Here is a 72,089-nt window from a genome sequence, read left to right on the forward strand (position 1 = left end):
CTTAACATACCTCAAGTCGTCAATGCAAATCAACAACAAGCTTATGACAACTAGCGCGTCAACCCTATAGCAAATAAATATGTGTACAATTTAGATAGCGGTAGTATATTACGTATCTCAAATGATAACTCGATTCTAAAATAAAACGGGCAGCATTTCCCCTGATTTTACTGCTCCCTCAAGCCTACTATAGGCGAGATACAAATATAATACAATCAACAACTCAAAACCAACCTAATTATAATCCGGGACCTTCAATACAAAAAAAACCCCAAATGTACCATAATACACCCAATTAACAAGTTATCAATTAGCCTGCAACTACAACGACGAGCGACCAACTTACTACCCTATCACATATGGAGTTTCTCCATGCCATGTTTATCCTTCCAAACTCCATAAATCAGAAGCATAATAGACAGCCCAAAAGCAACACAAAATAGCCCACAAAACAGTCCATTACAAGTCAAATAACTCGAACTCACGGCTTCCAATCATCGTCCCGTGAGGTCTAACTATTAGGAAATTTATCAACTTTTCTTGATATTTTAAAGCTTAAATACAGAAATTAGGAATTTTATTAACTATTAAATACATTCCAAAACTCAAACTACAAAGAAAAAGAGAGACGATATAGTGATACTTACGTCGTAGGGATCTTCTGATGTTATCGCTTCTCGATTTCATACCCGAGATGTTAGTATTATTTGAAGCTATTAGAGAGCTCGAGGACTATTTTTTTATGGTGCCTCTGGTCATATTCTAAGTAAAATGAAGAGATATAGAGACGCGTTAAAACATATTTATCAAACTTTTGAAAAGTCAAAAGGTGCTAGCTTGGCACCCTCTCATTCGCCCATCTTCCGACGCTTATATATTTTTATCCGGATGTCGTATAAACGAACGGTTAAGAGCGTTGGAAACTACATTCCAAGACCTTCAATTTTTTATATAATATGTCCGAAAAGACCTCATATAGCACACAAAATAGATTTCTCAAAAAGCTCTATTATAGGGCAAATTCTTAGTCGGTTTTTCCGCAACTTTAATCCGATTTTTTCCAAACTTTATGTGTTTTATCCAAACATCATATATAGTCATATTATGACTTTAAACTCATTTAAATCATGATTAACAAGTTCCATCTATCCTCGGTGATTGTCATTATCCATACTAGATATCAAAGCATGGTGACCATGCTTGCAAAGATTTATCATCCCCCCGCGGAAGATCTTGGGGGAGTACAGATTCATCATATGAGCCAGGGTCAGCTCTTCTCTGGTTTCAAAGCACAGGCGCCGAATGCAGGCAACCGTCCTCCACACGGAGGGGCTTACCTGTGCCAAACATTCCTGGTAGCGAAGGCAAAATTCCGTTATCACGGAATCAAGCTCCCCACGCAAAGAGAACGTACCCAAGGTAAAAGGGTACGTGTAAAAATATGTGAAACCCTCTCTGGGAAGGGTCACTCGCTCCGATAGGTCGGGAGCGATGACGTCCAAATTCGGGCAGAAACAGTCTTCCTTCACAATAGCGATACTGGAATGACGAATGGAAGATGGATACCTACTAACCGTCCATGTACGGGGGTTATCAGTGGGAAATTTCTCCTCCAAATCCTTCAAAGTACTGAGCCTATTGGGGATTATGGAACTTACTATTGGGGGAGTAAAATCTTTATTTTTGTTCTTATTTTTTGAAGAACCATAACGTTTAGATTAAGAAGCCATTAGAATAGGGGAAGAAGAAATTCTATGTTTAGAAAAAATTAGAGAAGAGATGAAGAGCAAGAATGCAGGTTGGAAGTTCAAGCAACTGGTAAGACACGAAGGAAAAGGGAGTTGATACGTATAGGTAAATTTTTGGGCGGCTAAAATACTTGGCTCTAGTTACCTCGACAGCAGAAGGCGTTCTTAATCATAAGAGGAAGCGTGTTCTAGGCATTAAATGCGGGGAGATAGGCATCTAATCAACCATCAGTACCCTACAAAAGGGATTCTAGTAATTCCCGCCAAAAGAGGATTCTCACCAACTTACCCATAACACAAAATCGTGTCACCGGAAAGCAGGGGGGCTATGTGTATTGGGTAAAATACGTTATGCTTCATGGCCACCTAAGAAGGGGACACGTGGAATCAAAATCGGGAGGATGGAAAATCGGGCACAACTACCTCGTGTGTCACCGAGAAAGGCAAGTTCGTAAGGGCATTAAGCATGCTACGTCCGATGATATTTAATGAAGAATATTCCACAGCATTAAAGAGTAACAACTTATTAAAGAAATCTGAGCATTTATGTTTACCATTAGGTTTCTATTATCACACTCTAATAATTATCATTAGTGGTGGGCCCGACCAATACGCCCACTAAGCTATAAATAATAGGCTCAACTATCATTGTAAGGCATGTTTTTCTGGAATACATTGACTAAATTCCACACAACAATATGATACCTTTTTTCTCTATTTCTCGCTTGTTAATCTTAACATCATTGTGTCCGGAAACCTTATTCACGGGCTCTTCGAATCCATCATTTCATCTACATTTTGAGCCAAGTATCTTACATCTAATCAATTAATTCATTATCTTTGGATCAAATTGATTCATCTGCCTAGAAACCACGAACAAATTTAACTGTATCGTTTTACGGGCAAACAAATATGGCATGAGTTGTTCCACTATCAATTACATAAATATCTTCAGGATTGGTCTTTGATCCAAACATAATTTGAGGATTATCCATATTTTTTAAAATAACAAACAAAATAAATATGATAGTAAACATCATTGTCAAAGCATAACTTTTATTTATGTACAACAATTACATAACCATATTATCTACGACAAAAAATAAAAATAAAAATATTTACATTTCTACGGATTCATCACCGATCACATGAATTGTTTCTCCTTCCGGGAGTGCAAAGTAATCAGCTACATCCAAATGCATGAAATTTAAATTATTATCAGAAATAAAATTTTCTTTAGCATTTTTCTCTGTCTTCTTCAGGGAGGCTTGATACAACTCAACCAGGTGCTTTGGCATATGACATGTACGTGACCAATGCCCATTTCCTCTACATCTATAGCATGCATTTTTTGCATTTGCTGCTTACACCGCTTCATGCTTTCATTCTTTCCTTTTCCACTGATGGTGGTGAGGAGGGTTATTTGGTGCATTATTATTACCATGATTAGTGTTTCTTCCCCGACCATGCCCATGACCACGACTGGGGCCACGTCCTCTTCCATGCTTAACTTGGTGGAAGTTCGTCTCATTCACTTCAAAGAATAGACAAGAACCAGTAGGTTGGCTTTCATGATTTTTCATTAATAACTCATTATGTTTCTCGGCTATTTGACGTACGACAGGTACGTGACCAATGCCCTTTTCCTCCACATCGATATTGATGCTGCATGAGCATATTCGAGGCATGAAAAATGGTGAAAGTTTTCTCCAACATATCATGATCAGTAATATTATCACCACATAATTTCAATTGGAAAATAATTCTGAACATAACAGAATTATACTCACTGATAGATTTAAAATCTTGTAGCCTTAGATGAGTCCAATCATAACGTGCCTGTGGAAGAACGACCATCTTCAGGTGGTCATATCTATCTTTCAAGTTATTTCACACTATGACTGGATATTTAATAGTGAGATATTCCATTTTCAAGCCTTCGTCAAGGTGATGGCATAGGAATATCATTGCTTTGGCATGGTCTTGGTTTGATGCTTGATTTTTGTCCTTGATGGTGTCTGCCAGACCCATCACATCAAGATGAATTTCAGCATAAAATACTCAAGACATGTAGCTTTTGCCCGATATATCCAGGGCTACAAATTCAAATTTAGAAAGATTTGACATTATTTAGAAAAAGAAAGTTCGTACCTCTGATACTTTCAAAGTATTTGCTCGAGATGACAGAGTCTCGTGCTGATAACGTGTTATAAAATAAAGATTGTAAAGTAAAGACAAGTATAGAGAGAAACTGATATATTATTCAAACTTCAAACTTATGTACATAATGAACTGAAATCTCTTCTATTTATAAAAGAAAGCAAGTTGCTTCTGCAAGCTGTTGTGTAAACTGCTACTGTACCAGATATAGATAATCTTTTATCGGGGTAATGTTTATTCATAACGGAGTATCGAAAGAATAAACTCATTGTACCAGATATTAGATAATCTTTTATCGGGAGTAATGTTTATCCATAACGGGGTACCGAAAGGATAAGCTCATTGTACCAGGTATAGATAATCTTCTACCGGATGTGATGTTTATCCATAACGGGGTACTGTAAGGATAAACTCATTGTACCAGATATAGATAATCTTCTACCGGAGGTGATATTTATCCATAACGGGGTACTGAAAGGATAAGCTCATTATACCAGATATAGATAATCTTCTATCGGGGGTGATATTTATCAATAATGGGGTACCGAAGGAATAAGCTTTTTCAGGAGAGTTATTTCTAATAGAGTACTAAATAGATAAATATATTTACAGCGGAGTCTCATATAAATTAGCTTTTTCAAGAAATTTATTTACAACGGAGTACTAAATGAACTTCCATAATATAATATATTTATAACAATATGATTTTATATCCTCATATTATAGTTTAATTAGAGATCATATAAAGGCACCGTGTAAAGTGTTCTCGCCTTGATTTTACAAGTATTTATAAATCCATGTAACTCAAATAACTGTCTATCCTACCACTTAAAGTAAAAATAGCCGATGAATATATAATTCATATATTAGGTGTGTATAATTAATATGATCTATGTATATAACTAAAAAAAAATAAATAATTAATATGACCGTATAAAAATCGCTAAAAAAAAAATCAATACAGCACCTGAGAAATAAAAAACAAAATCTCCCCGCCGATTTCGGTTGCCCGCTTTCTGGTGTAGGTTGCTAGGGCCTAGGAGCTTTGGTCCCTAAATAGGGAGAGAAAAGAATTCTCCGTAGTCTTTCCATTTTTAGTAATCAACTCATTGATTTCTAAAATTGGGTCACTGAATCATATAATTAGACACCAAAAACTGTACAAAAATCCGCTTTACTTTGTCTGAAAATTAAGATTAAAAAGAAAAATGAGTCTCAATAGTAAATTTCTTCTTCAGCAGCAGCAGCAGTATCATCAAGGCTTCAAGATTCTGCATCAGAAATCTCTGCCTTGCTTTGACCAACACCCTTTTGTTTCTTTTCCCAAGAAATGGAAATGCTTCCACTCAGGTTTGTTAATTCAAGTACAAAATAAGAGATTTTATGATTATTTTTTTAGTCTCAAGTATAATTCTACTGGCCCTTTTTATGAATTAGTCCAATTATACTTGTAACTTGTAAGTAGAAAAAAGAACAAACGTTTATGATCTTTTATCAGTATCTAGTTTATTTCTACTGTCCCTTTTGAAGAATTTAATCCAATTATACTGTAAGTAGAAATTATTGCTTCCTTTTCACTGTTGCTGAGCTGATGGTCTTTCGGAAATAACATCTCGTACCTTCAAAAGGCAGGGTAAGGTACGCTACCCTCCCCAGACCCCACTTTTGGGACTTCACCTGGTTTTTTGTTGTTGTTGTTGTTTGACTTGTAAGTAGAAAAAAAGAAGACATTTTTATGATCTTTTTTTCAGTATCAAGTGTATTTCTACTGTCCTTTTTGATGAATTAGTTCAATTTGTACTTGGATTCTTGAAGGATACGATTGATTTAAAAACAAAAAAACAGATTTTTATGATCTTTTTTCAGTATCAAGTGTATTTCTACAGTCCCTTTTGATGAATTGGTGTAACTTATACCGGTGTTCTTGAAGGGGTACGATTAAAGGGGTTTTGATCAACTACGCAATCCACATTGGCAAGTGTTTTTGTATCCAATTGTAGTGTACTTTGATTAAAGTTTGAATCTTTTTTGCTTCTCAAGTTTAGTTAATAATGAGGTTAATTTCATGTATGGTCACTAAACTACGGTAAAAGGGTCCGGGGAAGGGCCGCACCCCAAGGGGTAATGATGTAGGCAGCCTAGGCTGATGCAAGTATCAGTAGTTGATTCCACGGTTCGAACCCGTAACCTATAGGTCACACGGAGGTAACTTTACCGTTATAGAGCTACAGTAAAGTCATAAAATTGTATTGGGTAAAATTTAGTTACTTTACTGATACATTGCTACAAAAAAATAGTTTTCTGACTTTACTATTATAGTGATCTTGGAATTAGCTCTTTTTGATGTACTCCTTACTTATAAATGTGATCTTTTTGTATAGGTGGTAATTCAAGACTGTTAATTAGTAGATGTATCTCAGAAAAGTTCTCTGATTCGCTTGGGCCTAGTGACTCTGAATCACTTGAGGTTTTCCTTTTGAACTTTTCAATCTTTCTACTCAAAGTTCAATTGTATGTTTCTGGCTTTGACTTGTATTTGTATGTGGAATAGAGCAATTAGAGACTTGTAATTTATTGGCAAAAACCATTTTTGGGTACGGGTGTGAATAACATTGTTTCTTTGAAATCTGAGCTTGATCGGTAATATTCTCTATTTATGTGTATTCTCTATTTATGTGTATAAAGTCCCAAATATGAGAAGCATTTGATTTAGAAAGCAAAATTTCTTGCTCCTTTAGCCACTTCATTTTCCATTAAGCTGATGTACTATCTCTTATTACTATAGAAGGTGAAGGTTTGGATTGTTTCAGTACTTCTCTTCTCTAACGCTTCTTTCTCTTGAACCTGTGAAGCTAAAAGGTCTGAATACCTCACATCTTTGTTCTTAAACCTAATTTGCGTGTCCCCATATTTTAGAAAAGGAAAAGAAAAACATAATAGGGTAAAGAAGGGTTTAAGTTGTTTTCTTGGATGTTTCGAAGCCCACCTCTGAATTGTGGGATTTGACTATCTTTAACAATAGAATTTGTGCTATTTCAGAATCTGAAACAAAAAGAGAACACTCTTTTGACAATTTTGAAGGGAGCAAACTCTTTTCTGCCCCACGTGGTTCTTGGTAGCACAATTTTGGCTCTTATATATCCACCTTCTTTTACGTGGTTTACCAACAGGTTTGTATATCATTCGATCGATGCCAATTTTCTAAATGATTTTGTTCTATCCACAAGTCTCTCATGTTATCTACTTTAAGCCTCGCTGAAAACAAGTGCCTTCCATGTATTAAAGACAAGGTTGCAGGAAGAAACTTATATAAATTTTGCCTGTTCAAATAATTAACGGCATTCTTGACGAAAAAGAAAATCTTTATAACGCTTGGTGAACATCTCATTGGTTGATCATATAATTTGACTTATCCTCATAAATGTATATTGAGACTTCTATGTCTGGCCAATTACCATTAGTTGTAACAAGAGGTGAGGTAGAGACCTGCGCGAGAGGTGAGAGTAATACCATCTTACATGAGAATCATGTTGAAAGTTTTCCATGAAAATATCTAATTTTGTACCCATTTAACACCTCTAGAAAAGGATGGAGGTATAGACTTGAATGCTGGAAAAAGTTCGTCTTTCAATATTGCACTCTCACATTGTCTAGCTAGGAAAGCTAGAGAGCCGTACTATGAGACGAAAAGTTGCAGAGCGTAAACCAAAGAGTCCAAATTGCTTAGTTTTTTTAACCTCATCTTTTAACCTCATAGTTACCATGTCGTTTACCGTTTCTAGGTACTATTCTCCTGCATTGGGGTTTTTAATGTTTGCAGTTGGAGTCAACTCAAGTGAAAAGGACTTTCTTGAAGCTTTCAAGAAACCAGCTGCAATTTTTGCTGGTTATATTGGTCAATTTGCTGTGAAGCCCCTGCTCGGGTATCTTTTCGGCACACTTGCAATGACCGTATTTGGTCTTCCAACTTCCTTAGGTAAAATCTCTGATTACTTTACCGGGAAAGAAAATAGCATGTTCAATGTTGGCTAAAGTTCTGTGAGCTGTGTATCACAGCTGCAGGGATTATGTTGACCTCATGTGTTAGCGGAGCACAGCTGTCAAATTACGCTACTTTTCTAACTGATCCACAAATGGCCCCTCTTAGTATAGTGATGACATCATTATCAACAGCTACTGCTGTTTTTGTCACCCCTATTTTATCGTTATTGCTTATTGGGAAAAAGTTGCCTGTGGATGTTAAGGGAATGGTTTCCAACATACTGCAGATTGTCGTTGCACCTGTTGCTGGTGGACTGCTTCTGAATAGGTAATGATGTTGTGAATACTCATTATGTGTATCCTTCTACAATCCGAACTTCACTCTTATGACTTTTGGTTTCGCTTCAACAGATTCTTTCCGCGGATTTGTAATGCAATTCGGCCGCTGTTGCCTCCACTATCAGTTTTTGTGACTGCTCTTTGTGTTGGAGCTCCGCTTGCTATTAACATAGAGTCTCTCGTATCCCCATCTGGAATGTCTGTTTTGTTGCTTATGATTGCATTTCATTTGTCGGCGTTCATCTTAGGTTATTTACTTTCCGGCATAGCATTCCACAAAGCACCAGACGTCAAACCTCTACAAAGAACGCTGTCATATGAAACAGGTTTGAAAGCTTACCTAATATTATCAACCTTCACTTATTGGATCTTGATTTATGTTGTCATTCTACGTCTCGTTTGCAGGCATGCAGAGCAGCCTTCTTGCCCTTGCTCTTGCAAATAAGTTTTTCCAAGATCCTCTTGTTGGTGTCCCTCCAGCTATATCAGTAAGTACACTATCGATTATATGAACTTCCGTATTGTAGAAGATAAAAAGGAGAGTTGATTTGGTAGTAGTGAAATTATAGTCTTTGGCCTAAGCTCTCTAATCAAAGTTCTAATTACTCAAAATTGCCTCGAAGGATTAGCTTTATATCTTTTCATCTTAATTATGATACAAGTACTGATACCAGAGGCGGATATAGGATGTAACTTGAGGAGCAAATGCCAATGCATCCATTCGTCTCTCGAAACACTGGGTTCGGTTCTCTTAATATACATCAACTCTAATGAACTTCCAGTATATATATATATATATATATATATATATATATATATATATAGTAACGAATCCACTACTTAAACACTAGGTCCACCCCATGGTTTATACAATTCTGAATTGGGTCATTTTTATGAAAGAGGTGGCTCATTTCTATGATGTTTAGTTTTAGGTTGACGGGACACCGGTACATCTATTTATGTGATATTAGGATTATCAGATAACAGCAAGTAAACGTCCTTAGTAGATGCAATTAGTAATCTGGTAAGTAAGGCAGGTTACTTGCTATAACAGGTAAAATGCACTAATAACGTATAAATTCTTTACACTATCAGTGTATAGAAGTTAAAGTCCTTAGTTTAACTCTCCACTGCATTAATTATTTGGTGAACATTAGTGACAAAAGGTTGAAGCTTGTAGTTTTAACATATGCTCACTTTTCCTTAGCTTGTTCTGAATACTTCTAGTCATTTCTTAGAACATCTCTTCTTTTTTTCTTTCCTTGAGCGGGGATCTATCGGAAAAAGTCTTTCTACCCTCAAGGTAGGGATAAGGTCTGCGTACACACTACTCTCCCCAGACCCCACTCGTGGGATTATACTGGGTTTGTTGTTGTTGTGTTTCTTAGAACGTCTGATTTGTACCCTTTTTGCAGGTTGTGATCATGTCATTAATGGGCTTCTCTCTAGTAATGCTGTGGGCTAAGAAGAAAGAAACTGTTATTGGGTGATATAAGATATTATACTTCTAAAAGTGATCTTAAACAGATTATCCACCAAGTTCGAACCGTGCACCAGCTGACCTTAGGGGATTTCTCGATTATCAGAAAAAAAGAGAAAAAAGAGGAGATCTTGAAAAAATCTCCGTCGTGAAAGTTCTTGTAGTGTCAAGAACCTTACAATTAAAAGATGGTATCATATCACCAAAATTTTATGTGGAATGTGTTTTTTCTCCTCATCATTCCATCTGTAATTTTTCAAGAAATGTGCTGCCCAAAAGGCTCTTTGTTGAAGATTTCAATTGCCATTGTATTACTTTTTGGACAAATGACCTGTATTATTAAGGGATTCATAAGCATACTGAGCTCACATTCATAGAAGTTTTAAGCTTCAGTTTGTGGTATTGTGATTCAGACATGGGTAAGTCTGCTTACACACTATCCTTCCCAGACTCTACTTGTGTGTTTATACTGAGTTTGTTATTGTTGTTAATTCTGTGGCATCTTTGTCATTTGACTGTCCCTTAATAAGTTAATATAGCGGCTTGTCGAGCATTTGACAAATTCACACCATCCATTTTAAATCGGATTTTTTCCCTGTATACACGAACAATCTAACACGTAGAAGTTCCTTTTCCTCTTTCCCTTAGTTTTGTATGGTTAACCGAACTCTTATTTTATAACTTAAATATAATTTTTAATTTACGTATGTGATTTTAAAAAAAATTACTTATAAAAAACGGTATACATGCAACACGCATATGTTAAAACTAGTAGATTCCTCTTACACACGAATTGTATGACACGATCTCCTCTAGTTTTGTCTGGTTAACCAGACTGTCTAGTGCGTAAACTCTTACTTTATAACTCAAACATAATTTTTAATATAATATTTATGTGATTTAAAAAAAAAATACTACTACTTATCGAAAAAGGTAAATGTGCAACATGTGTACGTTAAAACTACTAAGATAATAGTTTAATAGATGGATAAAGGAATTGGGTAGCTTTTAACAGATTAGGCCAAATTTAAATCAGTAATCCTAATTACAATTTACGTGGTCCAAAAATATTCTACTACTGCAAACTGTATTTATGTTTTTTTATTTTTTATTTTTAGTCGACTACTCATCAATTTAGTTTTTTTTTAAATGCTTACTCATAAGTCATAAAGGACATTTTTGTCATTTTATCTCTTATCTAAAACATCTTTACTCAAAATCCAACACTCCACTTAGTAGTCCTCAAACAAACAACAATGGCAGTTGCAACCTCATTATCTCTCTCAAAACTACACCTTCTTCCAAAACAAAAACAAACCCAATTGACCTTATCAACTCAAGCTCCAAACTTTCTCTTCTTTTCAAGAAAAAGAGCCCAATTCCCAGCACCCATTATCAGTATTCCATCTCAGAACTTGAAATATAATGCTGCCATTGTTTTGGGTGTCACTGGACTTGCTTTTACAGTGTTAAATGTGGGACCTGCCTCTGGTTCTGAATTAGCTTTAATGGGTTCTTCATTCCAATTTAATGAACCCTCAAATGCTCTCTCATTACACACTTGGGCTAGTCATGTTTCTAGTGTTGTTGAGTGGTAATTTCTCTTTTTCATTTTATGTGATTATATTTATCTTTCTGGCCCTATTTGTGGATATTGCTTGTTTTTTTTACTGTTCCTTTCATATCTCTTGAGCCGAGGGTCTTTCGGAAACAACCTCTCTATCTTGCAGGCAGGGCCAAGGTCTCCGTACACACTATCTCTCCAGACCCCGTCTACGTACACACTATCCTCTCCAGACCGCACATGTGGGATTTCACTGCGTTGTTGTTGTTGTTGTTGATATTTGTCTGAAAAGGAGTTTATGATTTTAATTTGATCCATATATTATTAGAGGCGGATCGAGATTTGGACTTTATGCGTTTGAGATTCTATCACCATTCATTTAATTTATTGGTCCGAAATTTATTATTTTACTAATTTATAAGTATTTAAAAGGAAATAGAGCCTTGGCATAACTGGTAAAGTTGTTGTCATGTGATCAGGAAGTCACGTGTTCGAGCCGTGAAAATAACCTCTTGCACAAATACAGGGTAAGGCTGTAGCTTAGTGCACCGGGCTGCCCTTTTAGTAAGTATTTAAACGCCTGTACAAGGTTTGAGCTAAAGCTACCGGGCTTAGAATACGCTGTAACATATGCTATGGATTCGCCCCCGATTAATATTATAGGTAAAATGTCCAAATTTACCCGTCTACTATTTGAATATCTTAATTTTAACCTCCATTATACTTTGGGGTCGTCGTACTCTTGACATTAGTAAATCGCCTCATGTTTGCCCTTGACTTTAAAGAAGCTCCCACATGAGTTAGTGAATTTAGTGTCTGAAAATACTTGAGGAAAAGTGTTTAATTTACTCCTCTACTTCCGACTGTTGTTTATAATTATTCTCCGTTACACTTAGCTCTGTTAGGGTCAAGGGCAAGTACAAGATAGTTTGCTAACGAGGTATGAATCATCTCAAAGTATAACGAAGAGTAAAATTAAGATATTTGTATAAAAGAGGGATAATTTCTACCCTTTTCCTATTAGTGCTAGTTAAAGAAAATAATAACTAATAGTTTAAAGATTAGTTTAATAGATAGTAAAATATTACATCAAATAGGTCTCCGTGTGACCTATAGGTTACGCGTTCGAGCCATGGAATCGGCCACTGATGCTTGCATTGGGGGTAGGCTGCCTACGTCACACCCTCTTGAGGTGCGGCCCTTTCCTGGACCTGCGTAAACGCAAGATGCTTCGTGCATCGGACTTCCCTTTTAAATTATTACATCATATATAAATTTGAATAATATAATGAATTTGAATTCTTGAAAATTGCGGTAATTGGGATAGGAGGAGTATTATAATGTGCAATGCACTTCCTCGCAGTATGGGGTTGGCGGGTTGATCTGTTCATATGTTCTTTTTTCTTTTGTGCTAAATGAAATGACTGATTATTTACTTTGTACAAAAGGGTAACTGCTATGGCTCTGGTTTGGCAATACGGGGAGAAATCAGGGTATGAATCTTGGAAGGGACTCTCCTGGGCTATGGTAAGTAATCTTGCTCATTCTTGTTTGTTTAATTTGCTCAAGTTCTGTTCTTTATGCCTGCAATATTGAATCTGCTTTATGTCAATGAGCTTCACATTAACTGTAAATACTTTTTGAAAATGACTTATCACATTGCGTGTCAAATTTCCGTTTGGTTGATGATGAATGCTATATTGGCCCTTCTCAATCTTTGTTTCAACTGTTGTTAAATGAGATGGCAGTTTAGTAGATTTGGCGTCGTAAATAGGCAGTTGAACTCAAAGTACTCCAGAAAGAACAGTCTTTGATATATTTTTGTTGCTCAAAAGACAAGAATTTTCATGCTATGTACTATATAGAACTTGAAAAAAAATAAGTTGGGCATATTCATATGTGAACTATGTAGAGTGAGTCAAAGCAGAACTACATGCAAAGCTTTGCGACATTGCACTCCTTGCTGTTATATAAGAGTCGCAGAACATCTGATCAGGGCCTATATGTGGTGCAATAGAAATGGCTGTTATGATTAAATAGTGTTCTTCTGGAAACACAGAACCGTTAAAGGCCAGTTCGGTGCACTAAGCTCCCGCTATGCGCGGGGTCTAGGAAAGGGCCGGACCACAAGGGTCTATTGTACACGGTCTTACCCTGCATTTCTGCAAGAGGCTGTTTCCACGGTTCGAACCGTGACCTCCTGGTCAAATGGCAGCAACTTTACCAGTTAAGCCAGAACTGTCTTTCCTATTAATTAAAAAATTGTGTTCTCTTATTTATATTCATATGTAAACTCTTTTCACTTGTTATAGTATGACCGTGCTAAGATGCTTTAGGCCTTTAAACTTCTTTTCTTTAATTTTCTCTTTGTGGATTGTGGTTGAGTTTAATCAATTAGCCGATCAGCATTTTATTACCAAAGAGTAATAAACACAAACAATAAGAGGCTGAAATGAATATGTTTAATGTCGCCCCTTATTGCAGTCAAATTATCATTCTTTGATGATTCTGATTATCTCCCACCAATCCATTTCCTCAATTCCACCGATCCCAAACCTTGCGGAGGATAGTAGTGTTCTGATTGATTCATGGATGACTCTTTGAGGGAGAAGTACGGGTGTTTATGAAGTCTTTTTTTCTTTATTTTATTATATTTTCCAATATTATCATCAGCCCAAAGCAACAATAACAACTATTCCTCAATTCCAAACAGGTCTGTCAACCAAGATACAAATTTAAACTTGTGGATTTTGGCCGACCTTAGTGACATTGCTCTCCATCCGTGAAATGCTTCATAGGGAGTGGTGGCAGAAAACATGTACATGTGATTCATATAGTTGGCAGCTATCCATGGAGTTTATAACTTTTCGCACTTTAGTTTTCCTTTTTCATTTTCTTACCTTTCCCATAAACATGGGCAACATAGTTCAAATGTCTAAATTTTGTTGATTTTTATTATTGATTTTCTTTTTAATAGTATGTAGTCAATGACAAGACAAAAAAAAGGTCATTCAAGAAGAGAGTTTTTCGGGTTGTCAAAATATATATTTTCTCAACAAAGTGATATTTTTTTGTTTGATTAGTCATGCTGAGTTATCACTTCATGTTTCTCTTCGATCATTTGGCATTTATCTCAGTATTCCTTTCTCCCCATCTCAGTATCTTCGTCCTTTGTTTTTGCGCAGTTGTTGGCTCGTAAATGATACTTATGAGTTAGGAATAGGCTTTAAATTTACAATTTTATATATATATATATATAAAGCTTATTTTCAATACTATTATTTTATTTTGGCATGATGATAATGAGTTGAGCTTAAAGAAAGAAATGAGGATTTATATTACCGACCCAACTTTGATTGGGACTGAGGCCTTGTTGTTGTTGTTGTTGGCTCGTAAATGATGTTTCTTATTTAATTGGTGAATTGGTCGCGCTGAATTATCACGTCATGATTCTCTTTGATCATTTTGCACTTATCTCCATTTCTTTTTTCCCCATCCTTGCGTCTTGTTGGCTCATAAGTGACTTCATTACGACTTTTTAATTTAGGTGCCCCTGCTCGGAGGAGCACTCTGCGCCTGCACTTGGCATTTCTTTTATAATTCGGAGTCTCTTGAGGTAAGTAGATGTAATTCTTTTCCTAGAACGAAAATTATGAACTTCTATTGGAATAATGATTGCAGTGACATTCAGCCGAGTATATAATATGACAGTTTGACTATCCTAATACGCAGCCTGGTTTAGATATAAGCCCCTTCATATTCTCTTGTGAATAATCTTTACAAAATATGTTAAGCCCTATGTAATCAGGTTAATGTTCTAATAGATTCCCAAGGAAGATGTTTGTTGATCTCGCCTAACCCATTCACTTGTAGGCAGAGGCGGATCCGAGATTTAAATTTTATGGTTTCAGATTCGCAATTCTACCACATCTCATCTAATTTAATGGGTTCAAAATTTATTATTTCTACATATCTAATGATTTTTTGGGCAAAAATACAGGATATGAGCGAAAACTATTGGTTCAGTTGAACTCATAGCTTCTACACTGGGCCTCTGCTTATAGGCTGTCGATAATATTTAGGCTTAAAATCTTGGGTAAAGCAGAACATTTTCTCTGTTATGGAGATATCACTTACGTTTCGTGCATGAATTTTCAGGTAGTAGTGGCTCTCCAAGCAGCTTTGACAGCAATTGGTAATGCCACAATGTGCTTTGCAGCATTCCGGATATACAGATTATCACAGAAGCAGTCAAAAGAGCTGTGAGCGTATAGCCGAGTGCAGTTTCTCCAGTCTCCTCATCGGATCAAATCTCTGCGTCTAACTGGTAACTTGTGCTGTTTACCTCTTATGCATTGTAGTGCTTAGGTAAACTATCCCTGAATTGTTTTCACTGGAAACAATAATAGGAAGAGGTAAATATGGCTCGTACTGAGACTACACGATGTGTAGAATGCGATGAAGTGGTGGGTTCATAGGAAGAACTAAGAAGTTTTCAGCAAGCTGATACCTTTGTGGACTGAGCTCTATCTCGGGAAGAAATCAGAAGCGGATCCAAGATTTGAATTTGATTGGTTCGTCCTTTAAGGGTCATAGACTGAACTTATGTGTACTTCACAATTAGCTTTGACAGATTTAAATCACATTTACTTTTTAAACTGTAAACATATTCGAGACAATAGCCCTGACTTTTAACACCAAATGCGCGGTGAAATGATTGAGATTTCTTCTTGAGTTCGTGAACTAAGAATGAAGAGTTTCTTAACGTGAAGGGTTTTACTCCCTAAATACGGAACTAGTATATATACATAAACTGGAACAGGTTGAGTATGTTAAAATTAAATTCCGACTTGTTTGGAATTGAAACATAATATTGTTTGTGTAAAATATCTTTTACACTGTGTCAATATAGATAAGTTAATCTGTCTATAAACATAGTGGTTTACAAAGATCATTAGTAGCATATATAGTTTGAATGAGACATATAGTAGACACATGGTAAATATTATTTGCCATCCATTTTTTCTCAATAATATAACAGTTATTATTAGCAGAACTTTTGTGAGAGAGAGAGACAGAGAGACAAAGAACATAAGCAAGAAAAGCTACAATAAATGAAGCAAGGGTTTTCTTCATATAGTTATAGAGGCGGAACCAGAACTGAGGTTTATGAATTCTAAAATTGATATCAAACTCATAGCTCGTCTTAGTTACAGAGTTTAAGCAAAAGCTATTGGTTCGTCCTAACCAGTAGCTAATACTCTAGCTCCGCCACTAATTCTTCATTGATATGGTTGTTTATGACGAAGAAGCAGATTAAGGCCGGTGGCGGAAATTCGATCCAACTGAGAAAATTTCTTCTGAATTTCAGACATTAAAGCAATGTTTTCTTGGTGAAGGAGGTTGGCTTTCTTCCTTAATTTCTCATTTTCTTCTAATATGCTCATGTTTTCCATGTACAGCTTCAAGTTTCTCAATTCCATATCCTTCCCTGCTGCCTTTTCCTCACTTTTCTTCCTCCTAAAAAGCCAAAATACTTTTGATCATGTAATAAATAAAGAGTTTAACTAATAAAGGGGCAGCTCAATGCACAAATTATCCCGCGTCGTTTATGCCGACCCCCGCTACAAAGGGTGTGATGTAGACAGCCTACCCGACAATCTGGGTCACTTAGATAACTTTTAGAGTTTTAATTTTATGTACTGATGGTGCAAAAATAATATTCAAACAATCAGGTCGTTTATAAGGTAATTACAAATGAATCTCTATAATAATCATTAATTGGTAACATAATAAAATGGTAGCCAGCTAACCTGCTATCATAGTATGAAACTGTCGATAGTATAAAAAAAAATTATATTGTCAGTGGATATAACTTAAATCTGAACTTTTATAGCAAGCATGAACTGATAACTTGCAAAACACGGTAAATTATTAAATTACAATGATAGTGTAAAATTTATTTACGTTGTTAGTGTCTCTATAAATTATACGCATAGAGAAAGCAACAAGAAAGTCACACCTCAGAAGCAGTGGCGGAACTAGCTGTGCGGAAGGGGGTTCAGCCGAACCCTCTTCGCCGAAAATTACAGTGTATATAAGGTCAAATTTTTTTCATGTAAATATATTAGATATTGAATTCTCTTAGTTTCTTCGCGTGTTTACCTTTTTTAATTTTGAACCCCCTTGGTGAAAATTCTGCTTCCGCCACTGCTCAAAAGAAAAAAGAAAGGAATAGTATAAACTGTGTAAAGTTACCTATGAACTTGGATTCTGGAGCGCTTTGGTTTTTGTTTCTGGCCAGAAATGTAAAGGATACGTGATGCATTCAATTCTGAAGAACTGATACACATTTCTCTCTGTGTGTGGTTTTCTTATATATACTTCTTCAGTTTTTCTTCTGTTTTAATTACTTGAGAGAAGAGTAAGAAGAAGTTTCGAATAAGGAAATGAAATGAAGATTTGAGAGAAATGTGAAGGTAATGAGATCCTATAAATAGGTGGACCTTGTTGTTATTTCGCGTGTACAAGGAAGATGAGATGATCATACAGTTTCAAGATAATATTAGAGTAAACAATGAGGACGGACTTATAATTTAAACTTAATGAATTCGAACTCTGAGAATTTTTAGCCTGAACGTATTATGCATTTTTAAAATTACGAGTTCTAATTAATTTTAATATTTGTTTCTATGATGCATCCTCATCTGAATAGAGGTCATCGGTTCAGGTCTTACCGACCCTTATTATCAAAAAAATATTTTACGTGCTTGATTTACGAAAATATTTTAACTCACTTATAAGAGAATGTGATGTTATTGATCACATAATTTATAAGTAAATAAAAGTGTAATCTCTTTAATTATTTAAATTTTTTAAATAAGATGGTTATACAATTTAAGAGAAAGTAATTTATGAGATAGAAAGATAAAAAGAAAGAGAGAGGCTAATATTTTCAAGTATGGTAATGATGACAAGAGGACTCATGATTACTAACTCCATATATTTCCGTGAAGAAAATGCCTAAGAAAAGGAAATGTCTCTAATGCCTTACAACTTATTATTATAATCTATAATCTTCTCTTTTGCTTACATCAGTTTTAGGAGTTTGGAGAAAATTCCCCAAAAAAACAACAAACACAAAATAGTATTATTGACTTATTGAGGTTGTTTGTTATATTCAGATGGAGAAATTCATTCACATATCATCTTCACCTATTATTTTTGTATCTTTTTACTGTTTTACTATTCGGTTACATGTTTATTGGGTGTGAGAATAAAATCCCACATTGGTAGCTGGAAAAATTAAAATCTTCATATAAGATGTAGGAATCTCTTAATAGTGTGAGACTTTTAAAAAAAATTGTGCGGGCTAGTCCAAAGCAGACAATATCACAAAATATTAAGAGTATCGTCTTTGGGCGACTTGAGCCCGACAACTTGTATCAGAGGCCAAATTTGATATCACGAGTATGGCTAGTAGAGTGAAGGTGTGGGGCTCAATTTGCTTACCCTTAAGAGCTTGGAGACACGCACACCACAAGAAGCTAGTTGGGAATTGCAATTGCCATAAACACTCTGATGATGTGGGTGGCATACGATCAGAGACAGACCCAATGCCTAGAGGGGTCACCGGCACCCATGAAGTTCGACAAAAATTCTATGTATACATATATATGTCGTTAGAAAATAGTGATATATTAGTAGTGGGCACCCTACATACAAAGTAGATTTTGGTTGAATCCAAAAGTGCACCCCCTACCTTCAAATCCTGGGTCCGCCTCTGCATATGGCAAATCTCGAAAATTGACCCACATATCGTGATAATTGACCACGTGGAACTTAGCGAGGAGGAGACCTGTGGATCGTGATGATGGGCCACATAGAAATTAGTTCGAGGGAAAGATTGTTGGATGTGAGAACATAGCCTCACATTGGTAGCTAAAAAGATTGAGAGCCTATCATATTTTTGAACCCCATTTGTCACAATAGTAGATGCTTCTCTCATGTCAAATATATATGTATATACAAGAATTTTGACCTAAATACACTATAATTTTATGATGAAGGAGATTTGAATGAACCAAGGCCGGTTAGGGGAGCAGAAAAGGGTTTATCCGAATTCTCTTTGCCGAGAAATTCTATTGTGTATATAAAGTTAATTTTTTAATTTATGTATGCTAAATGTTGGTGAATTCCCTTGGCTATTTTGCTTGTTTAATTTTTTATTTTTTAATCTCCTTTAATGAAAACCCTACTACTTCTACTGTGTTGTACCTCTTCTACCAATATTGCTCCGTCCCTGATTATTGTATTAATGCACTTAATTAGTCACTGAGGATTAGATTTGTCAGTATTTAATTAGGCTGAAATACCTTTGATAAAATTTTAAGGAATTATTAGTAAATAATGCTTATATTTTGGTTTTCAAAAACATTAATTCTGCATCTGAGCAAAGACATCAATTTAGCAAAGGACCTTGTACGAGGCATTAGATCTTAGATAAATGAACGAAGATATCAATGTACAAATAACAGTACGAAATAATCAATTATATTCCTTTTTTCCTTTTAAAACATTTTAAGTTTTTTACCTAGGTAGAATTACACCAATCAACATGGTAGAAAAGCTTAGTGTACTTTGAATATGTCATTGTCCAATTTAAGTTGAAGCTTAACTAAAAGTGCAGCTGCGATGATTATTAAAAGTTTGCATGGATAATTATTATTCAATTAAAGAATCTAATTAGTCACAACTTACGAGCTAATCAATTGAATATGTCAATATCAACACGAGGGACCTTTGTTTTAGTCCTTTAAGCTTTAGTCTTAAACTTTAGGGATTAATTGTGAACCATTTATTGATCTATTCCTCGCTTTGAGACTTTTATTACTCTTTTTCAAATTTGGACCATTGAATAGGAAAAAAGAAGCACTTAACGTGCATTTCCTTCTCTATCATTTTCTCTTTTGTTGTGATCAAATCCAATATCCCCCCATCATAATTTGCTTGAACACAAATATCTAAGAGCAAATTCAATTTTGAGTTTGACTTTTATAAATTGACAACGATTGAACCTATATAGAACCATGTGCTTAAGAGGGCGTGGATACTTTTGCGGCCATATATTTTTTCCCGTTCTACCTCCTTTTGCAATAGTGATCTATCTCGACAATTTCACCCGCGAGCTATACATTTTAATCAGTCTTTACCTAGTAAGATATGTGTAGTTGTTCTCCCTTTGTTTGCCTTTCTCAGTAGGAAATTGCAAGTTTCCAATTTCAAAGAAAAAATTAAAAGAATCCGCATACTATCCGATTATCCAAATGATTAACTCAAGTAATTAATTTTTATAAAAAGAAAAATTGTATACCCTGAAAATAAGGCAAATTACCATGTTACAACAGACCAAAATATACTAATATAAATGTGAAATTCTTTGTACTGTAAATAGGTAAATCCTTTAATATTTAGGACCCTACATAAGCCCTTTGTCCTCTAGCCATTCAATTTGTATTTGATGTAAAAATAGCACGGGCTAGCCAGTTTTCGGGTTAGTAATTTAAAAATAGTCAGCGTTTGCAAAGTCATTGAAAAATAGACACTATTTTGCTGCAACACGAACCGGTCAAACATAATATACTGGAGATTGATGCACCTGTGTATGAACTTTCAACATATTATGCTGGAACTCCAACACGTGGAAAGTTCCAGCATAATATACTGGAGATTGGAGCACCTGTGTAGGAACTTTCAGCATATTATGCTGGACCGGTATATTATACTGGAACTCCAGTATATTATGCTGGAATATGTTCCGGATTTTGAACAGTGTTTTCGTTCAAATTTATCTTTACATGAAAAGTGGCTAAAATTTCGATTACTTTTGAAACTCTGACTATTTTTTAATTACCACTTGTAAATCTGGCTATTTTTAAATTTCTTCCCATATTTGATGGCAAGGTTATGATTAGCAAGGGTCCATAATCCTGCTCGTACTATTAGGTCCAAAGAGAAAAATCTAAAACTTGAATTATTTTTTTTGAGATATATGTATAGACGAAATTAAATTCCTACATTGTGTTGAGGTTCTATGGAAAAACTTCCTTTACAAGTCTATATGCACTTGATTGAGCTTGTATCTTTATCGAGTACTCTTAGAACAATGACATGCACTTGATATCCCAAATATTCTTTTAATTATTACAAAATCTGGATTTTTAAAATTCATCAAAAAAAAAGTATCTGATACTACTACTCCATATTGGTTATAAATAATGGACAAGCAAGCATACCTAAAGTATGTAACTGAATTCGAATATCAATTTATAATTGTTATTGTTAAATTATTTGTTCAGAACAACGGTAAAGTTGTCCGGGGTGATCTATAACTTATAAGTCATGGGTTCAAGTTAGAGGCGAACCTAAGATTTGAAGGTTGTGGATGCACTTTGCATTCAACTAAAATCTGCTTTGTATATAGGGTACAACTACTATCACTATTTTGTAAAAACATATACATATATACATTGAATTTTTGTCGAACTTTATAGATGCTGGTGAGCTCTCTGTTTACAATATAGGTCTGCCTCTGGTTCGAGCCATGGAACCAACCAATAACGCTTGCATCGGTAGGCTACCTGCATCATACTCTTATTAGAGTATTAGGTGCATCTCTTCCCGGATCCTACATGAACGCAGAATGCTTCGTGTATTGGGTTGTCCTTTTTTATATTTAAATTATATGATTGATGTAAAAATCTAGTGCTCATAAATATTTTCCATTCCAATAATATTAATTAGTAATGTGATAGAACTAAGTTGAATAATGAGCATAACACGGTACGGGAACCTTGGCGTAACTGGTAAAGTTGTTGTCATGTGACTAGGATGTCGCAGGTTTAAGCCGTGAAAACAATCTCATACAGAAATGGAGGGTAAGATTGTGTACAATAGATCCTTATGATCCGGTCGTTCCCTGAACCTCGCACATCACGAGAGCTTTGTGCACCGGATTATATGTAATCAAATAATGGTATTTTGAATAGTAGCATATATAGCCACTCAAAAAACTTCACTTATTCTATCTTTTACTACTGCCAACTACACACTATCGCAATGTACATATAATGAGAAAATGGACCAATTTATTGTCTAAAAGGAGTATCTTTTATTGTCAACTGGGAAATGAATTTTGCTTTTTGCCATGTCCTGCTCCATTCTCAAGTGTACTTCAACAACCAAAAGTTTAAAAAGAATCAAGATTACATTTATTAAAAAAGAGAAAAGGGGTGACTTCCTCTGTCAAATTAGAGTTATATATACACCAATAACATCACATGCACAAACAATCATGTTAGCCTATGCATTTACTCCCTTCATCCCAAATTATCTCTTGTGTTCTTTATTTTTGAGATTCAAACACTACTAAAAAAAAAAAATAGGAATTAGCGACGGACAAATTATATAGCTAAACAGAAAAATCTGTCGCTAATCTGATTTAACAACGAATTAATGACAGTTATCAAAAAAATTGTTAGCTACGAGCGATTTACTAACATATTAGAGTTAAAATTTGTAGTTAATTCCGGATTTTTTTTGTAGTGAATTAAATTATGTTAACTTTGACAAATAATATATGTTGAATTTTTACATATCTGTATTGAATGAGTTGTGTGTTTATAGCCTAAAGCTACAATATTCGCCCCTGTATTCAAACTGTAAATAATGATGTCTATATATACAATGATTCTTGTAAAGACGATCACTTATAAGCTATATTAATGTATATAGATGCAAGTCACTTGGCCCACTTTATGTTGAACAATTTTTCGTTATTTATTAAAAACAATTCAAAATGCACCACACATGTATATATTGGCCAATTGATGTTTTATTCATAAAAAAATAGATTTGATCTCGGCAAAAAATAGAAAGCTAAGCATATTAAAGGTAATTTTATGAAATTTCACTTATACCTTAGATATAAAGTGAGGTTTACAAAGATAAGTTATCCCGTCTGAGTTAACTGATTAAAAAATAGCTAACAAGCACCACGTGATGAGAATTACTTTTAGATTTTAAAGCTCATTTTATAAATTAGTAGCTACGTGTTTGGAGAGACGTCCTAAAGTTAATAATAAGCTAAAATATATTTTGCAAGTAATAAAGAACTAAATTAAGAACATGTTTGGCTAAATTTTTAAAAATTCCACATTTTAAGAAGCACTTTATCAAAATACCTTTTCAGAAGATGAATTCTAGTATGTTTGGCCGAGCTTCTTTTTGGCCAGAAGAGTTTTTTTTTCTATAATTAAGGTGTTTGACCAAGCTTTTAGAAGGAAAAAATACTTTTGAGTAGAGGCAGAAGCAGTTTTTGAGGAGCATAAAAAATAACTTTTCCCCCAAAATTTCTTTTTCGAAAATTACTTTACACTAAAAGTACTTTTTAAAAATTTCATCAAACACTAGTTATTGTTCAAAAGTACTTTTTGAATTATTCAAACACAAGTTGGTTCTTATCAAAAGTTAAAAATTACTTTTTAAAAAAAATACTTTTAAAAATAAGTAAATTTTAGAAATTTGGCCAAACAGGCTATAAGTAGTAGTGGTGGTTCTATCTGAAGTAGTCTTCTTCAGGCTAAAATCTAAATTTTTGAAAGAATTGAGTAGGCTTTAAATAACACGTGTAAAAGCGGTTCCCTGGTGCAAATCTTACCTTTTCTTTAGCGGGCTGAGTAGTTTGGACCAGGCTTGATATCATTAAAGCCCAAGAAGCCCATCCACGACAGATTACATAAAATTGGCCCAATTGAAATGTTACGATTGTTTTTTGGGAAATTACCAGTTATGTCTATTTATAAGTAGTTCATTACCAAAATTGATCAATTCATAAAATATTATAAATATTAGCCAAATATTACTAATATTAGACAATTAGCTATTTGTAGCAAAAAAAGGTCAAATTATTGCTTTCTTTTGAGTGAGTGTTATTAGAATAGATTGGGTGCATCTTAAGGAGCTTGAATCTCAGGTTTTGGGATGATTTAGTGAAGTTTTGAGGTGGTTTGAATTGAAAATTCGAAGTAAAAACTGAGCATGAAAAAAATGATATGTGTATCATTTGTGTATCACATATGTATCATATTTGTATCAATTGTGTATCACATGTATACATGTGTGTGAGATACATTCGTGATACAAGTTTGATACATGTTGTAAGCACGTAATTTTTGACCCACGCAACTTTTAAAAGTAGTATTTTAAAAAAAATAGTTATTTATTTTTTATTTTAATAGGATTTCAGTCAACTTTTAGTTTTAATTTTAAAACATAAGTTTAAAAAAAACACAAAAATAGTTTTATAACGTTATTTAAGCTTATTAGTATTTTATAATATTTATAACATTTAAAAAAATACCAAAAATATTTTTCGTTTTAATATATATAGTTCACTTTAATAGTTTATTATTATTAACTAAGATTAATTAGTATATTTTGGTAGTATTTTTATTTTTATTTTTATTCAATGAGAAAGAATTAAATTTGGACCAATTGGGAGCTCATTTTCGAATTTTAATTGTCCATCAAGACAAAGGCCATTCTTCCCTATCCCTGTTAGCCCAAACTTTTTTCTCACCCATTAAACCCTTCCCTTAATCATGGTCATTGATCTACTTTCATCCAAGGGCCACTATTAATCCCAACACCCCAATATAACATAAAAAGAGACCTAATTCTAGGGCTGGACCACCAAACTACAAAAAAAGAACGGCCTCATCTTCAAGCACCATGATCTCTCTCAATCTTTGAGAGCTGTGAGCGAGATACAGAGAAGACAAAAACAGCGGCCTTTTCCCCCATCTCTCTCTCGAACTTTGCAAGAAAAATAGAGAAAACATCTTCTCTCATTTTGTTTCTCAAAGAACTACCAATATTTCTTTATTGGGGCAAGACTATAGTATTTTTCCAGTTGAATTCTAATCGTATTACAGAACCTCAGTTTCTTCTAGAGCTCAAAAGTTTGCTTGATTTTTCCGTGGAGCAGATATGGGAAAAGCTATCGGTCTCAAATGGATAAAAAATGAGAGTGTTGATCTGTCCATTCCTAGTTCGATTTCTTGTTGCCGATCGAGGTTTCCGGTTCGAGTGTTTGTCCTATAGCTCGCTCAAGATTCATTATTTTGGAGCTTCTTTTACTATACCCGTCGGAAAATTTCAGCAATAAAAGGTTCATTTCTTGCTTTGTCTTTTACATTTTATCTTTTCTCTGTTTTAATGGTTTGATTCCGTCTTGATGATTTCTGTACCGTTTCGATGTCTCTAGTTTGATCACATGATTAAAAGGCATGAAACAAATTTGTTTAAATACTTTAAGCTTATTTATTTATGTTTGAGATAAGTAATTAATTATTTGGTGATGTGAATCAAATTTTGAGATGCTTTTAACAGTGACCCATTAACTGAGAGATGAGGTATTGTGCGGGCCGTGAGATTTCAGTTGATGCATTCGTTAATTAATGAAGACTCCCATAAGGACTTCAATTGTTTGTTTAAACTCTTGCCACACTTATGTATTTCCCAATTTAATTTTAAACTTTTAATAGACCCTGTAATTTTGATTTATATCACACTTACTCGTAAATAATTTCATAATTGTGAGACCTTCCACAATAATCTCAGAGATTATAAAAATAATTCAAATGCGTTAGTTTCTTTAGGCGCGATTAATAATAAATCATCGTGACTATGGGTACGGTTCCCGTGGCATAGTCATGATGCGTAATCCCCAATTCGAGTGTGCGTTTCACGTGACACGACCATCACTTCAAATAATAATACAAATAAGCATGTCGTAAATCGCGGGTGTATTTCATGTGGAGCGGTTTGCGACGTGTGCCAAAACGACAAGTGTACGACATCGTGACTTGTTTCAGAAATAATTCCATAAATAATTAAAAGCGGTTAGAAGATAAACAATGCACCGTAAGTTTCAAATATGTATTAAATCAGATAATTAGGCCAATTATTAATAGTTGAGCGACCATGCTAAAACCACAAAACTCGGGAGTGCCTCACACCTTCTCCCGGGTTAACAGAATTCCTTACTCGATTTTCTGAGTTCGCAGACCATAAATAAGAGTCAAATTCCTCGATTTGGGATTTAAAGTAAACCGGTGACTTGGGACACCATAAATATTCCAAGTGGCGACTCTAAATCTAATAAATAATTCCATTTCGATTAATGTCACTTAAATTGGAAAAATTCCCTTATTTCCCTATCCCACTGCGGGAAAAAGGAGATGTGACACATGTGTCATAGAAGCATTTTTTGAACTCGATTTAATTACGAATTTTGATACAAAACCAGTCCAAATCACCTCCAATCTTCCTCAAATTTTGTATATTGACTTATCTATATGTTTTCAATGAATTTCAACTATACCCATTGAAAAAATTCTTTTTTTGCTTAGATTTTTGGAATATTATATTTTTTTATTTCATCACCTTATTTGCTACCTCATCAATGAAGTTTCCTTTCCGTCTTGCATCTAATGTTTCTAATCACGTTTAAAAATATGGAAGGAGATTTTTGCATGTGATTCTTTGAGATAAAAAACCTTATTTATTTAATTTTTTAATTTTTATATGTGCTTGGCTAGTTTTGGTAAGTGTATGACTAATGGCTAGAGATTGGTAAGTTGAAACTTATTTTGGACATTTATGTAAGTTTTCCTTCTCTTTTTTTTCACTTTTTGATTTTTTGTGGTGTTATGATTCATGACTCAGAAATGAGGCTTGGAAATTTGATTGCAAGACTTGGGTTGTTAATGGAAATAGACTGCATTGGCAGGATGAATTAAACCTTTCTACCTTAATTAAAGATTTCGAGCTCGACCTCTGAGAATGGAGAAATCTCTTATAGTAATTAGGATCACTTTTTCTTTTAATGAATTTTACGCAATACAGTATTTGAATTAGTCAGTCCATCGTATATCAAAGAACAACTGGTAATTGTCCTCAAATATTAACTGAGTTGGTTGAGTGAATGATTTTTCACATGGGAGACTTGAGATTAATTCCCCTCACAACAGCCATTCCAGTCAGAGTTCGTCGTATCGGGATTGCCTAGTGCGGTTTATATCTCTGGTGTGGTTTGCGAGCTATTACACAGTGAGCATGTTATCCAGTATGCACTGGTTGCCCGCAAGGATTGGCTGAGTTGGTTGGGTGAGTGATTTTTCACGTGGAAGACCTGAGATCGATTCCCCTCACGGCAACCTTCTTAGTCAGAGCTCGTCGCATCGACCTTGCTTAGTGTATAGTTTGCGAGCTATTACACAGTCAGGGGAGGCCCAACCTCATCGGAGGCCTAAAGTAAAATCTTAATAAGAGGCCTTAATATATATATATATATAATTTAATGAACATCGTTTTTAAAAAAATTAGACAAGTGAGGATGTGGAATTAAAAAAATGAGAACTTTGTTTTATAAAATACAGAAAATTAAATGAATTTAATGTTGATTGCATCACAACTGAAATGGGAGAACCCAGAAAACATAAGTGACTCCTTTTTTTTAGTAAGACCCTTTCTATATTTGGTAACAATTCAACTTTAGATTTTTCTTTTTACCATTAATGAGATGATTTCTAGCCCAAAAACTTTTACGATTTATTTAAGATTACAAGTTTCAAAAACCTTCCTTTATTTCATAAAATCCATGTCCAGGCAAACACTTTCATATAAATTGGGACGGAGAGAGTATAATTTATGTAAGAAAAATAAATAATAAGTTAGATTATTAGATATAGTTACGTGACCAACTAATGAATAGAGAAATATAATTAAGTAAAAAAGTAAAATAAGATTGACAGAAAACTATTTTAGTTATATTAATTAGAGGAAGAAATCGAGTTATTAAAAATTAATATAACAATAAAGAAATAAATTTATCAATAATAAAAGATAATTATATAAATAATATACTACTATATATATAAAAAAACTAGTAATTTTGGGGCCCTTAAATATTTGGGGCCTTTCACTTGCTTTAGGGTTGGACCGCCCCTGTGTGTAAACAGGTTATCTAGTGCATAGCGGCTACAGTTTTCGAGAGAACTTAAACACAAAAAAAAGAGAGCTATATATGAGGTGTTTAAAATTCGTTGGGAAAAATATAATGTGCATCAAAAGGTCTAATTAAGATGTCTTACGTACAAACACAATGATTATTTAGAATCTTTTGGTACTCCACCCTGTTTAGAGTCAACCAATTCATGGTCTTCTTTGCTTCTGATGTTTTAACAGAATAAAAATTTTAATTTTGAAAGAAATAAAAAAGTCATGTATCATACTACAAAATTCTTTTTCAAATAGGCATGAATGAGTTGGCTTCCTTTAGCCAACTATGCTATACATGTGGCATTAAAATATAAAGAGAAGAAAACATTTGCAAATCTGATGCAAATGTAAGATTTTTAACTTATAATTCGTCTAAATTTCTACAACTTAGATAGGGAGTTCAAGGTATTAGAGATTAGAGACTCATTATCAATTCAATATTGAACTGATGTAGCTAATTAATATTGAGCTACGGCTTCAATCGAACTCAATATTTTTATTTTAAAATATAAATATATATGTAAAAGCTCATAAATTTCAACAAATAAATCGGGTGTGTATGAGTAATTTTCTCATTTATTACTCTAGAATGAGGAGTGACATTGCTCTTGTAGACAACAATTGAGATAGGGAGCACAAATATATTTACTTTGATAAACATGTTTTGTATTAATTGATTTGATCTGAACAGGGGCGGATCTATGTAGAGGGAAGGGGTGGTACGCCACCCGATCGCTCCGGTAGAATTTCATATTAGTATTGGTATTCCACTGATATTTCATGTAAAAAACATATAAAATAGAGTTGTGCCACTCTGAGTAACAAAGTTCTGGTAGGTGGCACGGTCCAAGTGCTTCCTGCTAATCCCGAGACCCAGGGTCGAATCTCCTCTCACTCTGTTTTTTAACAAAGCCTGTTTTGCTTTTCCTTGTTCCCTCTTTTTCCAGGTTTTTCTTTTCTTCTCTTTCTCTTAATTTCTTATTTTCATCTTTGTATTCTCTCTTTAAACAGTTCCATTTTTATTAGTTATTTAAATTATAAAAGTATATTTATTTCTATTTTTCTTTTCTAAATCTCAAATTTTGAAATTTCAATATGTTTTAATCATTTTTCTTTTGATTTGGTTAATGTTATTTTTTCTTCAAGGACCAATATTTTTAGTTTGGTTATCACGTGTGTATTTATGCACCAAAAATCTTATGAAGTAAACCGAATTAATTAAAAAATGGAACGAACCGAACCGAACCGAACCGAGTTAATTCAAAACTGAGCGAACTAGCCAAATGTACACCCTAATTCGACCTTCTTGACTAGAGGTAAGTTTACATTAAAGACAGTGGCACCCGTAACCATCAAATCCTGGATCCGCCTATAGATCTGAACATCATGTGCGAATAATATTTTATCTAAACGAACAACCGTGAGAAATTAAAGGTGAAGAAGCCCTCAAGTGTGTCTTAACCTATGTTGCTCAGACTATTCAAAATTTTGCCGGATGCATGTTGGATCCTTCAATAGTAGTGCATTTTTGAAAGATCCGTACGACTGCGATAACATTTTTAAAAAGTTCAAATAACCAGAGGTGGTACCAGGATTTTAACCTATAAGTTTTGAATTTTAGAATGACGACTTTAAGTACTAACGGTTGTGTTTTAAATTTAATATATATATACGTATTTAATGAGTTTCTTAATATAACGTACACTATTAAGCAAAAACTACTAAATTCGATCGAACCCATAGCTCGATTTCTACCTCCGCCCTTGTCTTAACTATTCCTTGAGAGAGGGGAGAGAGAAGGAATGGATAAGCTTTGAAGCTTCAAGCAGATATATACTGTATTACCACATGTGCATGAGCTACTACATATGGGATGTTGCACTAAAAGCAAGCAATAGACAGTGAGGGGAACTAGTATATGTGGGGGAGGGGTGCATGCTTATTTTGTTTGCTTCGGTGCAAAGAATCTAACCTGTATTTCAGCTTCGAGATTACAAGATTTCAAGAAACACATTGAAATTCTAGTCAGTCAAAGGACTCTGAACAAATAAAAGCTGGCTGGTATTTAAGAGCGGAAAAAAAACGTAGTTCGGTATACAAAGTATTCCGTATTTATGTTGGGTTCGAGAAAAGGTTGCATCATTAAGGGTGTGATGTAGATAACCTACCCTAATGCAGACATTAGAAGCTGCTTCCACGCCTCGAACCCGTAATCTATAGGTTATACAGAAACGATCTTACCGTTGTCTCATAGCTCTCCTTCTCTTTAAGTAGAAAAAAGTAGAAGAATAGATTTATTACTATTCTTAGTTTCGTACTTGTTCAATTGATATTTAAGCGGAGAAAAATAGAAGAATAATACATTTTCCATCGAGTTTCAAACTGTTCGTTGACTAACCATAGGATTATTTTTCATTTATAAAATAAAAGACAGTCAGTCAGTCCAGATCTGACCAGACTGTATATAACATAACGCTAAACGTTACTTCGCTTTTTGCCTCGAGAAAGAGCTTCTCCAGTAACTGTGCACGTGCAAACCAGTGTCCAAATGTGACTCATGTCTCCTTTCATTTCAGCTATTACCCTAAATCTACTTGGTACTACAAATTTCAAAACAAAAAAATATAGAGTTAAAAAAGGGAAAATAATTTTTACACATTGTCAGCGTAAGATAATTTTTACAATATCAAGTTACTCAAAGAATATCTCTAAATAAACTTTCAATAAAAGCGGAATTTGCAATCTTAAAATTAACGTAGGTTACCGACTGCAAAGTAAAGATGATTCAATAGTGTAAAAATTTATCTAAACTGCGGATTTATATAAATTTAAATTATTACAAAATCAGGAGTTTAAAGCAGACCATACCTCTTCTTGATCTTTTTTTGGTCAATAGTATACCACCAACATATTTGTAACGACATTATCAATAGAGAAGACTTCTCCTAATTAAATGGTAAGCTATAATTGAAGTACTCCAACTATCAAGAAAGAAAACATGGTCATTACTAGAGCACTACTATCATGATTATGAAATAATGATACACAATCATGGGTTTCATAGATTATTCATGATTATTTTTTTCACTTGTCTTTGATAGGGAAGAGTTTAAATTCGTCTATAATCTATTTATGGAATATAATGTAAATTTCATGAACATGGAACTCATATAGAAAAAAAGGATTTTACAACATTCAGCACATGTCAAATGACAAATATTTCATATCATTTGATCATCATATCAAACTCACATTCGAAAAACCTGAAAAAGGACTTAAAATTCAAAGTGTAATGTTACTAAAAGGAACATTATATGAAGAACTTGAAATGGTCAACACACGAAAACCCTTTACCTAGAAATCATTGCTAAGATTTCTTGAAGACTACTGAGAGATTAAAGGTTATGGCCCTCGAGTTTTGGATATGATCCAAAACTAGAGGGCCATAACCTTAAACAAGTGAATCAAAGAAAATTACCCGACCCGTTTATGAATTTCAGCTAGTTAGAATGGAGGTTGACCAGTTGCCCAATAACCCTCAGAAGGTAATTGAACATTGTTGAGAAGGTTGGGTGGCATTCCATGAAACAACGACGGGTCAGTTAATAATTGTTGTTGTTGTTGTCGTTCTCCTGGAGCAATAGCTCGAGGAGAACCTAGTGAACCTCCTTGAGGTGGAAGCGAATTTGAATCCTCCTCCTCTAGTGGAAGTCTTTCATAAGCTGCATTGCTAAACGAAGCTGCCATAATCACAACCGGACCGGATGCCATTAGTGCCCCTACCACACAACCTCCCACCACTTGTCCTTGTCCGCCGGCTAAATATATAGTCAATCCTGACGCTGCTGGTGGTGCTGGTGGTGGTAGAAATGATCCGGCTAAGGATAAAATCTCAAAACGCCCATGTAGGGTTGCAATCGCACCTGATAAGCAAAAATAAATATAATGTTACCAATCGAGCTTTTTTGGCTCAATTTTATAGCAACTCCTCCTGAGCCCGGGGCTGTTTTGAAACAGCCTCTCTATCCTCACAAGGTAGGGGTAAGGTTTGCGTACACAGTATCCTCTCCAGACCCTACAGTGTGAGATAATACTGGGTATATTATTGTTGTTGTTTATAGGAATTCCATGTTTCACCTTGAATTAGTCAAAATACGAACGCACGAGGTCTTAAATATTAGTGTGTCTTCGAATGTGGGAAGGATAGACATTCAGTTCGATGAGGGAAGGTTCACATAAATTTGAATTGATTGATTAGGAAAGCTGGCTCCGTAGCATTAAAAGCTTAATGTATCCCGAAAGAAGGAAGAAAAGTTGGTTATCAAAGAAAAAATGAAATTAGAGAAAAACTTGAAAGAATAATTTTGTACCTGGTGAAGCTGGTTGTCTTAGGTTTACATTAGTAACATTGCCTGTTCCACTCATAATACAAACCCCTCTTTGACGTCTTCTTGAAAAATTTGAAACACTTTCCATAATATCACAACCATCTGCAATTTCCATGACATGAGTTCTAAGGGCATTTGCACTATCTCTAGTGATGATAATTGGTGCCTTGGGTTTGTTCTTGGATCCAGCAGGTCTACCTCTAGGCCTTCTATTGAACTCCCCATCTCTATTGGTTCCATTAGAACCTAATTCGTCGTTTGATTCCTCAGCATTCGAATTATTATTGTTATTGTTGTTGTTGTCGTCGTTGTTGTCTTCGCGATCTCTCTTTTGCCCGGACATGTTTAGGCCACTTGTTCCACTTTGTTCATCTTCTGAGTTGTGTTGGAATTGAAGGTGGTGTAGCTGCTGCTGTTGGTGGTGTTGTAAGTTAAAATTTCTTGTATGGAAAGGAGGGGGGAGTGAATTGTTCGACGGATCCATACTCTTTTGGTTTAATTCTCAGAGGCAGATCTAGAGCAGGTTCAGCGGATTCAACTAAACCACTAATTTTGTTAGAATCACTTACCCGAAGAAAACAAAGAAGTTGAAAATGCAAATATCTAATAGATCGCGTCTACTTTGACCCCGTTGACTCTAAATCTTGAATCCGCTTATGTTATTCTCTATTTCTTCGATAAGATATGGAGATGATAAGACCGGAGAAATAGAGTTGGAGAAGCAAAGAAAATGAAAGTACAAGAAAGGGAAAGGATGTAATGATATGAAAGGTAGATAGTGGGGAAAGGTTGAAAAAGAAAATGAGTAGACTTTGGTTGGTTTCTTTAACTCATATTCTTTTTTCCTGTTTTCTTACTTTTGCAAGGGGGGTTTGTTGAATCAAGAAACTCACATATTCTTCATCATAAAGAAGAAGAGAAAAGAAGAACAAGTGGACTTTTGGACATTTTGGGTGTCACCAACCAAGAATTCACAGCTTGTAAACTCACCCTATCTGTCCAACTTGACAAAAACTCTTACTAATCAATACTATTATATGATGCCAGCTTCTCTGAAATTTCTAAGTGCTTATTTTCCTTACTTGCAGAAGACAATAGCAGCACTAGAGTTAGGGTTAGCTAACTTATCTTGAGAAAGAGAAGACTTGGATCTGGCATGTTTGGTGTAGTTTTTGCATTGGATTGCCCTTATTAGAGTTTAACCTATATATTACAGACAATGTAAGTAATTTTTACAATATCAGATTATTCAAAAGATATTTATACGTAACCCTCCATAAAAAGTGAGATTTGTAATCTTGTAAATAAGTCACGTCACCTGCTAGGACAGATAAAAGTGACCAAAAAATTTATTTATGATCGGCGTATATAAAATGTATATACTGACAGTGTACAGAATTTTTATACTACCAACATATTTTAACATATTAATTTGCCGTTTTTTAGATTACTAATCCATATCTGATGAATACAAGTTACATGTATTTATTTTTTAAGTTATGTTAAGTGAAAAATTATTTGAATGTCAATATAGAAGTTAAACTTGGACATAGAATTTGGATTTGGTTTTGCTAAGTCTGACTGTTCATGGACGGTGGACTGGTCCCCTTTCCCCTCTCTATATCTGTCACTCCCTGTGGGGTATGTGAGGAAATAGATCGATATAATATAAGTTTTTTATAGTATTAATATATATATAGTTGAAAAATGCCTTCACCACTCAATTTATATTCAACCTTATATGTCCATTTCTTTGGCCTATCTCAATTAATCCATTAACATTACTAATTTCTTTTTCAGTTTTCCTTGACTTAAAAGAAAAGAAGTAAAGCTTTTTTCTTCAGACACATAGATACTGAAACTTGATTGGTTAAGGTTTTCTTGTTTTTCTTTGTACATGTTAGATTTATATGCTTGACAACTTCTTGCTTGGACAGTGCTATTATCCGTTTTGTCCTTTTCTTAAAGAGTACAAGTTATTCGCATTGACAGGTGTAAAAAAATTATAGCATAAGGTCTAATTGGCGCAAAATGCCTTAAGACGCCTCAGAGCAGGTCTTGTCGTAGCTAAAAGACCTGCTATGCTGTATGAAGCATTTGATATATTAGGTGATTACGTTTCTGAAGTACATTAATAACCTGACAGACTAAGACAATGCATATACGAGGGAATTGAACTTTGAAAAAGTTTCGAGTGCTAATATTGAACTAATGGCCTAACGAGTGTATACGCCAAAATCTGTCTTTAGAATATTTAGCGTAATATGGCATTAAAGAAAGTTATCGGTCGAGATCGTCCAAGACACAGCGAGGTCAACAACCGAGGTGCCGACATGAGCCGTGGTCAAGATATCGACAGAAATCGCAGTCAAGATGTCAACAATGATTGAGGTCGAGATTGGCTATTGATGATAAGACTTGTAATGGCTAATTTATCAGGATAAGGCACTAAAAGGGAATATTCTAGCGCATATTCCCTACATTTGTACTATTACCTTTTTACAAATATTCTTGTTCATATATTATTCCCCGCCTTTCCATCAGATCCGAGAATTGTTCATGCGAATCTTGGATCTATCTGTCATTCTTCATTGTCAAGCAAAATATTCGTCCCACTCATCCATTATTTGGTGAATCATTCTCTTTATTTACTTAAATGTCATTTATTGAGATTTATTGCTAGCTATATCTCCATTAATATTCTTGCTTCAAGAATCTCTTGCATTTATTGTCACCAACCGTACACGGAATCTGTCCCATCCATTGTACGTATGTGTGCTTAGCATCTAGAGTTATTATCCTTAGTCAGATTTAATCCCTCACTACATAAATTAATTAGTTCAGATTTAACCCCTCACTACATAAATTAATTAGTTTAACTGGAGATTATATTTTCTGGTCAAACAATTTGGCATCGTTTGTGCGAATTTCCTAGCTAAGTTTTTTAGTTTCTTCTAGATCTACAACACTAGTGGCTGACAAAAAAAAAAAGAACATTTTTCTCTCTGCACGCATATATCCAACATGATAGGTAACAAAGAAAAAAGAACGAAAATAATGAGCGACCTCCCAACCAACCTCATAGACATCATCCACGAAAGCTTTGAAGTAGTGGACGAGGACACAATGCCCAATGTCTTCCCTAAGCGAGGTGGATCACCCATCCCCACTACAGCATCACAAAATCCCTTGGCAAGGAGACACTGCCAGCGATAAAGAAACTCCTTGAGGCCTGGTTGACTGATAAACTGGCTAACGTCCTCCATAAACTTATTCAGGATGCGAACGCTGCAAATGCGAGAACCTGTGCTGCACCACCAGTGAACGAGCAACATGATCAACCTCCCCCCACCCGCGACGACAGGTATCACTCACAATGTTGTTAACAATGCAGGCGATGACAGTCTCACAGCCATTCTAAAAAGGATGGAGGAAATGGAAAACGAGAACAATGCACTTCAGGACCAAATGAGAGAACACCAAGAAATGGTCGATAAAATACCGGGCATTCCTAAGTTATTGCCGAAGAGAGATGTCGGTCGATTCGTCGAGAAGTCGTACATCGATAACGCTGCCCTGCATGCCATACCGAAGACCTTTAAAATGCCACCATACCTGAAAATATACGATGGCACGTCCGACCTCGAGGATCATGTAACCCACTACGACACTGCCATGAAAGGCAATGACCTCGCTAAAGGACAAGTATCCTCCATTGTGCTAAAGAAATTCAGCTAAACCCTCACGAGAGGTGAATTGACCTGGTACTCGCAACTGCCAGCTCATTCCATCGAAACATTTGAGGAAATGGCCGATAAATTTGTGACGGCCCATGCAGGGTCCAAGAAGGCCGAGGCAAGAGTGAATGACATCTTTGCTATCAAACAGTCCCCGGGAGAAGGACTGAGGGACTTCCTTGCCCATTTTAACCGAGTAAGAATGACTTTTCCCAATGTATCAGAAGGAATGGCGGTAGCCGCTTTTCAAAACGGGCTGAGCAAAAATAGTTCAAGGGAGACAAGAAAATTATTGAGTCGTCTTATGAAATATCCCCCAACAACTTGGGACGAAGTATATAATGCGTATTGTGCCGAAGTCGGAGCAGACGAAGACGACCTCAATGTACCGACTCATCGATTGACCTCAGTACAAGCAGAATCCAGAAAAGATTAGAGAAGTGATATCAGAAAAGATCTAGTGGCCTCGCGGCCAAACTAGGAACAACATCTCCCATATGTCAGAGCTTGACAATTTTTGTGTGTCACCTCACAATTTCTGTGTGTCACTTACAGAGCTCGTCTACGCCTTGGAGAAGTTTGGACCAAAGTTTAAGTGGCCACAAAATATGAGGTCGGACTCGAATACCAGAAAATTAGACGCCCTTTGCGAGCTCCATCAAGAGCGAGGGCACAAAACTGAAGATTGCATCGGCCTAAGACATGAGGTAGTAAACATGCTGCGACAGGGACACCTCAAAGAATTGCTGAGCGGTCGGGGAAGGACCAACTTTTCCAGGGGACGCGAATAATATCAAGGGCCACTGAAGCCGCCCTCTCCATCCCGCACCATCCACATGGTCATCAGTGGTGGAGACGACGCTTCCATCAACGTGAAGTGCACTACGACCCACAAGCTCAAACGGTCTATCACCCACGAACGGTATGATGAACTAGAAGAAGGTATCATCTTCGATAAGTCAGATACCAACGGTTTGGCATTCCATCACTATGACGCTCTTGTTATTACTTTAAGAATTTTAGATACTGACGTAAGACGAATTATGGTAGATGACGGTAGCAGCGTGTGTATTATCCATCCCCGAGTACTCACACAAATGAAACTCGAGAACAAGATTGTACCACGCTGCAACACACTAACAGGCTTTAACAATGTAGTTGAACGAACATTAGGCGAGATCACACTCCCCGTCCTGGCGGGTGGCATCTCTCTGGAGTTCAATTCCATATCATGGACCAGGACACAACATATAACGCCATAATAGGGTGACCATGGATACACACCATGAGGACCATCCCCTCCAGCTTGTACCAAATCATCAAATTACTAACTCCATTGGGCATATTCAGCATACACGGGGAACAACGCACATCCCAAGAGTGCTACCGCATCGCCCTAGACTGCACGGCCACCCAACAAATGAGAGATAAAGAGAAGGAAGCATAGCAATCTACATGTTTGAGGTCGGTAGGTGATGACATCGAAGACTTCATCAGAGACCCTGATGTGGCCGAGGCCGTAGGATTTAACATAGAGGACCTCGACCCCATTCAGCTAGATGTCAACGACCACAACAAGAAAGCTTACATCGGCTATAAACTCCAAGAACCAGGTAAGTTTCGCAAATTTTAAATTGCTAACGCGGACATGTTTGCTTTTAGCCATGTAGATATGCCAGGTATCCCAAAGGAGATCGCCACACACAAATTAAATGTCGATCCACTCTACCCCCATAAGTTCAATTCCGCAATCAATGACGCAGTACGTGAAGAAGTGGAAAAATTATTGGAAAATGGCTCCATCAGAGAGTCAAAGTACCCCCAATGGGTCAGCAACGTGGTCATGGTGAAAAAGAAGAATGGCAAATGGCGGATGTTCATAAAGTTCACCGACCTGAACAAATCTTGCCCTAAGGATTCGTTTCCACTACCTCATATCGACCAGCTCATCGATGCGACAACCGGGCATGAGTTGCTGAGTTTCTTAGATGCCTACTCAGGCTACAACCATACCCTTATGGAGGAAGAGGACCAGGAAAAGACCACCTTCATCACCCACCAGGGGACGTACTGCTACAGGGTCATGACTTTCGGATTGAAAAATGCAGGTTCAACTTACCAAAGTCTGGTGACGAAGATGTTCAAAGAACAACTTGGAAAGCCGATGGAGGTATACATCGACGATATGCTGGTCAAGTCCAAAAAGAAATAAGATCACATCGACCATTTAAGAGAAGCCTTCGGCATACTCAGGCAATACGACATGAAACTGAACCCCAAACAATGTGCATTCGATGTGGCCTCAGGAAAATTATTGGGTTTCCTAGTGTCGCAACGGATTATCAAGGTCAATCCCGACCAAATCAAGGCCATCAAGGGTATACCAGAGCACTTGACCACCAAATATCTAGTCCAGAAACTAACTGGCAGTATCGCCGCTCTGTCAAGGTTCATCCCATGATCCTCCGATAGGTGCAATAAGTTCTTCGGCTTACTCAAAAAGGAGAACGGCCCTCAATGGACCCATGAGTGCGTCCACGCACTGAAGGAGTTAAAGGTGTACCTGTCCTCGCCACCGTTGCTCTCAAAACCGGAACCGGGACAACCTCTCTTCGTTTATCTCGTCGTATCCGAAGTAGCTGTGAACATAGTCTTGGTCCAAGAAAATAAAGGTACACAATCTCTCATCTATTACATTATTAAGACACTAGTCGACGCCGAGACGAGGTACCTCCATCTTGAAATGCTAGCTCTGGCCTTAGTCGTAGTTTCATAGAAGCTTAGACCGTATTTCCAATGCCACCCCATCTCGGTCGTCACGACTTTCCCCTTAAGAAGCATTTTACACAAACTCGAAATTTCGGGCACATTGGCCAAATGGACTATCGAACTAAGCGATCATGATATTATATATCGACCGCAAACGGCGATAAAGTCTCAGGTCCTCACCGACTTTGTCGCCGACTTCAGTGCGCACATACTGCCTGAAGTAAAAATGGAAGTCGTCTACGCTTCTTCCTAAATACACGATCTCTGGGTCCTATACACCAATGGTGCATCCAACGCATCGGGTACCGGACTGGGACTCATACTCGAAGTCCCAACAGGCGAAGTGGTTCGCCAGTCCATAAGGTGCAAGGACATGACTAACAACGAGTCCGAGTATGAGGTCGTAATTGCAGGATTAAGACTAGCACTCAAATACGGGACGTAGCGGCTAAGGCTGCATTGCGATTCTCAGCTCGCGGTCAATCAAGTCATAGGGAATTCCCAAATCAAGGATCAAAGGTTACAAAAATACCAGAACGAAATCTGCAAACCACTACCCGAGTTCGACGAATGTCAGCTCGACCAGATTCCCTGAGCACAGAATATCGAGGCAGATGGCCGCGCCAAATTAGTAGCAGCCACCAAAAACATCACAATCGGAGACCAAAATATGGTCCACCTCCTCAATCATCGATAGACCAAATCGAGGTAAGAACCATAAACCTAACTTGGGATTGGCGCAACCATATTATTATATATTTATAGGACGGCATACTCCCCAATGATAAAAAATAGGCCAAAAATCTGCGAATGCAAGCGGCCAGGTACAACATCGTTCACAATGACCTGTACAAAAGGACATATGGCGACCCCCTGGCGAAATGCTTGGGCCCAAATAAGACGCGGCGCATCATTGAAGAAGTGCACGAAGGCCATTGCGGAGCTCACTCCGGCAATCGAGCTTTGGTCAGGTGCCTCATACGAGCTGGATACTACTGGCCCACCACGAAAAAGGAGGCCACAGATTTCGTGAAAAAATGTGAGCAATGCTAGAAGTACGCCCCAATGATCCACCAAGCAGGCGAACACCTACACTCAGTAACTTCCCATTGGCCATTTATCAAATGGGGAATGGATATCGTGGTCCCCTCCCGGACGGACGAGGTAACGTACTATTTCTCTTGGTTTTAACTGATTATTTCTTTAAATGGGTGGAAGCAGGAGCATTTGCCCAAATACGCGAACAAGAAGTAATCGCCTTCATATGGAAGAACACCATATGTCGTTTCGGTCTCCCCAAAGAAATCAACTATGATAACGAACCCTAATTTGCAGGAAAGAAAGTTGCCGACTTTTTTGAAAAATGGCACATCAAAAGAATACTGTCAACGCCTTACTACCCCGCGGGTAACGGGCAAGCGGAGTCCTCCAACAAGTAAATATTGAACATCATGAAGAAGTAACTCGAAGACGCCAAAGGACTATAGCTGGAGATATTACCAGAAGTACTCTAGGCCTACCGAACAATGCCAAAAACGAGCACAGGGGAAACGCCATACTCGTTAGTCTATGGGACTGATGCAGTAATACTAGTCGAGGTCGGGGATCCCAGTCTAAGATACTTTCGCGAAAAAGGACCCCAAAATGACAACAATAGAAGGCAGGAACTTGACGAAGCCGGGGAACAAGAGATATGGCTTACATAATAATGGTCGCCCAAAAGCAACAAGCAAAACGCTATTATAACAAGAGGGCAAAGATCAGGCCACTTAAAGTGAGGGACTACGTGCTTAAAGCTAAAACACAACCAAGCAAAGACCCACAGGAAGGCAAACTAGGAACAAACTGGGACGACCCATACAAAATCATGGCAGCAACAAGCAAAGGGTCATTCACACTAGAAACAATGGAAGGGAAGTGACTACCAAGCAACTGGAACATTACACACCTCAAGTACTTCAACTTTTAAAGGACGAGGTCCCTAAAGTCACACTCTTTTCCCTCACTCGAGTTTTGTCCCAGCTGGGTTTTCTCGAAGAGGTTTTTAACGAGGCGATGACAGAGATACTTCAGGATTGATGTACGCATATACGAAGACACTAGACCACCAGTTCATTACTCGATCTCTCACTTTTTTTCCAGCTCGACCAATGAAGGGACTAGATGGACTGGGACTGAACTACCTGCCAGCGCCTAGAAAATATGTAAATCTCTCCAAGATTATGAATAAAGCACAAGTACATGAAGTTTATTTCTGCTCTCCCCAAGCAAAGGTTACATTCGACCTCGTTCGAATTAACACCTACTCGACCCACAGCCTCAATTGATTAAAGGTTAAATTCGGCCTTGTTCGAATTAACACCTACTCGGCCCACGACCTTAATTGATTAAAGGTTATATTCTACCTGATTCAAATTAATACCTACTCGGCACACGACCGTAATTAATTAAAGGTTACATTCGACCTCGTTCGAATTAACACCTATTCGGCCCACTAGCCTCAATTGATTAAAGTTTATATTCGATCTCGTTCGAATTAACACCTACTCGGCCCACAGACTCAATTGATTTAAGGTTACATTCGACCTCGTTCGAATTAACACCTACTCGGCCCACGACCTTAATTAATTAAAGGTTATATTCGACCTCATTCAAATTAACACCTACTCGGCCCACGGCCTCAATTAATCAAAGGTTACATTCGACCTCGTTCGAATTAGCACCTACTCGGCCCATGTCGAATGCAAATAAAAGGTTACATTCGACCCCGTTCGAATTAGCACCTACTTGGCCCACGGCCTCAATTAATTAAAGGTTACATTCGACCTCGATCAAATTAGCACCTACTCGGCCCACGGCCTCAATTAATTAATGGTTGCATTAGACCTCGTTCGAATTAACACCTATTCGGCCTACGGCCTCAATTAATTAAAGGTTACACTCGACCTCGTTCGAATTAACACCTATTCGGCCCACGGCCTCAATTAATCAAAGGTTATATTCTACCTTATTCAAATTAACACCTACTCGGCCCACGACCTTAAATAAATGAAGGATACTTTCAACCTCGTTCAGCCTACTCAAACAAATTGGTTACGACAAAGTCAATCAAGCAATAAAATCAGAAAAATGCACAAACCCGAACAAAGAAAAGGAATCAGGTACGAATAACAAAACACTTCATATTTAGAATATTTGTTCTTTACAAAGGCTAGAATCCACGCCTACAAAAAGTACACACAAATCTGCAGCTAAACAAAAAAGAAGAACAAATAATCACCGCCTGGCCTAGCGGCAACACCAACTTTATCGCCCAGACCATCTCCACCTACCTCCTCGCCGTCGCCATCGCCAACGGGATATTCATCCTCGTACCAAGCATCCTGTTCAATCTGATCCACGCCCGCATTCTCCTCCTCGTCGCCTGCTTCCGGTGTAGTAGGATCATATTCGCAAGCAAACTGAGCCTCACGTGCCTTATCACGGGCATCCTCGAGGTTGGTTTCTAAAACAGCCCCCACCCCATCATATCCCTGAATATGTCCACCTGGGCCTCATCATGAATCCATTCCTCATACAAATCCCGCATAACATCAGGAAAAGAAGAAGTCCAGGAAGAGGACGGTTCAGCCAACAACTGTGCCTTCTCGGCCTCGAAAGCAGCAACTCGGTCACTAAGGCTCAAAGCCTCTTTTTCCAGCTCCCATACCCGCTCATCAAGCCTCTCCTCTCTAAGCTTGGTCGTCTCCAGGGCACTCTCCTTCTCAGAACGTGGAATGCGGATCACAATTGTAAAAGCCTCCGCTCTTCTCACAGCTGACAACTGAGCCAACTTTGCCTTTTCTAAGCTCGTCGCCTTCTCAACGACCTCACCACTCAGAGCGTCCACTTTGAGTTGGAACTCCTCGAGCTCGGCGCGCAGTGAAACCACCTGAGCCTGAAGATCGGTGTATTGGGCCTCAACCGCCATGCTCACCTCAAGTTCTTCTTCTTTGTCCCTCAACGCCCCCTCAAGGATGCTGTATTTTCTGATGACTCTCACCAACTCGTCATCCTTTTCCTTCAACTCGTCTCGGAGAGCCCGAAAATTGCTACTCCCACCAATCCGTCTGCAAAGCTCGTGATGTTTATCATGGTATTCGCGATACTTCCGCTGCATCTTCTGAAAAATGGCCTTACGCCTCTCCTCCCGCCGGGCACTCTCGATCTCCTAAATCATGGTCTAAAAAAAAGACAAAATGAGGAATAAGAAGGAAACTATTCTCAACAAGAAAAAAGAATGGAAAAAAAATCAAAAGGCTTACCCTAAGAGCGAGGCCGGCTATATTCCTAGACAAAGTAGCATCCTTAAGCTTCTCAGGGGTTTTACCCTTCACATTGTAACAGATGGGACCAAAAGAAGGGACCACGTCCTCAGTATTCACCAGCAAATCCCGGTCCAAGGGGATCGCAATGGTCTACGTGTTCCCCTCCAGTCTCACCTCAAATCGGGTAAGCCCTTCCCTCATCATCCTCACCTCCTCGGCATCCATACCGGAACCTGTCTCGTAACCTTCTTCGGCTACGATTTTCCTCTTTGTGTCAACCTTAGAAGAAGGATCTTCGGCTGGTAGCGAGGCCGATAGCTCATCCTGCCGTAAGATGTCAAGGACTCTCACCGACGTCCCTTCAAAATCTATCACGGCCTCAGGGAGAGACGTACCCTACTCGTTCCCCGACGATGGCAGAATCGTGGGCGATAACTCGACATCAACTCCAAAATTTATGGTCGCTGTTTCTCGAATGACAAAATCACCCATCACTGATCTCGCCGCCCGGACGGCATCGTCGCTAACATCTACAGATCGCCTCTTACGGGGGAGAAAGTTATCATTATTCGACGACAACTCCTCTTCATCGTCCTCGACTACTAGATGGCGTATAGGGGAGATTGAGAGCCTTGCCACAGGCGTAGTCGACGACCGAACAGACCTCAACGTAGCAGAAGAATAGAAGGTGCCTTCCTTTTACGGAACGCAGGAGCTGGAGCCCTCGACCTCCTCGAGGATCCTAGAGCTGAAAAAGAAAAGCCAAAGAAGCATTTTTAGAAGACGGTCACCTCTTGTGCAAAATCGTGACGAGCAGACGACAACAAGGTCAAAATGACAGAGATAAAGGATAACAAGTGCCCATGTATAAATAAACACATATAGACGAACTCACCGGTCACGGAAGGCGCAAACCCAAATTTCTTGATAGATGCCGACCATTCACGAATCCCCACTATGTGAGGCAAAACTTGGCTGACCTGGTCGTGGACGTCACCAAGCAAAGGAGGGGGCAAAGTCTCAGCTGCATAAAGAAAGGACAGAATGCCAGATCATGACTGAAATAGACAAAACAAATGCTAAAATAAAATACTTACGGGCGTAATTCCAAACCTCGGGAAACCTACTCGCGTTGGCCACCACGTCCTCGGTCTTGACAAAGAAATAGTAGATACAGAACTGACTATTTGCCTTATTTTCCATATTCATCGCCAAACGTTTACTTCCTCGATGGCGAAGATGCAGCATCGCCCCCATAGAAACTGGGGGCAAAGATATGCATCAGGTGGCGAAGTGAGACCCCATGGCCAGCCAACTCCACATATTTCATCAACATCCGGATAAATTTATATACTTAAGGGGAGTTGAGCTAGGCAGACACCGTAGTAACGGAAAAACTCGTCTGCCAATGGGAGAATAGCAAATGAATAACTTACATAGAACGGGTACATGTAGAACGCGCAATATCCCGGGCGATGTATCTGTACCACATCGCACCCCGCCAGAATCAGATTGATATGAGTCGAGATTTTGAAATTTTCCATAAACTCAGCAAGGTCGACATCATTCATCATTGACTCTGAGACCTCAGAATTGTCGTCAGGAAATTTTGAAAAATCAGATCTATTCTCACTGCGAGGAGTTGTTTCCTCTACTGTAGGAAACCTCTCGTCTTCAAGGGAAACAGAAACATCATTGTCGTGAGGAGGCATACGTACCACCAAAGGGGTATGACCATCCGCCATGCCGGAACCAGAAGGTGTGTTAACCATATTTTTGAGAAAGGAGGTTTTAAGCACAGAAGGGTTGAAAATAGTAATAATCACTAAAAATGCGAATGAGCTTCGAACAATGGAGGGAGAAGAAGATGCAGAGTATGTTGTGTACCAGAAGCTTCATAAATGTTAAAATATTACCCACACATCCATATTTATAAATATACAGGCATCAAAACCGAGAAATCAGGCCATAATTACCTAGCGCATGTTTCAAAACGGCAGAGGTGCGAGAAACGACGCAAAGCATGGTGAAAATGCTTCATAATGACGCATGATGTCATGACGTCATTCTAAGACAATGCATCTCCAAAGGTTGCAGCTCATGAATAGTCATGTTGTCACCTCGTCTAAAGCGCTGCTATCTAACTTGCTCGCCTAATTTTGTCAACTACGACAAAACAAAGTCCGCTCATCAAGACCGACCTGGCTCGGCCTTAATAAGCGGATGGACTAACTGTAGAGGCAAAACTCCGTCTTTAGAATATTTAGCGTAATATGACATTAAAGAAAGTTATCGGTCGAGCTCGCCCAAGACACATCGAGGTCAACGGCCGAGGTGCCGACATGATCAGTGGTCAAGATATCGACATCGATCGCAATCAAGATATCAACAATGGTCAAGGTTGAGATTGGCTATTTTTGATAAGAATTGTAACGGCTAATTTATCAGGTTAGGGGACTAAAAGGGAATATTCTAGTGGATATTCACTGCATTTGTACTATTAGGGTTTTCTAGGCACAAGGCCCCATATATGTAGAAAGAAGAGACAGTGATAGGGGAATATTGATTCTAATAAGAACAATTTTAAGAAGAAGACTCTCATTCTCTCTCGCAAAAACACAAAGATTACCTTTTTACAAATATTCTTATTCATATATTATTCCCAACCTTTCAATTAGATCCGAAGATTGTTTATGCGAATCTTGGATCTATCTGTCATTCTTCATTGTAAGGCAAAATATTCATCCCACACATCAATTATTGGGTGAATCATTCTCTTTATTTACTTAAATACCATTTATTGATATTTATTGCTAGCTATATCTCTATTAATATTCTTGCTTCAAAATCTCTTGCATATATTGCCACCAACCGTACACGGAATCTGTCCCATCCATCGTACGTATTTGTGCTTAGCATCTAGAGTTATTATCCGTAGTCAGATTCCCTCACTACATAAATTAATTAGTTTAACCGTAGATTATATTTTCTGGTCAAACAATGAGCTATAAGATTAGTGGAATGTTAATTAAGTGAAACATATTGCAAAAGTAAAAGATAGTTTAATTAAATACTTTTATAATCTAAATATTTGAATGGGATGATTGCACTTTTGGTCCTTTGATTATTGATATATGTACTGATTTTGGTCCTTGTCAAATTTGGCTAAGCCCATTCCCGAGGGAGGGGGGGAGGGGTGCGACTGGCACATGATATCCGAAGGCCCGTGCGAACCGACGTCTTTTCCTACATCTTTTTATTCATAAAACTGGGCCATTGAGGTCTCTGAGTAAATATTCAAGCGAACGCTACTGAATGTGGGAGAACCTTACCCTAAGCACAACCAACAATGATGTTTTACAAGTAAGAAGAAGAAGAAGAAGAAACCAAACAGCTCATGAATACATGTGACATGAATATATTTTTCACACCCAAACATTGGGTGGTGCGACTGGCACACGATACTCGGAGGTCTGTGCGAACCAACGTCTGTTCTTACGATCCTTCTATTCATCAAACGGGGCCATTGAGGCCTCTAAGTAACAATACTAGAACTATAATGTGTTCAAGAACCTTATCGTTATATATATATATATATATATATATATATATATATATATATATATATATATATAGAGAGAGAGAGAGAGAGAGAGAGAGAGAGAGAGAGAGAGAGAGAGAGAGAGAGAGAGAGACTATTTGCCAACATGGTGATTACAATATTTACATACTTCCAAAAATTGGTCTGCAAGCCTCTAAAAGTACCTTAACATAGCTTGGTCGGGACAGGGATCCACCGTTCCCAAAATAATTAGAATATACATTTCAGTACCTATTGACTTGGAACAGCTACTCCGAAGGAGTGGAGAGAAAAGACTAAAAGCTGGAATAAATACCCTACTGAGGAGGGACGTCACCGGGTCTATCTATACCTATGAGCATGATCACATCGCCCAAAAGAAGGCGTATGTACAAAGATTGTACTGAGTATGTAAAGTTGATAATATACTTGTTAGTCGAAAACATAACATAGAAGATACGGATATACAACTTCAACCTGAGTACCAGAGGCAAGCTACCGGGGGACGTACATTGTGGTAACCTCGAATCATAAATGCATGCAAATTTTATAAAAAAAAAGTCATTCTTCAGGGACATATCATCTTGTATCAAGTGATATTCAACCGCTCTTTGGGGAATATCACATCAACAACCTACCTGAGCACACATGAGCTCGGTATATTATCTCGTACCCGGCCTCATATGGACTCGGTAATATCATCCTGTACTTGGCCTCACATGGACTCGATAACATCATCTTGTACTCGGCCTCACGTGGACTAGTAACATCATCTCGTACCCGACCTCACATGGACTCGGTAACATCATCTATTACGTTATTCTGTACCATGCCACACATGGGCTCAGTGATACTTCGTGTTATATCCTCCAGTACCCAGCCTCACATGGGCTCGGTAACGCACAATAAGTATAGATGTATTTATATATAAATACAACACATGTTGAACTTACTTAAGCTTCTAAAATTAAACCTAGAATAGGCTTTACCTTATAGCCTTACAGTGCCATCTAGAAACATCTTTAACTCAAACGAAAACGCTACCGGTAGCAATGAACAAGAACATAAGCAACTTTACCAAGGAAAACTTAGTACAACGAACTTTATAATACAAGGGTCATTCGGAAAGAAACGCTTATATCAAGTCATGCAAGGAAGGAAAGTCTACCTTATATACCTTTTTGAAAAACTAGCTACACCTTCTGGGTTCTTATCCTCCTATAACAGAATGCGTCACTTCTAAGGAATCTTCAAAATCAAGAGAACAGAGGAACGTTGGATTCAGGGATGAGCACGAGATCTTTACTCTAATCTTTTCACCAAGTTTACCTTTGATTCTAGCACTGAATTGTTTAGATAATTTTCTTTGGAGACTTGAGAGTTTTTAGGTGAGTTAAGTTGGGTGATACTTCTAGAATGGAAGATAAGGAGTTGTGCTACCTTTTTATACCCTACCAAGCATAGGAATTTCCGTCGCTACATATGCAAAACGGGTCGCTCCCCCTCCCTCCCCCCCCCCGGTTGTAACACCCGGTGATAGTTAGCGCAAGTCTAATAAAAGAGTGTAGCCCCCTTTGTCCCCCGACTTGTCGTCGGCCGATTGGCCAGACTAGAAACCAAGCTTATAAATTTTAAACTTTACGTGTGGGGTGTAACAATGGATCTAGGGGATAGAACGAGGTTCTGAATCCCCTTCACCAAAAAATTATACATTATATATAAAGTCAATTTTGGAATGGGATTTTGAACCCCCTTCGCCGAAAATTTATACTGTGTATATAAGATCAATTTTTTTTGTTTATGTATATATATTAAATGTTGAATCTCCTAGGCTTCTTAGCAAGTTTACTTTTTTATTTTTATTTTTTAAATTCTCTTAGTGAAAATTCTGCCTCTAACACTCTATATCACTCTCAAATATGGAGTAACAACACAAATTTAACATAAGATATTTTTAATAATCTATACATATTTAACAATGTCCAAGTTTCTTTCAGTTTTAATAATATGTACATATTGCTCACTTGGTAATTAAAATCCTTTAGTCACCAAATTAAATACAAATTTAATATAAGACTGTATAGGCCAAAATCCGTCTTTAGAATATTTAGCGTAATATAGCATTAAAAAAAGTTATCGGTCGAGCTCGCCCAAGACACAGTGAGGTCAACGACCGAGGTGCCGACATGATCCGTGGTCAAGATATCGACAGATATCGTAGTCGAGAAGTCAACAATGGTCGAGGTCGAGATTGGCTATTGATGATAAGACTTGTAACGGCTAATTTATCAGGATAGGGCACTAAAAGAAAATATTCTAGTGCATATTCCCTGCATTTGTACTATTTGGGATTCCTAGCAAAAAGTCCTCATATATATAGAAAGAAGAGACAATGATATGGGCATGTAATATTGATTCTAATAATAACACTTTTGAGAAGAAGACTATCTCTCTCTCTAGCAAAAACACAGAGATTACCTTTTTACAAATATTCTTGTTCATATATTATTCTCCGTCTTTCCATCAGATCCGAGAATTGTTCATTCGAATCTTGGATCTATCTATCATTCTTCATTGTCAGGCAAAATATTCGTCCCACTCATCCATTATTGGGTGAATCATTCTTTTTATTTACTTAAATACCATTTATTGCTAGCTACATCTCCATTAATATTCTTGCTTCAAGAATCTCTTGCGTTTATTGTCACCAACCGTACATGGAATGTATCCCATCCATCGTGCGTTTTTTTTCTTAGCATCTAGAGTTATTATCCTTAGTTAAATCAACCCCTCACTACAAAAATTAATTGGTTCAATTGGAGATTATATTTTCTGGTCAAACAATTTGGCGTCGTTTGTGCGAATTTTCTAGCTAAGTCTTTTAGTTTCTTCTAGATCTACATCATTGGTGGCTGACACAAAAAAAAACATTTTCTCTCTGCACGCATAGTTCTAACATGACAGGTAGTAGAGAAGAAAGAACGAGAATAATGAGCGACATCCCAACCAACCTCATGGACATCATCCACGAAAGCTCTAAAGTAGTGCATGAGGATACAATGCCTCCCCTAGAAGAGGTGGATCAACCCCTCCCCACTGCAGCATCACAAAATCCCTTGGCAAGACAGCCTCCACATCCGTGGGAGAGGAGACACCGCCAGCGATAAATAAACTCCTTGAGGCCTGGTTGAATGATACACTGACCAACGTCCTCTATAAACGCGTTCGGGATGCGGCCGCAGCAAATACGAGGACATGTGTTGCACTACTAGTGACCGAGCAACATGATCAACCTCCCCCCCACACCTGCAATGACATGTATCACTCATAATGTTGTTAACAATGCAAGCGATAACGCTCTCACAGTCATTCCGAAAAGGATAGAGGAAAAGGAAAATGAGAACAAGGCACTTCAGGACCAAATGAGAGAACACCAAGAAAGGGTCGATAAAATATCGAGCGCTCCTAAGTTATTGCCGAAGAGAGATGCCGGTCAGTTCATCGAGCAATCGTACAACAATAACGCTGCCTCGCATGGCATACCGAACACCTTTAAAATGCTACCCTACCTGAAAATATACGATGGCACGACCGACCCCGGGGATCATGTAAAACCCACTACGTCACCACCGTGTTAGGAAATGACCTCGTCAAAGGACAAGAATCCTCCATTCTGCAAAAACAATTTGGCGAAACCCTCACGAGAGGTGCATTGACCTGGTACTCACAACTGTCATCTCGTTCCATCGAAACCTTTGAGGAAATGTCCGAGGCAAGAGTGAATGACATCTTTGCTATCAAACAGTCCCCGGGAGAGGGACTGAGGGACTTCCTCACCATTTTTAACTATGTAAAAATGACTTTGCCCAATGTATCAGAAGGAATGGCGGTAGCTGCTTTTCAAAATGGGCTAAGCAGAAATGGTTCAAGGGAGACAAGAAAATTATTGAGTCGGCTTATGAAATACCCCCCCCCCCAACAACTTGGGACGAAATACAAAATGTGTACTTTGCCGAAGTCCAAGCAAACGAAGACGACCTCAATGGGCTGACTCATCGACTGACCTCAGTACAAGCAGAATCTAGTAAAGATTGGAGAAGTGATATCAGAAAAGATCCAGCGGCCTCGCGGCCAAACCGGGAAAGACGTCTCCCATATGTCAGAACTATTGTTGTACCCCCATCTCGCCATAAAGAAGGCCCACCCCGATCAATAATAGGGACTCACCAGAATGAAAGAGGTATGCCCCCTTTATTATCCGCTCACAATTTTTGCGTGTCACCTACAGATCTTGTATACGCCTTGGAGAAGCTCAGACCAATGGTTAAGTGTCCACAAAAGATGAGGTCAGACCCGAATACCAGAAAATCAGACGCCCTCTGCGAGTTCCATCAAGAGCGAGGACACAAAACCGAAGATTGCATCGCCCTAAGACAGAAGGTTGTAAACATGCTGCAACAGGGACACCTCAAAGAATTGCTGAGCGATCGGGCAAGGACCAACTTTGTTAGGGGACGCGAACAACATAAAGGGCCATCGAAGCCTCCCTCGCCATCCCGCACCATCCATATGATTATCGGGTGTAGAGACAACGCTTCCATTAACAACGTGAAGTTTACCACGGCCCACAAGCTCAAATGGTCGATCACCCACGAATGGTATGATAAACTCGAAGAAGGTATGATCTTCGATAAGTCAAATACCAACAGTTTGGCATTCCCTCACTATGACGCTCTTGTTATTACTTTACGAATTTTAGATACTAACGTAAGACAAATTATGGTAGATGACGAGAGCGGCACGTGTATTATCCATCCCCGAGTACTCACACAAATAAAATAGTACCACGCTGTATCACACTAACATGCTTTAATAATGCAGTTGAACGAACATCTGGCGAGATCACACTCCCCGTCCCAGCGGGTGGCGTCACTCTGGAGACCTAATTCCACATCATGGACCAGGACTGTCACGACCCGAAATTTCCACTTTCGGGACCGTGATGGCGCCTAACATTTCACTTGCTAGGCAAGCCAATGTTAGAATAATTTAAACTATTTTTAACAATCCCTTTTACTTAATTAATAAAGAAACCAAACAACTGAAACAAATGTCTGAATTAAAGTGAAAAAACCAAAATAAAAATGATGGCTAAATACCAAACCAGGATTGGAGTCACAAGTGCACGAGCTTCTAGAATAATACAAACAAGGGTCTAAATAAAAATAAATTATCTGAAAGAAATCACACAACTAAAATAAAGTTGAAGGGGACTTCAGAGCTGTGAACGTCGTACAACTATACCTCAAGTCTCTTAACTGATAGTTGAATCCTAGAAAAATCTATAGTACGCCGATGGGACCAACTCCAGAATCTGCACAAGAAGTGTAGAGTGTAGTATGAGTACAACCGACCCCATGTACTCTGCAAGTGCCGAGCCTAACCTCGACGAAGTAGTGACGAAGCTAAGGCAGGTCACTTACATTAACCTGTACGCAATAATAATAATAATAATAATAATAATAATAATAATTATTATTATTATTATTATTATTATAATAATAATAATAATAATAATAATAACAACAACAACAACAACAATAATAATAATAATAATAATAATAATAATAATAATAATAATAATAATAATAATAATAATAATAATAATAATAATAAGAATAGAAGTAAGACAGGTAAATCATATCAATAATTGAAATAATTTCAGTAGTCACAACCAATTATTTATTTTCTCATTCTATTGCGGTGTGCAACCCGTTCCCCCAATATAATCGTTCTATTAAATTCTGTTGCGGCGTGCAACCCACTCCAACAATATAAACTTAAAATATAATCTATTGCGGCGTGCAAACCGATCCCCTAATATATTCATTTTCATCTCCGTTGCGACGTGCAACCCGCTCCAACAATATAATTTAACAACTCTTAAATGTGATAAAAATACTCCAATAAATACCATATTCGGTAAGAAATTATTAGGCAACAAAGCATACAATATTTTTATAAATTATTTAGGAAGCAAGTAATGACAAGTAGCAATTAATTGTGGAAATCAGGGAGAAAATAGGCAATTTAATATCTAATATACTAAATATCAAGTAGCAATTAAGTCACATAAGTCAAATAAGCATGTAGCAATTATAGCATGAATTCAAGACTTAATATTTGGCGAAAAATATGGGAGAAATAATTAATATAATAATTAACTCATGATAAAGAAAATAATTTATGATTTCCAGATAAATATGCAAACAATCAATTTGACGACGTATAGGCATTTGTCACATTACCTATACATCATTACACATGAAATTCACGTAACAAATAATTCAAGAGTTCTATTCCCTCAAGTCAAGGTTAACCATGGCACTTACCTTGTTCCGAAATTTTAAATGATCAATCGATTATAGCTTTTCCTTTCGAATTATTCTCCAAACCAATAAAAACTAGCAAATTATTTACCAAATAATTCAATTTGAGCTTTAGAAATTATTCACAATTCGAAAGAGACTTAATTTAAGTCATTTTTGGAAAAGTCAACGTGGGGCCCACTTTTTGAAACCCGACGGAAAATCACGGAATCCGAAAACCCATTCCGATACGAGTTCAACCATACTAAAATTATCGAATTCCGACATTGGCTTGTCTTTCAAATCCTAAATTTTTGTTTTATGAAGTTTCTATAATGTTCCCCAAATTTCCATCTCAAAATGTTAATTGAATGATTAAAATAATAATATATTCATGTATATTAACCAAATCCGAGTTAAAAATACTTACCCCGCTGAATTCTTTAAAAACCCACGAAAACTCACCACAAACCGAGTTCTCTAGGTTCAAATTGTACGGTCGCACTTCAGCAGCTCTGCACTACCAAGCTTCAGTAACTTGACAATAACATTCTCTACAAATTTTCAAATGATTAATTGTATACCTTTCTGGAAACTATACCCAAAGGGCTAAAATTTTCATTTTTGAATCATTTTCATAATCCTTATAGATTAAAAGACATAAGCTTCCGAAGCGAGACCATCGAACCTGCAGAACCTCCTTTCTGCGGCCGCGAGAGGAATTCTGCGGATCGCACAATTTTAACTTCAGTCCGCACAATTACCACTGCCTCGGCACTCTAGGAGTTTGAGGCCGCACATCCGCACTCCAAAATGTGCACTCCGTACTTCAACTGCTCCAAAACATCATTAGAGTGTCGAAATGCCCAAACTCGTTCAAAACTCACCTCGAAACTCACCCAAGCCACTCAGAACCCCGTTCAAATATACCAACTAGTCCCGTAACATAACGTGGACCTACTCGAGGTCTCAAATCACGTCAAACAACATCGAAACTACAATTCGCTCCTCGATTCGGACTTATGAGTTTATGAAATTTTCAATTCTATAACTCACGCTGAAATACGTCAATTCAATCCAGAAAAATCTCAAATTTTGCAGGTAAGTCCCAAATAACATAACGGAGCTATTCCAACTCTCGGAATCTCAATCCGAGTACGATATCGATAAAGTCAATTTCACGGTCAAACTTTGGAAATCTAAACCTTTAGATTTCTAGTTTCCGCTAAATGGCGATAATTTGAGCTAGGGACCTCCGAATTCGATTCCGGGCATATGCCCAAGTCCCAATTCAAGATAAGGACCTACCGGAACTGTTAAAATACTGACCCGGGTCCATTTGCTCAAAATGTTGACCTAAGTCAACTTCGTTGAGTTTTAAAGCTCTATTTCACATTTTAATCAATTTTTCACATAAAAACTTTCCGAAAAAAATTTCAGACTGCGCACGTAAGTCGGGGAATACTGAAAAGTAAATATTTGAGCTTTTAGAACACAAAAATAATTATTAATTTAAAGATGACCTATCGGGTCATCACAACGACACAACATACAACGCCATAATAGGGCTACCGTGGATACATTACATGAGAGACATACCCTCCAGCTTGTACCAAGTCATCAAATTCCCAACTCCATGGGGCATATTTAGCATACACGGGGAACAACGCACATCCCAAGAGTGCTACCACATTGCCCTAGACTGCACGACCACCCAACAAATGAGGGATAAAGAGAAGGAAGCATAGCAATCAGCAGGGTCGAGGTCGGTAGGCGACGACAACGAAGACGCCATCAGAGACCTCGATATGGCCAAGGCCGCAGGATCGACCATAGAGGACCTCGACCCCGTTCAGCTAGACGTCAACGACCACAACAAGAAAGCTTACATCTGCTGCAAACTCCAAGAACCGGGTAAGTTTTGCAAATTTCTAATTGCTAACGCGGACATGTTTGCTTTTAGCCATGCAGATATGTCAGGTATCCCAAAGGAGATCGCGACACACAAATTAAACGTCGATCCACTCTACCCCACGGTAAGGTAGGTCAAAAATACAGATATAAAGGATAACAAGTGCCCATGTATAAATAAACACATATAGAGGAACTCACTGGTCATGCAAGGTGCGAGCCCGAATTTCTTGATAGAGGCCGGCCATTCACGAATCCCCATTGTGTGAGGCAAAACTTGGTTGACCCAGTCGTGGATGTCCCCAACCAAAGGAGGGGGTGAAGTCTTGGCTGCACAAAGAAAGGACGGAATGTCATATCATGACTAAAACAGACAAAACAAATTTTAAAAGAAAATACTTACTGGTGTAATTCCAAGCCTGAGGAAACCCGCTAGCGTTGGCCACCACGTCCTCGGTCTTGACGAAGAAATAGTAGAGCTAGAATTGATGATTTGCCTAATTGTCCATCTTCACCACCAAACTTTTCCTTCCTCGATGGTGACGATGCAGCATCGTCCCCCTATAGAAACTGGGGGCGAAGAGATGCATCAGGTGGCGAAGTGAGACCCCACGGCCAGCCAACTCCGCGTATTTCGTCAACATATGGATAAACTTATAGACGTAGGGGGAATGTTGAGTCGGGCAGACGCCTTAGTAACGGCAAAAGTCCTCTGCCAATGGGAGAAGAGGAAAGGAATAACTACATAGAACGGGTACGCTTAGAACGCGCAATATTCTGGGCGATGTATCTGTACCACATCGCGTCCCGCTGGAATCAGATTAATGTGAGATGGGATTTTGAACTTTGCCCTAAACTCAGCAAGGTTGACCTCATTCATCATCGTCTTTAAGGCCTCATAATCATCTTCAAGCAATTTCGAAAAATCATATTTATTCTCACTACGAAGAATTATTTCCTCTACTGTAGGAAACCTCTCGTCTTCAAGGGCAATGGAAACATTGTCGCCATGAGGAGGCATACTTACCGCCAAAAGGGTAGGACCAGTCACTATGCCGGAACTAGATGGTGCGTTAACCATATTTTTTAGAAAGGAGGTTTTAAGCACATAAGGGTTGAAAATAGTAAGAATCACTAAAACTTCTAAGGAGCTTCCAACAATGGAGGGAGAAGAAGATGCAGAGTATGCTGAGTACGAGAAGCTTCGTAAATGTTAAAACGTTACCCACACATCCCTATTTATAAAGATACAAGCGTCGAAATAGAGAAATCAGGCCATCATTATCCAGCGCATGTACCGAAACGGCAGAGGCGTGAGAAATAACGCAAAGCATCGGAAAAATGCGTCATAATGACGCATGATGTCATGACATCATTCTTAAACAATGCATCCCCAAATGTTGTAGCTCACGAATAGTCGTGTTGTCACCTTGTCTAAAGCGGCGCTATCCAACTTGCTCGTCCAATTTTGTCAACTACGAGAAATAGAGTTCGCTCATCAAGGCCGACCGGGATCGGCCTTAATAAGCAGAGGGACTAACTGTATAGGCCAAAATCCGTCTTTAGAATATTTAGCGTAATAAGGCATTAAAAAAAGTTATTGGTCGAGCTCGCTCAAGACACAACGAGGTCAACGGCCGAGGTGCTGACATGAGTCGTGATCAAGATATCGACAGAGATCACAGTCAAGATGTCAACAATGGTCGAGGTCGAGATTGGCTATTGATGATAAGACTTGTAACGGCTAATTTATCAGGATAAGGCACTAAAAGGGAATATTCTAGTGGATATTCCTTGTATTTGTACTACTGGGATTCTTAGGAAAAAAGCCTCATATATATAAAAAGAAAAGATAATGATATGGACATGTAATATTGATTCTAATAAGAACACTTTTGAGAAGAATACTCTCTCTCTAGGAAAATTAGAGAGATCACCTTTTTACAAATATTCTTGTTCATATATTATTTCCCACTTTTCCATCAGATCTGAGGATTGTTTACGTGAATCTTGGATCTATCTGTCATTCTTCATTATCAGGCAAAATATTCGTCCCACTCATCCATTATTTGGGGAATCATTCTCTTTATTTACTTAAATGTCATTTATTGACATTTATTGCCAGCTATATCTCCATTAATATTCTTGCTTCAAGAATCTCTTGCATTTATTGTCACCAACTGTACACGGAATCTGTCCCATCCATCGTACATATTTGTACTTAGCATCTAGAGTTATTATCCTTAGTCAGATTTAACCACTCACTACATAAATTAATTAGTTTAACCGGAGATTATATTTTCTGGTCAAACAAAGACATATATAGTTAAAAGTTTAACACTTAATAATTTGTTAAATTTATGAACATTCATAATTGTTAGAGCCTAGGGGGATTAAAAATTCACATATCAATTAATTGAATGTTAAATCCGCTAAACAAGAAATCACAAGGATCAAAATAAGTATTTGTCAATAATTTAGAGCCTAAAAGTGTAAATTTCTCTAATTAAATATACGTCTAGAAAAGTGAATACTTTAAAGACAGATAATATATTGATAAAAGAAAGTACAAACTAGCTAGATAGCAGCAAAAGAAATAAGTGTCAGTCTACTATTATAATCAAAGTTTCAATTTTTCCAAGAGACACATGCACCATTATATTCTGCGTGTTATAAAATAAAAGCAATTTAGTAAAACATGAACAAGACATGTTGTTATGAAATAAAAGCAATTTAGTAAAACATGAACAAGAAATAGAGATAGAGAGAAGGAAGAGATTTTCTTCTTCAATAGTGTGTATTTTCTTATCTATTACAAGGCCTTTATATAGGCATGAAAAGTGAAGAAAAATATGTCATTGAATATGTCATTAAGCATTTGAGAAGATCATGGAGGAAGAGTAGACATCCACCATAATTTGATTTTTCTTATAACACTCCCCCTTGGATGTCCATAGATAATGTGCCTCGTTAAAACTTTATTAGAAAAAAATCCTATGGGAAACAAATCCTAAAAAAAGAAGAAGAAAAAGAGTACATATGTTTAGAAATAGGCCTTTTGGTTGTCTCGTTAAAAACCTTGCAAGGAAAACCCAGTGGGACATAACCTTATAAGGGAAAAAGAGTACAACGTGTATTAACTCCCCCTGATAAGAGCATCAATTCACATCATTGAGCCTTCACATCCCAATCTTGTACACTAGTTTCTTAAAGGTTGACGTCGGTAAAGATTTGGTGAACATATCAGTCATATTATCACTTGAACGGATCTGTTGCACATTGATATCACCATTCTTTTGAAGATCATGTGTGAAAAATAACTTTGGTAAAATTTGCTTTGTCCTATCCCCTTTATGAATCCTCCCTTCAATTGGGCTATGCATGCTGCATTGTCTTTATACAAAATTGTGGGTAGTTTGTCACACTTCAAACTACATTTGTCTCGAATAAGATGTATTATAGACCTCAGCCATACACATTCTCAACTTGCTTCATGAATAGCAATTATCTCAGCATGATTAAATAAAGTAGCCACGATTGATTGCTTAGTCGATTGCGAAGATATGGCAGTGTCTCCATATGTAAACACATAGCATGTTTGAGATCGAGCTTTGTGTGGGTCATATAAATACCCAGCATCGGCATAACCAACAAGATCGGGACTGAAATCATTGTCATAAAATAATCCCATATCGGTAGTCCCTTTTAGATACCGCAATATGTATTTGATTCCATTCCAATGTCTCCTTGTAGGAGCAGAGCTATATCTTGTTAAGACATTAACTGAAAAAGTCGTGTCAGGCCTTGTAATGTTAGAAAGATACATTAGTGCATCAATTGCACTAAGATATGGTACTTCGGGACCAAGAAGCTCTTCATTATTTTCATGATGTCGGAATGGATGTGCTTTATCCATATATAATCGCTTTAAAATCATTTTAGTGTATGCTGGTTGATGGACAAAAATTCCATCTTTCATATACTCAATTTGTAGACCAAGACAAAATTTTGTCTTTTCAAGATCTTTCATTTCAAATCCTTTCTTTAAATAGTCTACTGCTTTAGGAAGCTCCCTAGGAGTTTCAATGATATTTAAATCATCAACATACACGGTGATTATAACAAATTTAGATCCAGATCTTTTTATAAAGACACAAGGACAAATTGATTCATTCTTGTACCCTTCTTTCAACAGGTACTCACTCAAGCGATTATATCACATGCGCCCTGATTGTTTCAACCCGTATAAGGATTTTTGAAGCTTTATTTAATAAATTTCTTGGAAACCTTAATATGCTTCAGAACAATTTAAATCCTCAATGATTTCCATTATACGCATATCACATTTTTCTTGTATTGCCAGATTAAAACCTGAAATGGCGACATCCACCACAGGAGAACATGTCTCTATATAATCAATGCCAGGATATTTATAAATTTTCTTGTGACACAAGTCGTCTTTATGTTTATCGACTTAACCTTTTTTTTTCGCACAAGAACACATTTATACCTCCACTGGCTTTATACTTTCAGATGTTGGGACTATCCGTCCAACTTCATATTTTTCAGGTGAAATTAATTTTTATTGCGTATTTTTCATTTGGTCAATCATTTATCTGTCCAAATTTCATGACAGATTTAAGCTCAAGATCCTCGTCAATATTAATAATATTGAGCGCTACATTATATTAATAATATCATCAACGATCATTTTATATCGGTTCTACTATTACCCAATAAAGACATAACTTATTGAGATCTCTTTATCTTATTATCTTCATGTACCTGAGCCTCTCCTATGAGGTCTTATGGAGTGTTATGTCGTGGTGCTCTTCTAGAGCACTTGCCTCCTTATTATGACCATCTTGAATATTTGCTCCTCTCCTTCTTCAAAGAGTTTTATCTTTGGAACCGATTAGTCTATTATGCTTCATGCATGCCATAGACTCTATTCATTATGAACTTTATTTTATTTGGAGCATTAGCAGCTGAATATGATATTTAGTTTTGGGTCAGCAAATATGCCTGGCAATATTTTGCAAATGAATTATCACTTGAATTTCAAGTTCACATTTTCTCGTACGAGGATCTAGATGTACTCATAATAATTCATTACATGCATTACTTTTTCAGCTGCCTATTTTCTCACCCTATTGTTGGGATCACCAACAAATATCCATAGCCTTATTTGGGGATCCATCTTTGTGCATTGTGGTGGAACAATTAAATCATATAGCACATTCATATTTCTAGATGGAAATTATTTGGTTTCTGACCCTGAACCGATTGTGACAGGGAGAACTTATCATAACTTGGCTAGATGCGTACAAGTGCTGTTGTATATTAAATAATATATCACATACCAAATTTTATTTTGGCAATTTTGTTCTCATAACCAATGGTTTAGATATAATTGGAGGCATACAATTTCTGCTAAACCAACTTGGATTTAAACCAGTATTATCAAGATAAATCATCATAATTTATATTATGAAACTGTGCTCTAATAATTTGAGCAATCAATCTTGCAAAAGCGAAACTGCAAGTTGATAACAAATGCACATGTGACCATAGAATAGATGCATCTATTAAAATCATATAATAGTAAATGGTTCACATGGAAGGTGACTGGCCCCATATTTATCACCTTTTATTTGTTCTATAAATCAAGGGATTCAATCCCAACCTTAACTGGTATATCATGAGAATAAGCAGCAAAAGAGAATTCTTGAAGAATCTTATATTTCTTCAATATATGCCAATGTAATTCTCAATTAAATTTTCGCATCATAATTGAACCGAGATGGTCAACCGGTCATACCAACTAATATTTATTTCAGTAAACCTCTAGTTTACTTATGGCTTGTGATTGCATCATCATGCTTATACTTGTGTAGTACAAATAGAAGAAAAGTCAGGTAACATTTCATATTTACCCGGTATGATTATAGTAATATAAAGATATTCAATCTTCTTTTCATTTATAGTCTCAATATGCCAACCACTTTGGCTAATATATTTGTAAATCAAAATGTTTCTTTTGAGACTTACTACAAGATTAATGTCATGGACAATTTCATTCATTCGGGTAGTAATAAATTAGTTCTTTCAGATCTATTAACTGATTTTGTACTACAAGATCTTTTGTCACACCATCCATATAATGAATGTCTCCTTCACAAAGAGAATCATATCATAATAATTGTCATGTTCAAAATCATCATAAGCAAAATAATTCCTTGCTTTAATTTTGCTTTTAATAACTTTCATAAAGCTTGACAAAATATTTGGCGTATCACATGTATGCGACCAATAATATATTCATGTAAGTACACAATAATATTTATTATCTTTCTTTGTCTCAAACCCCCCTTAGAGGTGAGTTGTAGTATTTATCCAACCATGCACTAGTACATTATTATGCATAATCTTTATCACATATATATTTTCATATTCACTTTTAGGAATGAGTATGCATTCTCAATGTTTATCACAGGTCCCATTCTCTTCAAAGAATGGAGTATAATCATACAATGTGCTTTATTTTATTTTTTTCATACCAATTTGATGGTAAACATTATTTTGTTCTCCCTTTTTATAATTACCATAGTGATAACTATTATTATTTTGGCCTTTCGCACGCCCACATTAATTTTTCAACCACTTGTCTTTATTTAGACTTATCATGCACTGCTATCAAATTCACTTCAAGAATGGAGCAAATCAAGTGGGACAAGCTTCATATTTTTTCATGAAAAATATATTATTTTTTCTTTAGTTATTATTATTATCAATATAGTGCATTAGGACTCAAACCCAATGCCTTACCCATATAAAGGCATGGTAGGCCATAATGCGTTGGAACTTGAATCCAGCATCTTTTTATCAACATAATGCGTTGGGACTTGAACCCATCGTCTTACCCTCAATCTTTGGCATAATAGGCCAAAATTCACTAGGACTCACACTCGAGCCTTTAAAATATTATTACTTCATAATTATAGGCATAAGTAAATTAACTTTCAAGAAGACATATATAACTTTTTCAATCTTGAAACAGTTTCTCTGCAACAAAAATACTAGTTAGGATATATGCCATTTTTTTTTAAAATGATACAATTATTTTTATATTTTAATAAATTAATTACAGGAAAGATGCAGATAACCTATAACCACTTATATTTCAAAGACTATAAGAACTTCACCAAAAAAATCCAATACGGAGGAATGAGCCTTATGTTTCCAGCAAAAATATTTAAGGCTTAATGCATAACTGTGACTATTATAAATTATAACTATAATGAGTTTATATTGATTGTATATTCGAATGCCAAATTTGCAAGGTACTGTAAAATCGCCTACATATTTGATAATTTTTCTTTCAATGAAATACATCATGTGATGGTAAAAATATTATTACTAAATTACCTTAATAATTATCTATCATAGTATATAAAAGGTCAGAACATATATATATATGTTGAAATATTATATTTGTCCTATAAGAGATGTAGCAAATAAAGACATACCTTTCCAGTTCTTTATTTCAGTAGATACATTGAAAAAAAAATATTTTAACTAAATACTGCACATAAAGTTAATGCAAAGATATGAAAATATGAATGAGTTTAGATAGATGTAAAACTTATCTTTGTATTATCATCCAAGACATTTTTCATTATATTTGATCTCATTATCTGCTTATAATTTATATAGTCTTGACGTAGAAGATTATGAAATGAGCAATTCGTGCTGATAACGTGTTATAAAATAAAAGCAATTTAGTAAAACATGAACAAGACATGTTGTTATGAAATAAAAATAATTTAGTAAAACATGAACAAGAAATAGAGATAGAGAGAAGGAAGAGATTTTCTTCTTCAATTGTGTGTATTTTCTTATCTATTACAAGGCCTTTATATAGGCATGAAAAGTGAAGAAAAATATGTCATTGAATATGTCATTAAGCATTTGAGAAGATCATGGAGGAAGAGTAGACATCCACCATAATTTGATTTTTCTTATAACACTCCCCCTTGGATGTCCATAGATAATGTGCCTCGTTAAAATCTTATTAGGAAAAAACCCTATGGGAAAAAAAATCCTAGTGAAGGAAAAAGAGTACACATGTTTAGGCAACTCGTTAAACTTCATCTACTGCTCTTCCTTGTGCTAACTTTTCAGGTAAGGGGTAGAAATCTTGTTTTAAATTAGAATTTAGATAGATAAAATATAAATGAAACTAATTGAAAAAACGGAATATGATAACAAAGTCGTTAATCTTTATTTTGTAATAGAGTCAACGAGTTTATATTATGTGTGATATTATTATATTTTTTATATATTTGAAATCGTTTTTTTATATTTGTATATAAAATAATAATGCGCTCAGTTAAACTTTCTGAACTCCCATAAATCTAATTTTGAAAAGCAAAAAAAAACTTTACCACATCAAAGAAATAATTAAGAATATATAGCAAAAGTGATTATTAATGCCGCCCATGGTCATATGTTTTTATCTGTTATTCGGTTACTCCACGTAGTTGGATTTTTCATGTTAGCTAGCCAGTTTATGTAATAGGTAATTGACCACCTCGATCGACCTGCATCATTAGAAGATAACAACCTTGGCACAATATTGTTTTTTTGCTTGAATGATTTATGATGTAAATTAAGAGTCCACCATGTGTAGAGAATCTGGTTCTCTGTCAGTTCCCACAGAACACACACACAGCGGTAAGTAAATAACACAACAATATTTTACGTGGAAAACTCTCAGCTCACGGAATTAAAAATCACGATCTACACTCATAGGATTTCAGCTTCACTAACCGAGCAACTTTAGATTACAGCCTATTGTAACCTAGGAATTAAACTCTTAATCCTTCACCTACTTGCAATAACTATATTGCAAACCTCTTTGTAATAACTCTATTACAATGCTCACCACTTTGACTAACTCTAGTCAAACACAAACACAAGGTTTATGGTTTACAAAGGTATCCTACGAGATGCTTCTAACTAAGCTGAGTAGGAGTTACAAGTGAATAACATTAACAAAGATACAACAATACTAAGGACACACGATGTACTAAATGTTGGGATCTGGTCCTTCGTTCTGTTGCTACTTTGTTCTTCAAAGCCTTGGAGTTAATGAAGGTAACTGCACATTTGAGAGTAAATTATGTTTTAGGGTTTGCAAGTGTGTGAAATCCCTTACCTCATGTTGGTAATATATAAATGAGGTCACTAGGATGATGCAAGCAAGTGTCCGGTACACAACATGCTTCAATAGTGACTGTTGCACTGTTACGTCTGCAGTACAGCAGCTTTAATAGCTGTAAAGAGTTGACTTGTACTATGACCGGAGGAACTGATAGTCATTTGTTCCCTCTGTCGTTCCCTCAACTGATTTCATTGGAACTTGTACCAGACATGTGACCTTTTGTTCTTAGCACGGAGAGGTTTTATATCGGGTTCCCTATCTGGTTCTCATATGAAGTTTGTTAAATCATCAAAACACAAAGGCATATAACTTATTAATTTCCTCCTTTTTTATGATGACAAACTTAGAGTTGAAAAAACTAGATCTCTGTATTGTCCCCCCCTGCAAATTAGCCATATTCCCCTTGAGAACTTATTTCTCTCCTTCAATTTTTCTTCCCTATTTTGGCATCATAAAAAGAATTTTTCAAGTAAAAGCAAAAAGAAGTGAGCAAAGTTAACTCATGCCACTTGTGTGCACACAACATAGCTAAAACAGAACTCAAGAGTATAACATGCATAGAGAAAGGACTGAGATTCTCATTAATTTTAAAGAGAAGAAAACACAACCAGTAGTACCATTCTTACAAAACATCCACAAAATAAACACACTAAAGTACCACAGTCATAGGGACAAGATATCAAAAAAGGACACTGGACTAAAACAAGGACTAATAAACTTGGCACTGACAAGGGGACAATTTAGGGGGCATGGAAAAGGGGGAGGGGGGGGGGGGGGAGAAGGGGAAAGGTCTTTGAGGAGAACATCCACTCTAGAATTTGCAAACCGTTGCTCATTGATCAACTGCTCTTTCAGGTTCTCAACCTGTTTCCTCAGCTCTGTATTCTCAACCATCAAGTGGGCAACCTCTGCACCCTGAGCACTGCTAGAACCAGGTTCCTCTCTGACTTGACTGAGCTACCCCTCAAGAATGACATTTCTAGCCTTCAGCCTCCTTATCTCCTTATTAGCAGCACTCTGAGCATCAATCGGTTGAGAAATTGTAGAACTGTTGCCAACTCCCCCCCTTCTTGTCTATACAATCATTCCTCCAAGGTAGTCATTGAGAAAATTTGCTTACGAGTTCCCACAGCTGCTCTCCCCAAGGGGACTTTGAAATGTTCAAAAACTTTGGTGAGCAGGATCGCATATGGCAATCCATGGCTCCCATCCTCGAAGTTTGTCACCTTCTTCATGCGTTCAATCAGGATTCCATGCAGGTTGATAGTAGTGTATCCGTCCAATGCCTCCAGGAGAACCAGGTCTGCAATTGATGCAATGGAACTCCTTTCAGCTCGAGGGAGCAGGACCTTGTTCACCATCTCAAACATGAGCTGGTATTCTGGAAGCAGTGCCATGTTGTGCACTCGTTCCCCTTGCTGAGCAGCCTGAGGCTTTAGAATAACCTTCCTAAAATTTTGGGAATAGGTCCCCTCAACAGTCGAGAGCCCCTCAATTGGTACATCAAGAATACTTCCCAGTACAGATTCATCCATCACAAAATCCGTCCCATTGACCTTCAGGAAGATGTTGTCATCCTCTAGAGTGAACAGATCAGCGTAGAAATTATGAACTTCCTCTTCATAGACTTTTGGACCCTGAATAGTAAAGAGATTAGTCCACTTCTAAAATTCGCAAATTTCAACTAATTGCCTCATGCCTGACTTGTCGAGAATGTCATTATCAAACACTCTTCCCTACATAACTTTTTACTTCTTCAATTTTTCTTCCCTTTCAACCTTAGACACTTCTACTCTGGCTCTTTTTGAGGAACCAGGTCCTTTACTATCACTCTGTAACGACCAAGTTGGTCGTTTTGAGAATTAGCATCCCGTTTGGTGGTTTAAGGTCTCGAGCAGTTTCATATAATGTATTATGACTTGCGTGGGTGGTCGAGTTCGAATTTTGGATGATTCGGAATTGATTTATAAGAAGGATTTTTGCTTTAGAAACTTTAGAGGTAAGAGTTAACCGGATTTTGACTTTTGTGTAGATAACTATGGAATGGTATTTTGATGATTCTAATATCTTTGTATGGTGATTTTGGACTCAGGTGTATGTCTGGATGTGGAGGACCGTAGGGTAATTTGATGCATTTTGGCAAAAATTGAAAAGTTAAAGGTTTAGAAGGTTGAAAGGTTTGACCGGGAGTTGGCTTTATGGATATCGGACTTGGATTGCAATTCTGAGAGTTGGAATAACTCTGTTATATCATTTAGAACTTGCATGCAAAATTTGACAACATTCTGGGTTGATTTGATATGATTCGGTGCAAGTTATAGAAGTTGAAAGTTCATAAGTTCATTAAGTTCGATTTGAGGCGCGATTCATAGTTTTGATATTGTTTGATGTGATTTGAGGCCTCAAACAGGTCCGTGTTATGTTATGGAACTTGTTAGTATGTTCGGACGGGATCTCGGGGACCCTGGATGTGTTTCGGATGGGCCATGAACCATTTTCTCATGTTTTGAAATGCTAGTTCTGTTATCTAGTTTTTCTTCATCGTATCCGCGTCAATGGCATCGCATCCGCATAGTGTAATTTGGAGGAAGGCAGTAATTATTCTTCGTGTTCATGAATAGGAGATTGCGTTCGCGAAGGTTGGAAAACTTTTGTCTTCGCGTTCGCATACAGTGGTCCGCGATTGCGCAGAGGTAAGGCGGGAAGGGCATCAAGCATTATTTCTCTTCGCATTCGCGTAGAGTCGGAAGATCTTGGTCACCGCATTCGTGACCTTTATGTCGCGTTTGCGAAGGCAGCTGGAGGTTTTGCTCTTCGCGATCGTGTCCGCGATCACGGTGTATAATTCTCTGGGCAGAATATATAGAACTCTATCTCGAGGGTTTGGCCATTTTTATCATATCTTGAGTTGTAGACCTCGGATTTGAGCAATGTTTTAGGGGTTCTTCACGTGTTGGATTAGGGTAAGTGTTATTTACCCGGATTTGATTTTATTTCATGATTTTATATTTGTTTTTATCATTAAATTAGCGGTTTGAGTTGGGAAAAAATGGAAATTATGTGAAAACTTTCAAATATTTAAAATGATGATTTGAAGGACGAATTGACGTCAGAATTGGATAAATTTGGTATAGTTGAACTCGTATCGGAATGGGTTTTCGGATTTTATAAATTTTATCGGGTTTTCGAGGTGCGGGCCCGGGGTTGGCTTTTTGGGTTGATTTTTTAATTTTCATTAAAGATCGAAACTTTATTTTAGTTAGATTTGAGTCGTCCGGAGGTTGTTTCATATGAGAATATCATTCTAGAGTATCGGTCTAGTTTCTTTGAGGTAAGTATCTTGCCTAACTTTGTGTGGGAGAACTACCCCTTAGGATTTGAGTCGTTTGTGCTATTTATGTCATGTGAAAGCCGTGTACGCGAGGTGACGAGTACGTACTCGGGCTTATATGTGGAAATTAACCGGTCTAGACTATTATGTGTCTTTTATGTACTTATTTGGAATTGTTAGTACATGTTATATCTTTTATTCATCATGTCTACTATCACATGTTTTATTTGAAGTTGTCGTTACATGTCATATTCTTTACTTGTCGAGTTTGCTCTTATACGCTTTATTTGGAGTTGTTATCACTTTGTGTCATTATGTGATTTCTTTTATTGTCGAGCTACTCTTAGTTGAAATGATCATCACATGATATCCTTTTGTTGCCGGGTTATTTTCATGCATTTAGACGTAGTACTAATTTGTGCTATCTCTTTCATTGTTAGCCTAATTCATACACTAGAGTCTGAAGTTTGCCATTCCATGGAAGTACTATCACTATCGAGGTTATCCTTCAACAATTAATTGGAATTGAAGTTATCAAGAGTCATTAATTTATTTCAATCGAAGTTGTGTTTAAAAAGGGGTTTTGTTCCTTGTTGAGTTACTTTTACGTTCATTTTGTTGTTATTAAGATTCTATATTCGTTGTGTTGAGCCGTGGGCTATTTGTTGTAAAAATATTGATATTGTTGAATCTTTGGAAAGGTTATGGCCTACGGGCAATTGTGATACGAGTTATTATGTTCTATTGTTGTGATGATAGAACATGTGACTTGTTGTGTGGTTTGGTTGTTGTTATGCGGAGTATAAGGAGGTATTTCACCGTTGTTGTTGTTATGCGGAGTATAAGGGTAGCATTTCACTGTTGTTATTTTCATGCGGGGCATAAGGGTGGCATCTCACTGTCGTTGAATGTTTGGAGTAATACGGGTGGCTATTGTGTCATTGTCCGGGCGAAGCGATAAGGGTAGCTATAATACGTAGTGATACGGGTGGCTATAGGAGAGATAAGAGTGACTAATGATAATGTCAGGGCAGAGTGATATGGTTGGCTATCGGAGAGATAAGGGTGGTAATGTCAGGGATGATGTGTGATGGCGGGAGACATTGTGTTGGTGCTTTTCGTGTGATGGTGTGCTTTTCCTTATGTTTGTCATACACATTATGTGACTTGATTTGTTGTTTCGATGAGCTATTCAATGTCTTTGATATTACTAGTTGACTTGGACTGTATTAATACACTCGCACAAGCATACACCATAGCATGCCACTTATATACTAGCTCCGGAGTATGAAACTTGACATTTATTTATCATGCCAATGTGTTTGTATTATCTGTTTCCATGTTGATATTGAGACTGTGACCATGTCAGGCGGATTATGATTGGGAGCCTGTGATCATACCGGGCGGATTGTGATGGTCAGCCTATAACCATGCTAGGCGGATTGTGAATGTGGGCCTGTGATTATGCCGGGCAGATTGAGATTTTGGCACGTGAGTTGTCCGTGCGGTTGTGATGTAAGATGCGGGCACCAGGTGTCGTAAGTATATGATGGTGGATTGAGACCCGTGACCTGTGACTATGAGATGAAGTACCACAGAGTGATTTCGGTGTGAAACTTGTGTTAGAACGGCTTGATTAATTGATTGTCCCTTGTGTTTCCTAATTTGGTTTTAATGATACTTCACGGTGTTCTTATTGCTTTATTGTTTATATCACTGGTTGATTCTTGTTGCCATTTACTGATTTCTGCTTTTCGTTATTAGTTTTATACTCATATACTGCACAGGTTATTTTGTCTAGTGAATGTCTTGACTTGTACCTCGTCACTACTCCACCGAGGTTAGTCTTGATACTTAATGGGTAGTTGTGTACTTATACTACACTTCTGCATATTTTTGTGCAGATCCAGGTACTCCGGAGTCTGTTGATTGTTCGATAGCGGATCAGATATTGCTGTGGAGACTTCAAGGTATTCCTGCCGTCGCGTTCACAGGCCTCGAAGTCACCTTCGGAAGTTATTTTTGTACAGTTTATTGCTCTACCGGAACAGCTCTACTTAGAGGTTTTTTAGTGAACTCAGTAGCGCTTATGACTTGTACTACTGGTTTTGGGATGCTGTTTATTCTGTTGGGATTGTTGATTTGTATAGAAATTTCTGTTTCATATTTAATAGTTGTTGGTTGAATTTTGTCATTTATTTCAGTAAGCATTAGGCTTACCTAGTCTTAAAGACTAGGTGCCATCACGACATCCTACAAAGAAAAACTGGGGTCGTGACACACTTGGCTTTCTCTTGTGAGATTTCTTCTTCTCAACACCTTTCTCATTCTTAGAAGGCTTCACTTTCTCACAAGACTCCTTCTCAACACTCTTCTCTCCACCAATTTCACCACCCTTCACAGATGACACTTTCTTGGATTTCACAAGCACAAACTTCTTAGAGGATTTACGAACAAGGGAAGCAGGTTCCTCATTCACCTTTTCGTCCTCAACTTCCACAACATTAGCTGGAGACAGATCCTCCTCATTTACTAATTTACTCGCCTTCACCAATATTCTTCTCTTCTTTTTCTTCTTATTCTTCTTCAGAGAATTGTCAAGAGCATCTTGCTTCTGCTGCCTAGTAGTGTGTCTTTTAAGAACAGGATCTTTAGAAGCTGTCCCACCACGCCTAGCAGTGATAAACTGGGCACAGGCACATTGTCACAATCCTCCTCACTTCCATCATCTTCTTCTTCACACACAGATTTCATCTCAGGAATCACAAAATCTAAAGGGACTGCATCAAGGCGAGGGGAAAGAGGAGGGTAAGTACTGTCCAGGGGCTTTCTAGTAGAGCATGGAGTTTTATTCTAAGTAGGAGCAGAATGCTCCTCTTAGGAAATGGAAGTAGGTCCCTCTGTAGGCTCCCCGTAGTACTGACTGGTACCAAGTCACCTTGAGGCACCAGGTCTCTATTTCCATCCTACTTCCCTCTTTCTTCCCCTTGAGCCCCCGCAGTCACATGACCAGACATAAATTCCCCAACCAGACTCCCTTCAGCATCAATAAATAACATATTTTCTATATCTTCTTTCTCACCCAAATCTTCCAATAATGCATAATTAGTAGGAGCTAGAGAGGCATTACCTGATAGTGATAGGACGTGTATATCAAATTTTTGAACAACGGGGGTGTCATCAATACCAGATGCACCAGACTTTTCACCAAGACCAGTGACAACCACTTGGTCCACACTTTCTTCCTTAGCTCGCTGAATCGAGACCTTTGTACCTTCTTCCCCTTCCACCAGTCCTTCAACTTTTATTTTTTCTGTTGTAGCTGAGGGAGAGGTTGAAACGATAAATTTATTAGGAGTTTGGTTTTTCCCGCTACGATGGAAACTAGAAATTGATAGAGTAGGGGAAGACATAGTGGGTGGTAGTTGGTTGGAGATAGAGGTTTCAATAGGTGAAGATTGGGGTTCCGATTATGATGGATATGCTTCGTGAGACGAAGACACGGTAAGAATTTCAATGGTGGCTTTAAGAGACTTTGATTTCTGAGAAGAGATGTTGAATATTTGAGAGTGAAGCCACGAAAGAGAGGGTTTTCAGAGAGAAAAAGAGAGTTTGATGGCTTTGATGTAGACAGTTATAAGAGAGACATGTCTTTTGGGGTTATTTAGAAGGAAGAAGGGACCAGCTAACGATGGACACGATGGACTGGGTAATCAGGTCAGTTTGTAATGGGTGTGACGTTTGAATTTAAAAGATATGGGATTTAATGACGTGGCACACTAGAAGTTCAAAATGTGTATGAGTGTAAGAGGAACTACTAACCTGAATCACGGGAACCAGGTTCCCTGACTGATTTTGCAAATATGAGCATCATCCTTCTAATAAATAACAATGTCATTAGCTACTTATTTGTCATGTAATTGTCATGCGTGTTTACCTGTAACGGTATAGAATTGTAACGACCTGACCGGTTATTTTGAGCTTTTGCACTTTGCTCGATAGTTTGAGGGCATGAGTAGCTCCATATGATGTATTATGACTTGTGTGAATTGTCGGTTTTGGTCATCGGGTTATTC

The 72,089-nt window shown here is 37.2% G+C and overlaps 3 protein-coding genes and 1 non-coding gene across 4 annotated transcripts; 2 read left to right on the forward strand and 2 right to left on the reverse strand.

Moving 5' to 3' along the window:
* The first annotated feature begins 4,911 nt into the window (after positions 1-4,911).
* LOC107793783 (putative sodium/metabolite cotransporter BASS5, chloroplastic) lies at positions 4,912-10,085 on the forward strand. Its single transcript, XM_016616222.2, has 8 exons — positions 4,912-5,258; positions 6,290-6,375; positions 6,948-7,078; positions 7,691-7,884; positions 7,965-8,217; positions 8,301-8,554; positions 8,634-8,716; positions 9,644-10,085. The coding sequence occupies exons 1-8, from the start codon at positions 5,117-5,119 to the stop codon at positions 9,716-9,718; spliced, it is 1,218 nt and encodes a 405-aa protein (XP_016471708.1). The 5' UTR covers positions 4,912-5,116; the 3' UTR covers positions 9,719-10,085.
* An 845-nt stretch (positions 10,086-10,930) lies between these two features.
* On the forward strand, positions 10,931-16,168 carry LOC107793784 (uncharacterized). Its single transcript, XM_016616223.2, has 5 exons — positions 10,931-11,302; positions 12,721-12,799; positions 14,820-14,888; positions 15,431-15,599; positions 15,682-16,168. The coding sequence occupies exons 1-4, from the start codon at positions 10,965-10,967 to the stop codon at positions 15,536-15,538; spliced, it is 594 nt and encodes a 197-aa protein (XP_016471709.1). The 5' UTR covers positions 10,931-10,964; the 3' UTR covers positions 15,539-15,599; positions 15,682-16,168.
* A 219-nt stretch (positions 16,169-16,387) lies between these two features.
* LOC107793782 (uncharacterized) lies at positions 16,388-17,780 on the reverse strand. Its single transcript, XR_012699507.1, has 2 exons — positions 17,531-17,780; positions 16,388-16,792 (listed from the first exon to the last, which is right to left on the reverse strand). It is a non-coding gene; the product is annotated as an uncharacterized LOC107793782 (transcript).
* A 13,819-nt stretch (positions 17,781-31,599) lies between these two features.
* On the reverse strand, positions 31,600-33,971 carry LOC107793785 (AT-hook motif nuclear-localized protein 18). Its single transcript, XM_016616225.2, has 2 exons — positions 32,767-33,971; positions 31,600-32,319 (listed from the first exon to the last, which is right to left on the reverse strand). Exons 1-2 carry the CDS (start codon positions 33,266-33,268, stop codon positions 31,901-31,903), a joined length of 921 nt encoding a protein of 306 aa, XP_016471711.1. The 5' UTR covers positions 33,269-33,971; the 3' UTR covers positions 31,600-31,900.
* Positions 33,972-72,089: the final 38,118 nt, after the last annotated feature.

Source organism: Nicotiana tabacum, chromosome 15 (genome assembly GCF_000715075.1).
Source record: "Nicotiana tabacum cultivar K326 chromosome 15, ASM71507v2, whole genome shotgun sequence".
NCBI classification, from domain to species: domain Eukaryota; kingdom Viridiplantae; phylum Streptophyta; class Magnoliopsida; order Solanales; family Solanaceae; genus Nicotiana; species Nicotiana tabacum.

What these genes read in the sequence shown, in the direction of transcription:
- LOC107793783 (XM_016616222.2), top strand. Translation starts at nt 5,117, where the DNA reads ATGAGTCTCAATAGTAAATTTCTTCTTCAGCAGCAGCAGCAGTATCAT. An exon ending in TTTACGTGGTTTACCAACAG is followed by an intron (nt 7,079 to 7,690) that starts GTTTGTATATCA and finishes TACCGTTTCTAG; the next exon opens with GTACTATTCTCCTGCATTGG. An exon ending in GGTGGACTGCTTCTGAATAG is followed by an intron (nt 8,218 to 8,300) that starts GTAATGATGTTG and finishes TCGCTTCAACAG; the next exon opens with ATTCTTTCCGCGGATTTGTA.
- LOC107793784 (XM_016616223.2), top strand. Translation starts at nt 10,965, where the DNA reads ATGGCAGTTGCAACCTCATTATCTCTCTCAAAACTACACCTTCTTCCA. An exon ending in GTTTCTAGTGTTGTTGAGTG is followed by an intron (nt 11,303 to 12,720) that starts GTAATTTCTCTT and finishes TTTGTACAAAAG; the next exon opens with GGTAACTGCTATGGCTCTGG. An exon ending in AGGGACTCTCCTGGGCTATG is followed by an intron (nt 12,800 to 14,819) that starts GTAAGTAATCTT and finishes TTTTTAATTTAG; the next exon opens with GTGCCCCTGCTCGGAGGAGC.
- LOC107793785 (XM_016616225.2), bottom strand. Translation starts at nt 33,268, where the DNA reads ATGGATCCGTCGAACAATTCACTCCCCCCTCCTTTCCATACAAGAAAT. An exon ending in AAGACAACCAGCTTCACCAG is followed by an intron (nt 32,320 to 32,766) that starts GTACAAAATTAT and finishes TTTGCTTATCAG; the next exon opens with GTGCGATTGCAACCCTACAT.